Below are 70,542 nucleotides of genomic sequence, written 5' to 3'. Positions count from 1 at the left end.
GTGATGGGGTCTTTGCTCAGCTTCCCTGAAGTCCATAAAACATGGGGACTTGCTTTGTCTCTCTGGCCCCTTTGTTGATGTGGGTCAATTTCAACTAGTTCCTTAATGACTCCCTCCTCCACCCAGGCAGGGAGGTGACACCCACCTATGCCTCGTAGCCTGCCCTGAGAGCAAACTTGCTCCCTTTTCTCCCCCCAGGGTAACACTGCAACACAGAGGGGAAACTGAGGCACATACGGGGGTCATAAAATACTACAACAAATTCCCACTTTGTCACAGGGACCAATCCCCTGGTATTGTTGGTTTTTTCGCCCCACCTGGCTGATCTGACCCAAAGTGGCTCTATTCACCATGGTACTGTTTCCAGGACGCTGGGGCTTTCAAATGTGCTGAGAAGGCCCAAGATGAATCCTGGTATGTTATAGGAAATGCATTTCCTGCTGTGGGGCGCTCACACTCAGGGTCATTGGCACCCCATTGTGCTGGGTACGGCACGGACACACAGTGACCAAGACCAGGCCGGCATAGCAGGGGGCTGCAGGTCGGGATTGAGGGGCATCGGTGGGGAAGGGGGGAAGGCAGCCCCTGCTCTCACTCTGCCCCTGGCCCTGGTCCATTCTGGGTGCACTTGCATTTCTCTGGAGGCCCCTCGACCTCTGCCCAGAGCAAAATCCCAATCAACTGTGCCATGCGGCTGCAGGGATGTCACCGCCTCTGGGCTCCAGGACTGGCAGACTCTGTTAATGGTTCATTCGCTGGGGGATAAGAGGCTGGAGCAGCCCCTGAAGGAGAGACAGACAGGGACCTTGCAGCTCCACAGACACCCAGGAACTGCTCCTTCCCCTGGCATAGAGTGACCCCAGGTGAGTGGGAGCCCTAGCCCTGTACGGACAGCCCTGACATCAATTGGCCTTACAGCAGCCTTCTTCTTGTGGGGTATCTGGTGAGCACAGGGGCTGTACACAGACGGGTGAGTTATTGTACGGTCTCTGATGAGCGTGGGAACCATGCACAGATTGGTGAGTTATTGTAGGGTCTCTGGGGAGCACAGGGGCTGCCGACAGACTGATGAGTTATGGTAGTGTCTCTGGTGAGCACGGGGGCCGTGCACAGACTGGTGAGATACTGTAGGGTGTCTGGGGAGCACAGGGGCTGCGCACAGACTGGTGAGATCTTGTAGGGTCTCTGGTGAGCAAGGGCACTGCATATAGACTGGTTAGTTAATGTAAGGTCTCTGGTGAACACACAGGGGGCTGTGCATAGACTGGTGAGCTCTTTTGGGGTCTACACAGTGTTTGCTATTTTGGCAGGGCTGGGAGCTGGCAGCTTGTCTCTGGGCTTGGGAGACAGTCACAGGGAACTGATGGGTCTCCTGTCCCCGCAGGCGTCCCTCACATGGTCCCGCTGGAAGCTGTGAAGGCCCATCCCCGTCAGCGATGCTGATCCTGAGCTGTTCCTCCAAGCTGAGGCTGCTGGAGGTGATGCTACGGAGGGGCCTGCCTGACACGCTGCCGGTGACCAGGACTCGCCCGCCCCCGCAGGGCCAAACGCTCCCACCCTCGGGCTGGGCAGAGAGCAGGGGAAAGTCCCTCAGAGTCCCCTGGGTGATGGGGCACATATTGGGCTGGGGTGCAATCCCCTGGGTTGGGCTTACATGGAGGGCTGGCCCCTCCACCTGGTCAGGGGGTAGCAGTTTGGGGGGCAGACCCTTTCTCCAGGTCGGGGGGCAGCAGTTCAGGGGCTGGGCAGGCTCTTATAGATCCACAGGGGATATGCTGTACCCCAGCCTGTCACCAGTCCCCTGGGAGTGACCCCTGTAGTGGGCCGGGGCCCGAGGCCCGAGGCTGCACACAGCTCCACAGGGGCAGGCCCGTGACCTCCACCACTGGGCCTTTGACACCAGCCCTCCCATCTCTCTCCGTGGCTCCCTGCAGCGAATGCAGCCGAGTGAGATGCCTGCGGGAGGCTTGGACCGGGCCCCTGCGGTGTGTGTTGGCAGAGACCCCGGCAGCCTTTGCAAAACACAGGAGTGGTTCATTACTCTGACGGCTGCAGCTCTGCTTCCAGCAGCTTAGCTTGGGCCCCTGCTCTCTCCTTAGCTCTGCCCCACTCTGTCTGACTCAGGCCATTCCAGCTCACATACGGAGGACGGGACTCCCCTGGCCTCCTGACTCCCTGATAAGCCTGCCCGCCCTGTCAATCAGGCTGATCTGGAGCATGGGCCTCTCCCCATTGTTCCTGGGGACTGTCAGTCTCAGGCTCCTGATTTCCCATCGACCCTTCCCCTTTTAGTGCTGGGAGCTAGTCAATCAAAACACCCCCACTGAATGTTAGTAAGGGGGCAACAGTCCCCTTACATTAAGAAAAAATCCAGTCCCTGATCCTGCCCCAGGCAAAGGTTTGAACCCCAGGAGCCAGAGGTTCAGACTGGAGGTGTCAGTGAAAAGGCGAATAGCTCGGCCGTCAGGGAGCAGGGTTTTCCCCCCCTTGCCTGTAACACTAAGGAAAGGCTGTTGAGCTCAGGACACCTGTCTGGCTGGAAGTTGACCCCTGTATTTGAGTGGGGCAGGGGAACCGCCCCCCCCCCAATCTCCACACGGAACATGTGAGTCACACGGGCTCCGGCAGAACTTCCCTGAGGCTGTGGCCAAGGGAGCCAGCTGGCAGCCTGCTCTCCCTGGGGAAACAGAGTCAGAGCGGAACCTGGTGGGAGCTGAGCCCCCAGCTGAGTATGGGCAGACACGGGCAGGGCATGGCCAAGGTTAAGACCCGGAATCGCCAGCAGAGGGGTCCTGGCCTGGGGTGAGGGCAACAGGTTAACCCCAGGAGGGGAAATGGATTCCTGGCATACACACAGCCCTGGGGTTGGGACAACCAGCGTAGGGGAGCCCCCTGCATCACCAGACCCTGGGACACCAGCACCCCAGAGACATGGCTGGGCTAAGACCAGCCTCGCAGGGGGACACACCTACACCGATCCCCCAAATGCTCAAGGGGTCACTTCCTACCCCAGCCGAGGGGTCAGGACACCCCAGGGTGCAGCCAAGATGGCCGACACATGGAGGAAGAGGGGGTCACGACCCTCCTCCCTCCCTGGCAGATGGGGGTGGGGAAATGCAGTGGCTGGATCCCATCCCAGTTTCAAACCCAAAGGTTTGGGGGGGGGAGCAAAAGGGTGTTGAGGCTGCATGAAAACTCCCCCCTGCCCCTGCTAGTATCAGTGAACAGACGTGCCCTAAGGGTGGATGTGAGACTGCTCTGAGCTGGGTATTGGAAAGGGTGAGTTTGAGTTGAGCCAGCTGTGAGCATGCTGACCGTGCCTGGAAGGACAGGGATGGGGAAGATGCTGTGGCTTCTATGGATAGCATTTGGGGGTTCGAACTTCACCGGGACAGTCACTAGTTTAAGTGACCCTGCCCAGTGAAGAGATGAAATAAAGTAGGATTTTTCTGTAATATTTTTACAACACTATGTGTGCCTCAGTTTCCCCCTATGTGTTGCATGGCTACCCAGTTGCGGGGGCGAGGGTGAGGATTAAGTTTACGCTCAGGGCAGGCTAAGAGACATAGGAGTGGGTGTCACCTCCCTGTGAGGGTGGAATAAAGGGTCCTTAAGGAACTTGTTGAACTCAACCCAGATCCCCAAGGGGGCCAGAGAGACAAGGCAAGCGCTGCTGACTCCTGGATTTACCCGCCTCTCAGCCGGGAGGCTGAGCAGAGACCCCAGCTCGAGAGCACAGGACTGGGAGGTGGGGGGTGCTGGACAAAGATGGAGGCTCTCACCTGGAGCTGGCCAAGGAGGTCAGACGGAGACAGAGACAGCCTGGAAAGGGACTTTCAGTCCAGCTTGGCTGGGCCCTGGCTGACCGCAATGGACACTGCTTTACCCCCAGTTCTCTCTGCTGACCTAAGGCCGCTCCGTGACTCATAAACTGGCCTGGCTTGACAATGCTGCCGGGTGTCACTGCAAACACAGGCTGGGGTGTGGGAGCCCCCAAGAGCGGCCAGGTCTCTCCCGGGGTCTGGCTCAGTGGGAGGCACCGGGCAGAGCTCGCGGGGTGGAGCAGGAGGGCTGGAGCCCAGAGGCTCCATCTCAGAGGCGGTGGCCTGCCCTGCAGGAAGAGTGGGGCCCCTGGGGGGTGGCACTTTGAGGGCTCCTCCAAGGGGCAGAGTAAAAGCTGGGGCCCAGCATCGATCCTGGGAATCCGGGACATCCCCGGACTCTGACCCCTGTGTCTTGGCAGGTCTACGGCGCTGTGATGCATGTGAACCGCGGGAACCCGGCTGGCCAGGAGGTGCTGGTGGATTCATGGCCAGAGTTCAAAATGGTCCTGACCCGGCCATGCAGAGAAGTGCGGCCTTTGCTGGTCCCCTCCCATCGGCCGCGCTCCCCTCCCCCGCCTGACCCCATCGCTGCCCCGCTCCCCTCCCCCGACTGACGCCATCACTCCCCCACTCCCCTCCCCTGCCTGATGCCATATCTGCCCCGCTCCCCTCCCCCGCCTGATGCCATCTCTGCCCTGTTCCCCTCCCTGCGCCGTTCACAGGATCCCTTCCCCCTCCTCAAACTCTTACTTGGGGCTTGCTGTGTCCTGCTTCCCCGATGCCGTCCCTGAGGGTCATGGGGGGAGGGCAGAGGCTGCGCTCACCCCCAGGCAGTGTCCCCCCTGCAGGTGGCGCGAGACCCAAGCGATTATTTCACCAACTTGTACACGACCTTCTACCGGGACGAGGGCGCCTGCCGGGCCCTGCTGGAGAACAGCTGCACCGTGGACTGGGGCCAGGCCTTCCAGATACAGGGTGACCCCCTCCAGCCCCGCTCTGTCCAGCACCTGCCACATGGGGGGCAGGACCGCTCCCCCTCCCACAGGCCAATAGTCCTGAGGAGCCTGCCTGGGCCCCTTACCGCCCCCCCCACAGGCCAATAGCCTCGAGGAGCCTGCCTGGGCCCCTCCCCCCCACGCGCCAATAGCCCCGAGGAGCTCACCTGGGCCCCTTCTCCATCCAGACCTGGGATCCTGAATACGCCAAGCTTGGGAACCCCCGGTTGGGTCATGCCGGCTCACAGTGGCCCTTGGCCCCTCCCTGCTGCTCTCCCCTACCGGGCTGGGCCCCCCACGTCCATGGGCACCTTTCAGGGGCCCCTGCTGACAGCGCACAGCTGTCCCTGCAGGGCTGCAGGACGGGGTATACGAGACCATCAGGGACATCACCAGGGCCAGGGGGCTTGAGATGGAGACGTATCCGCACCGGCTGCTGTTGCACCCAGACCCACCTGCCATGCCCCAGTACCGGTAGGTGCCCCCGAGATATGGGGTGTGTGAGAGAGAATGGGGCAATGTACACAAGCAGCCTGTGCTAGCTGGAGGGGGGATCGGGGCTGGGGGAAGGGAAGGACCCCGGGTGCCAGGCCAGAGGCCTCCATTGTGCCCTAGATCTGGTGGCAATGAGTTCCCCAGGCTAACGGTGCTGGCAGAGTGAGGGCATCACCACGGCCCCACACACAGCCCCAGGCCTTGGGCACATGCTGCCAAGGATTTCCCATCCTGCTCCGGGGCAGGGCTGAGTCAGCCCTAGAGCTTCGCCAGGGGGCAGGGGCAGCCCAGCCTGGCCAAGGAACCTCCTTGGTCCCAGGATGGGGAGAGCAGGGGGTGGGGCAGCCTGTAACCCTTCAGTATCCTGGGACGGGCAGCCAGGGGTCCTTGACCCCAGAGCTGTCCCCTCTGAGGGGAGGGGGGCTCCAAGCACAGAGCCCCCTGGTCCCTCCTTTCCTGTCAGCGGGTAGGTCTCCGGGAAGGGTGTTCGCTGCCCACTGAGCCCTGGTGCTTTCATCTCAGGGAGCTGAGCTTAGCCAAGGCCCATTGGCACCGATGACTCTGCTGGGGCTGGACTGGACCTTGTCAGACAGCCCCTGTGCTGAGGCCGCGGGAGTGTGTCGATCCCCTCCCCGCATGTGCCAGGGCCTGACTTGATCCCGTCCCCCCAGGGCTCCCCCTTCTCCCCCACACCAGGTCTATCCTCTCTCAGCCTCCCCCCATTCTCCCTGTGCCAGGTCACTCCCCCTCCAGCCTCCCTCCCCTCCATGGGGGACACTGGGAGGAGCGATATGGGGGCTATAGCCACCCCAGAATTTTCCATAGCCTCCCCTCCCAGTGCAAAGGCCCAACGTTACGCAGCAGTAAGGATGGCAATGCCATACCATGCCACCCGTCGGTCTCGGCTGCTGCTGGCGATGGCGCTGCCTTCCGAGCTGGGTGGCACACCCCTCCCCCACAGGATACATTCCATGCCCCCCAGTTTGAGATTCGGCAACCCCCCATCCCCTCCAATTTTCTGTCCAGCCGATCTCAGCCCCACAACTGGGAAGAGGATGGCATCACTGGACACTGCTCCTCTCTTATGCCATGTCATACCAGCTCAATTTCTGCTCCCCGGGCTCATTCCCTTGTACCCCCAGCTCACTGCACCCCACGCCCCAAGCTGGGTCAATATCCCCCTATGTTCACTCCTCCCATGTTTGGTTGCTCCCCGCTCCCCTCCCCTAGACTTACCCCTTCTCCTGCTGGTTCTAGTCCCCCTGCCCCCCATGCGCTGACATCCTCCCCTTGCCAGGTCAACCCCCTCTGTGCTCACCCCACCCCGTCCTGTGTCTCTCTCCCCCCTGCCCTGTCTTGCAGGCCTGACAAGGGGCTCAGGCTGGCCCTCATGTCCCCCGCCCACGCCATGCTGCTCAGAGACACCTGGAACTTTGGGGGGAACAGCCGGAGCCTGCGGTACCTGTGCCTCCTGATCCGCCACTTCCCCAATGCCTGCCTGCTGGCCTCTGAGGGGACCCCCATCTCCTGGTCCCTCACCGACCAGCTGGTTGCCCTGACGCACGGTTACACCCTCCCGGAGCATCGCGGCCAGCACCACATGAAGCTCGTGGTGGGGATGCTGGCGGCACAGTTGCATGCCCGCGGCTTCCCTGTATACACCCGAGTGCTGCCCCACAACGAGCCTTCACTGCACACCCTGCAACGGCTCGGCTTCCGCATCCTGCCTGGGGTGTTCTCCCGGCTGGTGGTGAGGCCTGGGTTCACCCAGTCCCAGCCAGCCAGTGCCCGGGACTCGGCCCAGGACCTTGCGCCAAGCTCTGGGGAACGGCGACACGCCCAATAGCACATAGCATGGGGGGAGAGGAGAGGAGGAGAAGGGGACACGGCCTAGGGCCCTGCACCCAGCTCTGGGGGACAGCCACGCTCCAGCAGTACATAGCCCTGGGGGAGGGGAGGAGATGGGGACACAGCCCAGCCATGACCAGGGACCTGCCACCCCCGAAAAGGATACACATTGACCAGCCACCAAGGGAGCTCACCTGTCAGCCCTTGGGAAGCCGGGGCCTAGTAGAGGAGACTATCTCATGCTCCATTATCCCCTGGAGCAGGGCAGAGGCTCAGTAGGGGATGCTCTCCCCGGCAGTCAGTGCTGGCCCCAAAGAGAGCAGGGTGAGGGCTCAGCAGGGGGCGCTCTCCGCTCACAGTCCTGCCCCCGTGCCCTGTGCTGTGGGCTCAGCAGGGGGCGCTCTCCCGCTCCCTTCCCCAGGCAGTTTGTTGCTCGGCTGGGGCTGTGGTGGTGGGGGGTCGCCTTTCCAGGAGCTGCGCCTGGTCTTGCCAGAGCTTTGGTGCAAGCTCCCTTGGGCTCCAACCACATGTCCCAGCTGTGGCCCACCCCTTACCTCCCCTGTGGTGATAGGGGACAGGTGCTGGCCTTGCACGGCTGCTCCAGGGTCAGCAGGCAGCTGGAAAGCCAGTCCAGGGCTTGTGTTGATGATGGTGCACTACACGCGGGAGGGGAGCGGCCATAGGACCCCATCGTAGAGCCCTGCTGGGCCGGAACACACAAAGGAGCATGCGCTCTTCTCCCTTCCCCCCAGAATGGACGTCCTCGGCCCTGGGCAGGTGACTTGGGACTGACTTGCCCCCTGCCAGGCTCAGTGCACAGGCTGCTCCTCCCCGTGTAGCTGGGCCCAGGTGCAGAGCCAGTGAGCCATTGGGTTGGGGGAGAGGACCCCCCACACGCAGCAGACATGGCAGGTTCTCCTCCCCCTTGCTGGTAGGTCAGTAGCAGTGTGGAGAAGGGGTGGGGCACTCTGGCTCCTTGCAGGCCCCAGGGACATGCATCAGGGGGTGGGACAAAGAGTGAATTTTCTGTAATAGTTTTGATGCCTGTGTGCCTCAGTTTCCCACTGTACTATTCATGTCTGCCCAGTGGGTGCCAAAGAGTTAAAAAGCCTCTCCTGGGGCAGAGCAGGGACAGGAGGGGGAGTATCACATGGCTGGGGAGCAGGAACTGGGCGTTCAGGATCAAAACCAACCCAGATCAACGGAGGCTCCACAAAGAAGAGGAGCTGGCGTTCGGTGGGACTCAGGAGCTCCCAGCTAGGACTGAAAGAGATGGAGACAGGATCCATGTTTGGCTCTTCAGCAGCTTGACTGGGTGGGGCCCTGGCCTGTGTCTTCACCTTCACTTCTCTCTGCTGCCCCAGGGACCTCCCAGGCCGGGTTCCCGGGGACCAATAAACCGTGTGCTGTGTGGAAAAGGCTTTGGGATGTCACTGCAAACACTGGCTGGGGACACTGGTCCCCAAAGAGCAGCCAGGTCTCTCCAGGGGTCTGGCTCAGTGGGACGTGGTGAAGCAGGGGGGCTGGAGCCGTGTGCTCGGCCCTGGAGGGAGAGAGACCCCTTGGGGGGCTGGCACGTCACAGGGTTCCTCCAAGGAGTGGTTTAAAAGCTGGGGCCTAGCACTGATCCTGGGGAGCCACGACCGGGAGCAGCGCTGTGGGTCCCAGCCGGGGGCACCCGGCCAGTGTGGGGTGTCTCCTTCACAGCCAGAACCGACAGCAGAGAAGGGGGGGCACATCTGCAGGCAGACCCGGGGTAGAGCCAGCCCTGCCCCCAGCCAGGGTGCAGCCCCACCAGGGCACAGTGCCCCCCTGCCGGCCAGAGAACTGGCCCCCCAGAGCAGTGCCCCTACCCCCAGCCGGCCGGCCTGCGTTGCCCCATGACTTTGACTCTCAGACTTGCACACAGTCTCCATTTCCCAAGATTGAATCATTATTTTAAAAACTGTATAGAAATCACCACTCTCCCATCATTCCGTGCATCTGGCCCAGCCTCTGGCCCAGCTCCGGCCTCAGCGGAACCGCTTCTCCTCCCACACGTACAGCTTCCCTGCAGGCACCTTCCGGAAAAACAGGCTGTTGCCTCGGTTCATGTTCCCCTGCATGGAGAGGAGAGGAGACGGCTGTCAGGGTGCCCTACCTTGCCCTGCCCTGGGCAGCTTCCCTCTGCCTGTCACCCAGGCCCCAGTCTGCCTAGCCCTTCCCCACCCCCAGCCTCCTACCCACACACAGGGCCAGCGCTTCCCAGCCCTTTTATAACCCCCACCCTGAGATGAGTGCCAGGCACGACTGCCCCACACACGGTGTCGCTGCGCAATGGGGCTGGGGCGAGGCTGGCATGTTACTCATAAGAACATAAGAATGGCCGTACTGGGTCAGACCAAAGGTCCATCTAGCCCAGTATCCTGTCTACCGACAGTGGCCAATGCCAGGTGCCCCAGAGGGAGTGAACCTAACAGGTAATGATCAAGTGATCTCTCTCCTGCCATTCATCTCCACCCTCTGACAAACAGAGTCTAGGCACACCATTCCTTACCCATCCTGGCCAATAGCCATTAATGGACTTAACCTCCATGAACTTATCCAGTTCTCTTTTAAACCCTTTTCTAGTGCCTTTATATCTTTTTTGAGATGGGGAGACCACATCTGTACGCAGTATTCAAGATGTGGACGTACCATCGATTTATATAAGGGCAATAATATATTCTCCGTCTTATTCTCTTTTTAATGATTCCTAACATCCTGTTTGCTTTTCTGACCACCTCCTTGAGCAGCTGGCTCCAGCAGTCTAACCAAGAGGAGTAGTTGGGTGCGTAGGGGGGGAGGCCACCAGCCAGCCTGCAAGAGAGGAGAGGGGGGAGGAAGTAGCAGTGAGCCGGCCACCGTAGCCTGTTCCCAGAACCTCCCTGGCCTCCCCAGCACCACTTCCTGTCTGAGCCCTTCTGGGCTACGTTGCTTTAACGGGGCCTGAGCCAGGCAGCTCAGTCAGGTCCCAGGATCCCCAGCTGCCCCCTGTCCTTTCCCCCATGGCCAGAACTTCCTGCCCCTGCCCCCAACACTACAGCGGGGCAGTCGGGCACCAGGGGAGCATCCTTTCTCCTGGGGACAGAGGTGATGCTCCCTCGTGAGATGGCCAAGGGCAATACTCCTGAGGGGGTGGTGGGGGCTGATTAAGGAGGGCAGAACTCCCCCCCCACCCCACCAAGTCCCAGCTGTACTGCAGGGCGGGCAGGGACCGGCTCTCACACCCGAACAGGCTCGGGTCTATTCTGGGAGGCTGCAACCTGTGATTTCGCTCCTGCCAAGCGTGACATGGGACGGGAGGCACTGCAGGGCCAGGGAGCCCAAGAGGCTGCCAAGCGTCTGGGGAAGAGGGGAGCCACAGGAGCCTGCGCGAGGGGCAGGGGGCGAGCTGCGAGCACAGCCAGGACTAGCTCCACGTCAGGCTGGGAGGGGGGACAGATGGGGCCGGAGCCCAGGATCGCGGCTCTGCCAGCTGCAGCAGGGAGGGGATGATCTGTCCCCCCCATCCCACCCTGCCGCCCAGTCGCTAGCCCCAGAGGTGTTTCACCGGGGGTGACTGCGGGTGGGGGGTGATTTGTTCCCAGCGCCAGCCCCAGCAGGGCTGCAGCTACCCTGGGGGACAGTGCCTCTCTCTGGCTCGGCTCCTTTCCCTTCCCAGACCCGTGTATGCGCCGATATCCCAGTCTGACCGTGGCCACATGGGGGCTTTTGCCACTTTCACTCACCGCTCCAGCTTAGCTTCCCTGTGTAGACGAGCCCTGGGGGATGGGCTCTAGCCCAAATCAGGTTCAGCACCCCTCAACTCTGGCTAACCGTGCTCTCCCTCAAACGGTCCAGTCCCTCTTTGAACCCCCCTCAGCTCCCTCCTGTGGCAGTGAGTTCCACAGGCCCCTCACACATTGGGGGAAAAGCCACCTCCTTTTATCTGAATGTGCCAGCCTTCAGCGTCCCCGGCCACCCACCCGGTGCCATGTCTGGGCAGGGCAGAGCGCTCTCGCCTGCCGGTGCCAGCTGTTCACATTCCACATCAGCAGCCAATGACAGCAGCTCCGCTCCCCCTCTGAAGGGTTTCTACCTAGCCCCTTAGAGGCCGGAACATCGTCATCCCAGAGCAAACCCTATAGGATGTGGGGGGGAGATGCTGCATCTCCCTGCTTCCTGAACAGGAGCCGCTGCGTCCCCTGCTCCTCAGAGGTGGGGCAGACGCCCTTGCGTTGCAGGGGGAGGCTGCAGCTGGCTCGGGACGGCGTGCGGGGCACTCACCCACAGTTGGAGACGAACACAAAGGGGTACGTCAGCATACTGGCAAAGAACTGCAGGCACGAGAGATGCGCCACAGTTAGCAGGGCGGGGCGCTGGCTCCGCAGCCCCGCACGGAGCCCCCCAGCCGCAGGAGCACAAGGAATGGAGAGGGAGGGTGTCTCAGTGGGGCCCTGCCCAGAGAGGGATCTCACTGGCACTCACTGACTTTCTCCTGGGCAAGGAGGTCTTTGTCCTTCCCTTCCCAGGTCACCAGAGAGACCAGGCTCAGGACAGATATGGGCTGGACGGGTAGGGCAGTGGGCACAACATGCCCAAGGGGAGGGGGCCAGCTGGGCAGAGCACCAGGGGCGGGGCGGGGCGGGGCCAGGCCAAGGTGCACGAGAGGGTGGAGAGCTCACCCACCATGCAGCACCAGCTAGTGATTTAGACTCATGTAAGCGCACCAGCCTCACACCCCATGGTTCCCTCAAACTGGCCACTCCCATCCCAGAGCAGTTCTGTGGGGCTACCCCCCCCAGACCTGAGAGGAGAGTAGGGGTTACACACGCACTCCAGTGACAGCCTGTGAGTAGCTCTTCATCTCGCTCATGGTGGAGACCTAGAGAGGGAGGGAAACGCATTGAACAAGGAGACCCCGCACCCTGCCACAGCCCGGCCCCTCCATCCCCAGACACAGGGAGCTGCCTCTGCCCCGATTCCCCACACCGAGTCTGCACGCTGGGCTCCGCCAGGGCCTGAAACCCAAACTGTCCCCACGCGGGTTGCGGCCGCTGCTAGGACAGGCTCCCCGGCCGGGACAAGCAATCGGAATCCAACCTTCTCGGGCCCGCTATAATGGGAAGTCTGAAACACTAATTAAAACAGATGTGGTACGCCCGTAGGAGAGAAGGTGCAGGGCACTATACTACACAAAGAGGCAGTAAAACAAATAAAATATCAACACCTTCCACCTTAATGCCTGGCCCTAACAAAAAATGTGTTGCCATATGTCCTATGCTTTTCCAGGGATACCTGGGCAGAAGGATCCCAAAAGAAAAAGAAAAAGAAAAAAAAAGGGGTGGAGTATTAGGATATAGATATTCAGGCCTGTAAGCAAAGGCCTAGACTTTAAGAATGTAGGTGTATTCTTATCACTTAGCTAGTTATAGAGGAACAAAACAAGAATCAAAATCACAGTCTGCCTGTGTCTGGGCCTTCTCTCACCATGACAGTCTGAGGCCCTGTTCTTAGGCTAAGGCCTTTGGCTAAACAGCAAAGGCAGCCATAAGGTGGGAAGCAAACGGTCACGTCCTCACCAGTCACACTGAAATAAGGCAGTTTTGGGCTGTTAAAAAGGTGATCCAATTTTTCACCTCCAGAGAAAGGGAAGAGCCTAGAAGATTTAAAAAACACTTAGTTTGATAGCATCCTGTCTGACAAGAACTCATCAATAGCTGGGGTGTGAAATCCTCATTTCTGTGTTGTTCTATCACTTCCCTATTATTTGTCTGTGTAATCTCTGTTTGGTTCTGTGATTGTTTCTGTCTTCTGTATAATTAATTTTGTTGGGTGTAAACCAATTAAGGTGGTGGGATATAACTGGTGTGACAGACCCAGACCAGTGGGGTACAGGAGTCTGGTAGAGGGCAAATATACTGGTCACTGGATGAGTAGTTTTCTGTTCCCTGAGTGACCAGAGAAGGGGCTGCACTAGAGTAATCAGGAACCTGCTAGAACCAGTTAAGGCAGGCAGGCTAATTAGGACACCTGGAGCCAATTAAGAAGAAGCTTCTAGAATCAATTAAGGCAGGCTAATCAGGGCACCTGGGTTTTAAAAGGAGCTCACTTCAGTTTGTGGTGCGAATGTGAGGAGCTGGGAGCAAGAGGTGCAAGGAGCTGAGAGTGAGAGGGTGTGCTGCTGGAGGACTGAGGAGCACACGCGTTATCAGACACCAGGAGGAAGGTCCTGTGGTAAGACTAAGGAAGGTGTTTGGAGGAGGCCATGGGGAAGTAGCCCAGGGAGTTGTAGCTGTCATGCAGCTGTTACAGGAGGCACTTTAGACAGCTGCTGTCCACAGGGCCCTGGGCTGGAACCCGGAGTAGAGGGTGGGCCCGGGTTCCCCCCGAAACCTCCCAATTGACCTGGACTGTGGGTTCTTCCAGAGGGGAAGGTCTCTGGGCTGTTCCCCAACCCACATGGTGAATCTCTGAGGCAAGAAAATCTGCCAATAAGCGCAGGACCCACCAAGATAGAGGAGGAACTTTGTCACATTGGTTAAATAATCATGTTACAATATGTTAAAATTGGTCAGTTAAATTTCATTAAAATAATTGGTTAAGGTATGGCTAAGCAGAACTCAAGTTTTTATATTCTGCAGTCAATCAGGAAGTAAGGGGGGGATAGAAACAGAGAATGGGGGGGAACTGGAATAATGTTTTGCTAAGGGAGGGAATGGGAATAGGGAATGGGAACAGGGCCACAGGCAAGGCTCTGTGGCGTCAGAGCTGGGAAGGGGGACACTGAGAAAAAAATTAAAATCATTTCTAGCTAAAAGTTCACCCCAATAAACATTGAATTGTTTGCACCTTCAAACTTCGGGTATTATTGCTCTCTGTTCATGCGAGAAGAACCAGGGAAGTAAGTGAGTAAAAAAAGAAGCCCTCTAACAACCTTGTTTGTACAGTTCAGAGAGGCAGCAGAATCCTGCATGGTGCCCGTCCCTGCCTGGTGACAGCTCCTGCATGGTGCCGGTCCCTGCCTGGTGACAGCTCCTCTATGGCCCAAGGTTGGGAGGGGTGGTACAAGCCCAGCCCCTAATAAGCAAAGCCACATCCTAGTTCCCTGAGCAGCCAAATGCTGCAGCACCCATGGCCCCGGGTCTCCCACTCCTTGGTCATGTATCGGGGGCTGACAAGTGGAAACTGTAATAGTTTAATGAACTGTGTGCATGACTCGGTACTTACCACTTTGGTGCCGCTCCCCAGTGGCTGCAGAAGGGTTCAAATGCTGCTCCTGGGGCAGAGCAGGAGACATGAGCTGTGTGTGTCACGGACCGGTCTGGGGAGGTGCGCATGGGCGTTACCAGACTGGCGGAAACTGACTCACGTCAATGGAGGAGCCGAGAGGACAATGGGAACCCCAAGGACTGACCAATCAAGACGAAGCGGAAGCACCAGCAGGCTGACCGTGTGAACCCAGCATGTATTTGCTGGGGGAGGACAACGGACCGAGACGAGACGAGGGGTGATAAGACCGTGGCTCACAGAGACACAGCAGCTCTGCTCTGGGACTGACAGATGGAGACAGCAGCTTGGCTGGGTGGACCCCTCACACCGGGGGGACTGAATGCTGGCCGAGCCCCTGTCTCTCTGCACTGACGTAAGGATGCTCACCTCCTGCAGCCAGGTGACTCATCCTTGTTTTGCACAGGCTGCCCGCTGTCGCTGCAGAACCTCACTGGGAGCATCATGTACTGAAGGGGCCCAGTACAAGTCTCCTGCAGGAGTCTGGCTTTGGCTGGATTTGCTGCAGGGAGACGGGGTCGCTGGTGCTGAAGGCCCAGTTTCAGAGTTGCGGAAGCCACAGGCCTGCCCCTGTGGAACTGTGTGGGTCCCTGTGGCTCAGCACATATGCCAAAGGGGTTGCTCCCAGGGGACTGGTTACAGGCTGGAGCATAGACCAGACCCTGTAGGCACGTAACAAAGAATACCCTTGCCAGAGGGTGGCTACAGATGTGGTGGGTTATCTCAATCAAGAGACCTTGAATCACAGTGCAGGAGGAGGTGGGGCTCTGACAGAGACCCGAACAGCCTGGATTTAGCAAAGAGATACGGGCACATCGCCTTAGGATAGTGATAAACAGAAAAAAATCTGCCTTCCTAACCAATTTGGGACTTTCTGAGCTTAAAGTGTTACCATTTGGGTTAATGAGTGCAGGATCCACCTTTCAAAGGCTTGCGAATCAAGTGGCTGAGTGACAGGACTTTGCTCGTGTCTACATTGAGGATATTGCAGTCTTCAGCAATTCCTTGCCAGAGCATAAGGATCACCTGGGAATGGTGCTGAAGAGCCTCAAAGGTGCAGGTCTAAGTGTAAAGGTGTCAAAGTGCAGGATGGGGCATTGAAGATGTAAAACAAATTCTGTCAGGAAAGGCGAAGCCGGACTCTGGCCAGTGAATTGTGCACTGACGCATCCAACACAGGCTTGGGAGCGCTGATGATGCCAGCAGGGGAGGGCACTGAGCAGCATCCCATCTCTTTCTGAGCAGAAAATGGACTCCAAGTGAATGGAATGACGTCGTTATAGAACATGAATGCTCGGCAACTGTGGGTTGTCCGACAGCTAAGATCCTACCTGTTCAACCGGAGGCGCTGGGTACTGACTGACAGCCCCCCTTTAGCGTGGCTACACAGAACCAAAGGCACCAACTCTTGGTTGGTACGCTGGAGTACAGCCCTCCAAAGGCATGAGATGGAGACTCAACATGTCACGGGGGCAGACGCGCTATCCAGGCAAGAGGGCCCAGAGCAGATGCATTCGGAATTGCCAGAGGCTAGGCCTAGGGCGTCAATGTCAGGCGGCGACAGGACACAGATGTGCCCAAACACGCCCAGGCAGGTACGTTACATGTCCAACAACCATTTTCTCACTATTACACTGATGGGGTCGTGTGTGATTGGTACATTCCTCAGGGTACAATCTGGACCGATGGACAGCTGTGTCCCCTCAGCTCTCCAATTTGGGGAGCCTTTTACATTGCTTCATTGTGAGAGCAGCCACTCCTGGCCTGTTCACACACGGCTTCTCGCATGCAAAACCACTCCCAGCTGAATATATGAGTGCTTCTAGCCAGCCACTCCTGAATTATATTGCAGAGTGACACTAGCAAATTCCCAGTCCTAGACTTGTCTCCAGAAATATGCGTTTTGTATTGCCCAGCTCTCTCCTTCTGGACAATACAAGCTCATAGAAAGTCCATCATTTCATTACTAGAAAATGACATGCACAAATCTTGTTATCTCAAGTGGAGGGTCCCAAACACTTCAATCCAAACACACTGGCTTAGATAAAACAACAAAACAAGTTTATTAACTACACAGAGAGAGAGAGAGAGATTTTAAGTGATTACAAGTAATGAGGCATAAAAGTCAGAATCGGTTACAAAGAAATAAAAGATAAAATGCAAACTAATACCTAACTTTACAAGCTAAGTGAACTTAAAGCAAATGGATTTCTCTCGCCGTGTATTCACGACTGTCTGGCTGGATTCTTTCAGCCAGGACGACTCCCCCAGTTCAGTGATGCTTCCTTTGTCTTTCAAACGTTATTGATGCCGTGAGTAGAGATGAGGAGAGAGAGAGAGGTGATTTGGGGCATCTGTTCCTCATTTTTACACCTTTAGCTCCTCTTTGAGAATCACCTCTAGCTGGGGTTCAGGCAACAGCGAGTCTGTTTGCCAAGATGTAAATTTCTCGCTCACATCCTTCTTCCTGTCAAAGAATGGCCGCTTAACTAAGTGATATAGTCCAGTTGATTTTGTTGACACCTGACTGACATGTCAATTTCCCTGTTTGCTCTGAGGAACTGATTTGGGCTGCTTCCCCAGATTTGAAATATGCCTTAGCAACATGGTAACTGAGCCTTCGTGGGTCACAACTGAGAATACCAAATTCAGGACCAACTGCTGAAAAATAGAGCTGATATGCCCCAAAGCTGGTGGCTATTCTCTCATGAGATATACCAAACCAGCAACAAAAGTAAATTGCTATTTCACCACACTGGCTAACAAGCAGTCAGAACAGCAGTTTCCTTAAGCATTCCAGTCCTTGTATCGCCACCAAAAACACTAGACTTATAGATGAGTGGTTCTTTAAAGCCAATTTAATCTAATAACAGGTTCTTCTGATCCAAAGGACCATGCCCAGGTCAATATACAACTCAGATCTTACTCAAAAATCACAGTGTTGCCAGTCCTTTAGTATCTGAAATCTAAAGGTATATTCAAAGAAAGAAAGAAAAAGGTGAGAGTTAAAATTGGTTCAAGGAATCAAATAAGTACAATAACTGCAAAGTTCTTGGTTCAGGCTTGTAGCAGTGATGGAATAAACTGCTGGCTTGATAAGTCTCTGGTTACTTCCAAATCATTGGAAGGACCTCAGTCCCTTGGTTAGAATGTTCCATTAGTACAAGTCCTTAGTCCAGAGGTTTGAGCTGGAAAGAGGCAAAATGGAGGTGTTTCCAGGGCCTTTTATAGCTTCTGCCATGTGGAACATTGTTTCAAACAAAGCCCTCAGCACAGCTAGTAGAAAATTACAGGTAAAAGATGGGGTATGGAATGATATGGGCAAGTCACATGTCCAGGCAGAATGTTGATTAGGCACAGCAGGAAATCATTACCTATACCCCAGACAGCACATCTGCAGGACAGTCCATTCAGTGTACATGGTCTCCCATGGTCAACTGTTGGTTAAGTGTTTCTTGATGAGCCACTTAATATGGGTCATTACACATATTGAATCTATTTCCCCATGCTAAGTATCCTCACACCGTCTTGTCAACTGTCTAAAAAGGACCGTTTTGTTTATCACTACAAAAGGTTTTTTTTCTCCTGCTGATAATAGCTCATCTTAATTAATTAGCCTCTTACAGTTGGTATGGCTACTTCCACTTTTTCATGTTCTCTGTATGTATATATATCTTCTTACTATATGTTCCATTCTATGCATCTGATGAAGCGGGCTGTAGCCCACGAAAGCTTATGCTCAAATAAATTTGTTAGGTTCTAAGATGCCACAAGGACTCCTGTTCTTTTTGTGGATACAGACTAACAGGGCTGCTACTCTGAAACCTTAATTTGAATAGTCCCTCCAAGATGTGCAGACTAAATACCTTGTGGGTGTTACCCCAGGAGCAAACAGTTGAAATCCAGGTATAGAGCCAATACTCATAACTTCAAATACAAAAATGATACGTGCATACAGATAGCATAATCATATTCAGCAAATCATAACCTTTTCATAGACATCTTACATGCCACATTTTGTACAAGATTTTTTGCAAATATATAACTGTGGTTGCAACAATGATCTATATGGTTATATTTTAATCAGATAACATCACAAACATCATACAGCAGAATCTTATAACGTTACCTATAATGTGCCCCTCAAGCGCTGGATGAGGTGGCACATCCTGGTTCCCTACTCGGAGGGGCTTTCTGATGCCCCCCCCCCAGAGGGGCTGCCCACCGCGGAACCAGCATCAGAAACACAAGAGGCAGAGGTCGCCCCTGAGCCTGGTCAGTTTCTGGCGGCACATCTGTTATTAATCTAGGAATGGGAGGGATTTCCAATTTATTACCCAAAGCAAAATGTATTGCAAGCCGCAGGCAGCCGCATGTAGCCAGTAATGGCAGGTTGCTGGCACCACGTGAAATTCAAAATGGAGATTGGGAGCGCAAACAACACTGAAACAAGCATTTAACATTAAACTTGGACTAGAAACTCGCACATTCTTATCTAAATATTTGCACTCTATACCATTATCTAAATCATTGACGATACTGAACAGAACCGGACCCAGAACAGATCCCTGTGGCACCCCACTTGTTATGCCCTTCCAGCATGACTGTGAACCACTGATAATTACTCTCTGGGAACAGTTTTCCAACCACTTATGCACCCACCTCATAGTAGCCCCATCTAAGTTGTATTTGCCTAGTTTATTGATAAGAATATCATGCGAGACCATATCAAATGCCTTACTAAAGTCTAGGTATACCACATCCACCGCTTCTCCCTTATCCACAAGACTCGTTATCCTATCAAAGAAAGCGATCAGATTGGTTTGACATGATTTGTTCTTTACAAATCCATGCTGGTTATTCCCTATCACCTGACCACCTTCCAAGTGTTTGCAGATGATTTCCTTAATTACTTGCTCCATTATCTTCCCTGGCACAGAAGTTAAACTAACTGGTCTGTAGTTTCCTGGGTTGTTTTTATTTCCCTTTTTATAGATGGGCACTATATTTGCCCTTTTCCAGTCTTCTGGAATCTCTCCTGTCTCCCATGATTTTCCAAAGATAATAGCTAGAAGCTCAGATACCTCTTCTATTAGCTCCTTGAGTATTCTAGGATGCATTTCATCAGGCCCTGCTGACTTGCAGGCATCTAACTTTTCTAAGTGATTTTTAACTTGTTCTTTTTTTATTTTATCTTCTAAACCTACCCCCTTCCCATTAGCATTCACTATGTTAGGCATTCCTTCAGACTTCTCCATGAAGACCGAAACAAAGAAGTCATTAAACATCTCTGCCATTTCCAAGTTTCCTGTTACTGTTTCTCCCTCCTCACTGAGCAGTGGGCCTACCCTGTCCTTGGTCTTCCTCTTGCTTCTAATGTATTGATAAAAAGTCTTCTTGTTTTCCTTTATTCCTGTAGCTAGTTTGAGCTCATTTTGTGCCTTTGCCTTTCTAATCTTGCCCCTGCATTCCTGTGTTGTTTGTCTATATTCATCCTTTGTAATCTGTCCTAGTTTCCATTTTTTATATGACTCCTTTTTATTTTTTAGATCATGCAAAATCTCGTGGTTAAGCCAAGGTGGTCTTTTGCCACATTTTCTATCTTTCCTACCCAGCGGAATAGCTTGCTTTTGGGTCCTTAATAGTGTCCCTTTGAAAAACTTTGCAGCCTCTAGCTCAGGGGCCGCAGCCTCAGCCAATGATTGGGCAAAAGCACTGGGGCAAATATTGGAAAAGGTTGTGCTGTCCCAGGCTATGTTAAACTCTTGTCGTGAGTTAAGATTATTTGCTGGGGCAGAGGAGTTTGAACCCTGGTTGGAGCATACCACTGAAATGCTGCGGGAGTGGGCCGTTCCCGATGCAGAAAAGCGAAGATGTCTAATAGAGAGCCTTAGTGGCCCAGCATTAGATGTGATTCACACCCTGCAGCTCATTGACCCTGGGGTCAGTGTGAAGGACTGCCTAGAGGCCCTTGATCATACCTTTGGGAGCGTAGAGGGCCCTGAAGACAGTTACTGTAAGTTCCTTAATTCCCGACAGCAAATTGGCGAGAAGATTTCAGCCTATATACAGAGGCTGGAGAGACTGCTTCAGAGAGCTGTCATGAGGGGAGCAGTGACTGCTGAACAGATGGATCAGACCAGACTGCCTCAAATTGTAAGAGGAGCTCAGTATCAGAACCCGATTCTACTCCATCTCCGGCTAAGAGAACGACGGGAACATCCCCCAAGTTATTCCCAGCTGATAAAGGAGGTCAGAGAAGAGGAAGAAAGGCAGGCTGCCAGCGAGTTTTGGGAAGCCCAAACATTGGAGCCAGCCGGCACAACACCACTGCAAACGGCCAGTGTACTGATGGTGAGCACCACAGAGGAACTTGCCCAACAAATGCAGGCCCTGAGAGAACGGATAGCTGAACTGCAAAGCACCATTGACCGAGCTAAGACTTCCAGGAATAAGGCGCCTCTGACTGTGGCGATGGAGAAGTCAGCATTTAGAGCCACCATCCCACCTGGGCGAAGGGGGAAAGGACAATTCTTCTGCTACCGATGTGGTCAGGATGGACACAGTGCTGGCAAGTGCCATAATGAAGAAAACCCCTCCTTAGTGTATGGAAAGCTGAGGATCAGTTGGGAGAGATCCGGTAGCTGCCAGAGAGTCCGGGGACGGGGACCACCCAGGCCTGCAGGATTTGAAGATTCCCCCAGAAGCGACCGTCCAGCTGGGATCCCCGCAGGACTGATAGGGCCTCGAGCAGAGGTCATGGTGAAGATTGAAGGGGCGGAGTGTAAAGCCGTGCTTGACACTGGATCTCAAGTGACTATTATATTTCAGTCATTCTACCAACAGATGCTTAGGCACCTGCCTATACAGCCACTGACTGGCGTTGGTCTATGTGGCCTCAGCATGGATGAATACCCCTACCAAGGGTATGTCATAGTGCACCTGGAATTCCCAGAGGAGGTTGCTGGGGTAAGAGAAGAGGTGGACACAGCTGCATTAATATGCCCTGACCCTAAAGGGACCTCTGATGTGTCTGTGCTGATAGGGACCAACTCCAGTCTCTTCAAGGTGCTCGCGGATTACTGCAGACGACGGGCTGGGGACCAGTACCTGAATACCCTGATGATCCATACGCTTTGTGCTGAAGCCTATAGGAAGATTGAGGGTGCTAAAAAGGAGACATCTCAGCTACCGATTGGGGCGCTGAAGTACAGGGGCACAACCCCCTTAGTAGTGCCTGCAAGGACAGAGCAGGAAGTGCTTGTCATGAGTACCCAGCTGAAAGGCAGTAAAGGGGCATTAGCAATGGTAGAGCAGCCAGTTGAAGGAGAGCTCCCGGAAGGAGTGCTGGTCCCCAGTGGAGTCATAACCCTACCTGCTGAAGCCCAGGAAAAGGTGACTATACTGATTGCTAATGAAACAAGTCGAGATGTTGTTGTGAAGCAAGGACAAAAGATAGCAGACCTCTTCGAGCCTGAATCAATTGTAAAACCCCAGTGTGAGACTCAAGTTCCGACAATAGACCCGGCAAAGTTTGACTTTGGAGATTCACCGTTGTCCGAGGAGTGGAAAGATCGCCTGAGGAGGAAACTTTGTGAAAGATCCAAGGTGTTCTCATTGCATGAGTGGGATGTGGGATGTGCAAAAGGAGTAGAGCACAACATCAGACTACATGACTCTCGACCTTTCAGGGAGAGATCTAGGAGGATTGCCCTCTCCGAGATGGAAGATATGCGACAACATCTTCAGGAGCTGGCTGCGAATGGCATCATTACAGAGTCCCGCAGCCCATACGCCTCACCCATTGTGGTGGTCCGTAAAAAGAATGGGAAAATCCGGATGTGTATTGACTACCGCACCCTAAACCGCCGTACTGTGGTTGACCAGTACACAATGCCCCGAGTCCAAGATGCCTTAGACTGTTTGCTAGGAAGCCAGTGGTTCTCTGTGTTGGATCTTCGGAGTGGATACTACCAGATCCCTCTGGGTGAAGAAGATAAGGAGAAGACAGCCTTCATCTGCCCATTAGGGTTTTATCAGTTTGAACGTGTGGGGAAATAGAGGGGGGAGGGCTTTCTTTTTGATAGCCAGAGCTTTGAATCTGAAGGCCCCAAAATAAACCCTCCAACAGAGATCTGTTATGCTGATGGCCTTTGCACAGAGTAGGGCAGGCCTAAAGCTTAAACTAGAATAAACTGCACAGTTTTCTGCCAAACTCGGTCAAGGGTCATGTCCAGAGGAGGGAATGGGAGAATAACACCCCCCCCCCTGCAGCAGTACTAATGAAATATGTTCATAACTGATGAAATATGATAACCGCAAGCTACGGAAATAACGTAAGAAGCTATGGAAATAACGTAAGATGCTTGTGATTTGTAAATTGTTTTGCAGAGAGTTAATCATCCTTGCTGCTATAACTATTTGCAATATTTTCCAAGTCCAGCTATCTGCAATTTAACCAATGATAGCTCTCGTTTAAACTCCCCTGGAACCCCCCCACTCCTTAAGCCTTTGCTGAAATCCCCCGGAAAATGACATAGTCCAAGTCTTGAGAAATGTACCCAAGCTAGGGCCGAGCACCACCCCTGCGGAAACCACCAAGCGCCCTTCTACCCAAACAAACACCCATTCCTCGGAAATTAAGTCAGAGGGTAGGGAGGGGGGTGAGAAGATTGACCCCAACCCCTGCTTCCTAGCTCGTGATCAGCTCATGCTCAACCCTTGCCCAGCTTGTGATTTGTCCCCAAAGCTCGTGCTCAACCCTTGCTCAGCTTGTGATTTGCCCCCAATGATTTAATTCATGACGTATTGTTTGTACCCTGCTTGTGGTTTAATGGAATAAAAGCAGCCTGTGGGCTGTTGCTAGGGGTGCCAGTTTGAAAAACTGCACCCCAACGCGTTGGTATGTATTGCAATAAAGGCCTCAGGCTCTGAGTCTGTGAACTAAAATCACTGCGTGGGTGATTCTTTCCACGACAATTTGGGGGCTCGTCCGGGATCACTCGACGTCCCACCGGACCGGAGGACCGTGGACCGCTCCCACACTGATCCCAGGCGCCAAGTAAGAGACCCTTGTCTCTATTTGGGATTCGGTAAGGAGCTGCCCATAGGCTCTAGGTTCAGGTGAGAACGCGCTGTGATCCGAACCTTTTAAGGTTAGACTCATTTGCCTGATGCCTGTTTGTTTTGTGTGTGTCCGTTCTGTAACTTGTTTGTTTAAATTCTTGCATCATGCTGCGCTCTCTCTATCATTGTTTCCTTAGGCTATAAGCTAGGGGGGGGGGCATAGGGGACTGTCTGTTTTGTGGTGTGTACACGAGGTCTTAGACCCAAGGGTTTCCTTGGAACAGCCTCGGTGAAATTACTGGGACATCCGTCTGGCAGTTAAACACTTTTAGAGTGCCAGCCCAGAATAAAAACAAGTTTCGGATGACAGGAGATTCTTCAGGCAGGAACAGAGGCTGAATAGGCTAGGTGATCTCTCTGGGATATAAAGGAAACCACCACTGACTCAAGAACTGAGTGGCCCGAGGACTAGAGGTAAACAACTGAGAGGGTTTCTAATCTTAATAAGAACAAGAAGTACGCCAAACTCCTATGCTTTGCCTTTTTAAGCTTTCTATATTGTTGCTTGCTTAGCTTTGTGGCCATATCCCTCTGGGCAGTGGTGATCTCAGAGGGAGGTGAGGGACCGGCTGCAGGAGCACCCCGGGAAAGTGGACCCCATAGCGAGTAGGGGCGTAATCCACCGAACCTGTAGGACGCGGGTGGACCCCTTAAGCGAGGTGGGGTATAATCCCCTGAGTGGAGTAGAAGGGGGGCGGAATCCACTGCCTGGACTCTAACAGGAGTTAGGGCGTAATCCAGGAAGTCCCGGTGCAGCCGAAGGGGCCGGAGTAGCTCCCACTAGCAATAGGCTGGTGGACCACACTAGCAATAGGCTGTGTGAACTGATGAGACCTGCGGCCCGGGGATTGACAGGACTCCCACTAGCAATAGGCTGGGGGCTGGAAAGGACTGTTATAGCAAAGATCCCGGTTTAGGTGTGGTGTGATTGTAGGTCGCAAGGTGACTCCGGGACCAGCTGCGGGCGGGGTAAGGGACCGTGAATCGGAGACCCCCGCTCTAGTAGGTCCCCACCCTTTTCTTACCCGTTAAGTGACAATTGTGTCCCTTCTCACTCGGAGAGAGAGAAGGCCCCGGGAAACCGTCCACGTACTCCTAGGCAGTGAAGCAACCCATCCCGTTCTCTTGAAGGCGGGCCGGTGCTCTCTGCTGGGGGAGGGGTGTACGGGGACCACCTCCTTGCTTGGAGAGCGGGGAGGCCCCAAGGAATCCGTCCGCGTACTCCTAGGTAGCAGAGTATCCCATCCCGTTCTCTTGAAGGCGGGCCGGTGCTCTCTACTGGGGGAGAGGTGTACGGTGACCAAAGCTTTCCTAAACTTTTGTGTGATTGGCCTACGACCAAAACCCTTCCCCAAATCTTCCTCTGGAGCAAGGACTCGCGTATGGAGTGAGCTCCCTCCCCTTGCTGTGTTTGAAGGGGAGCCCCTGGAAATCGTTTGCCAAAACCTGGGGCAATCGGGCATCCTACCCCGTTCCCCTAAAGGGCGAATTGGTAACTCATTGCCGGACAGGGTGCATGCGAGGACCTTCCTTATAAATCCTCCCCAGTGGTGTGAATGTTGAAAGGGGTGAGGCTACACCCAGGTTTAAAAAGGAGCAAGAGGGAAGGATTGCTCTCCCCTGGAAGAGAGAGCAGAGCTTATTGCAGTGTTCTAATTTGTGTAATATAGATTTTAGTGTTGTTTAACTATTCTTCCAGCATGATAGCAAGTGTTTTAGTGTTGTTGTGTTGTTTAACCACTCTTTAAGTATAATAGTAATTGCTTTGTTAAATAATTAATCCTCTTCTACAAGGAGGGTTGGTAAAAACAGCCCACCCTCCCTGCTGAATTGATAGTAAAACAATGCCTGTGCCCATAAGAAAAAAGGATTGGGCCCAAACCGGCAGGCAACCGCAGTTTGAGGAAGTTAAGAGGGGGGGGTTGAGGGGTTAACTCTGTAGTTGCTGGTGGAAATTAAGTAATTGCAGGGTTGGCTTCTTGCTTTTTTCCTTTCATAATAGTAATTGCTTAAATAATGATGTGACGTTGTGCAGTCTATATGATTTTATAAAAACTTAATAATAAGTCAATATAATGTAACTGGAATAGTTTTAGGGAAAAAATATGGTAATAAGTGAATATAATGTGACTGGGATATGCTTTATGCAAAAGGTCTCTTGTAAGGTATCATTACAGAGCTTATAATCTACTGAGTATAGTCTTCTGATTTGTACCACTTTTGTATCTAAAACTAGAAATATAAAATGTCTCTCTCTATCAGTGTTATAGAGGGCAGACAATTTATGAGTTTGCCCTGCATGGGCTTGTGCAGGGTAAAACGGATTTATTTGGGTTTAGGCCCCATTGGGATTTGGGCATCTGAGTGCTAGAGACAAGCACCCTACTGTGAGCTGTTTTCAGGTAAACTTGCAGCTTTGGGACAAGTGATTCAGACCCTGGGTCTGTGTTAGAGCAGACTGGAGTGTCTGGCTCAGCAAGACGGGGTGCTGGAGTCCTGAGCTGGCAGGGAAAACAGTAGCAGAAGTAGTCTTGGTACATTGGGTGGCAGCTCCCAAGGGGGGTTTCTGTAATCCAACCCATCACAAATGGCATAAGCGGTAAAACTATGAATAAATGTTAAAAAAAGAAATTCTTGGTTTCTTTGCAGCCATTCCTTTGGGAGTGTCTGTAAGGTAATCCAGGCAAAAGGATATTAATCAAATGATTAAGGTAAAATCATTTGACTATATAAAAAAAGTTAGTTAAATTTGTTAAGAAACGCTCCTGGTGTGTATAATTTTTTGTTTATAAGTTTAAGATGTTTTCTAGTGTTGTTTGATTTTGGTATTTAGCATTTGATCCTTAAAGTAACTTAATGCTTTACAAAATTTAAAGTGTTTAAAATAAAGACCAAAGTTGTGGCTGCAGCCAAAGCCAAAAGAATGGAAAATTTTAAATCTGTTTTGGTAACAAATAGCAAGTAAAGGCTAATATCAACTAAAAAGCCACAAATAGAAATCTGGAAGTGTTGCTGGGTACACCTTGTACCCTGTACACCTTTGGCACTCCCTGGACGGTTGCGCCTCAGGTGCTCTGGCCCTATTTGCTCGCGTGCATCACCGGATGACTGTGCACCGTTGATTGCTGCAGTTAAGTAAAACTTTTCCTCTGTGGCCCAGCACTACTGCCAGTGACGTGATGATTGGGCAGACAGCACTTTTCCCTCTTTAAAAACTTTTTCTAGATATTTGAATTAATTTTATTCAAATGTTTAAATGTTATAATTGTAAGTATGTGTTAGTCCCTCTTTAAGAACTCTTTCTAAATATTTGGATTAATTTGTTCAGGTGTTTGAGTGTTGCAGGCATTTGCCTTTTTTACGGGAAGATACATTACTATGTGTTAGTTTTGGTGGTGTGTTTTCTTATGGAGGAAGGGCAAATGCAGGATCTTGGACGGAGGTTTTGCAACAGTTTTGCATTGGTAAAATATGTCATGCGGGGGCTGTTATGGGGTTTTTGCTTAAGGATTTTGTATCACAATCTGGCATATCTGAGCTAATTATAAAAGAGCTATGTGCAGCTTCACAGATCCAGTATGTGTGCGGCTTCACAGATCCAGTATGTGTGCGGCTTCACAGATCCAGTATGTGTGCGGCTTCACAGATCCAGTATGTGTACGGCTTCACAGATCCAGTATGTGTGCGGCTTCACAGATCCAGTATGTGTGCGGCTTCACAGATCCAGTATGTGTGCAGCTTCACAGATCCAGTATGTGTGCGGCTTCACAGATCCAGTATGTGTGCGGCTTCACAGATCCAGTATGTGTGCGGCTTCACAGATCCAGTATGGCCAAATGCCCTTTAAAGGCCACTCCCAATCAGAGGACCAGATTCAGCCCTCATAAAAATTTTTTATCAGGGCACCCAATGCAGCTACCAACAGTGCCCTGCTGGCCTAGCTCAAATAAACAGTCATTTAATAAATTACACAATAGTCAGATACTAACGAAATGTGTTAGGTCTTTTTATATACAGCAGTCCTGCCACTCGCTGAAACCTGGGACTGGGTTTGCATAAGGGTCCATCAGCAAAGAACTGCCCTCGCCCCATGCTGAGGGACTCTTGTCCGCTGACAAATCCATTAAGCCTTCGGACCTTGCTAAGAAGTATAAGGGCCCTACCATCAATCAAACCCTAACCCCGCCCCTTGACCCCTTAAACCCCGCCCCTTGACCCCTTGGTCCCTCCCACCTGTCACCGGAAGTCCCACCCCATGGGGGTATTACTTCCGAGGTCAAGGTGCCACCTGACCGGAAGCAAGGTGTGTCATGTGACCCCTCTAAGAACTCCCCCCACCACCCTCTACCAATCAGGAGGGGTTTCGTCCCGACAGGACCTCCCCGAGAGGAGATTTTGACCAACCAGGGTGACTTCTGGGTTGGGGTGACCCCTCCGGAAGGGAGTCGTGTGACCCCACTAAGAACGCCTCACAAGGCTCTCCGCCTATCAGAGTGCAGCACCATTACCCCATAAATCCCAGCGCCAGACAGAGGAGGCGGCCATCTCTTACCAAGGACACGTGTTTTCGAAAGCGCAGAAAGGCTGCTGAGAGGAAACATGGACTCCTTCACCACCCCCGTGAGAACTTCGGACTTTGTTTTAGCCCCGAGGGTCTTTGACCGTCCGCGGAGAAAGCGCTACATCAGCGACAGTTCCGAGGGGAGCCCTTTGGCCCAGCCGTTGCTGGATACGCCGGAACCCGACCCCGAAACCCTCGTGAGACACCCCGATGAGCATGGCGGTCTCTCTTTGTCCACCCCCTCAGAGGTGGAAGGCGATTGCGGCTCGGGGGAGTCACCGGCGGACAAGGCGAACGGAAAAGACGGCGCTCAGGTAAATGATTGCTTAAGAAGCGATGGTCGAGGAGGGGTTGGTAACTCTGAGGATGATGGCTATGAGGAGTTTAAGAGGCTTTGCATAGAAAGCGTGGAAAGGCTGCTGAGAGGAAACAGGACAAGGCGAATGGAAAAAGACGGCGCTCAGGTAAATGAAGTACTGTGTGTCTGAGTACAATAGAGTTAATATGGAGATATTAATATCTCATAGATATTAGGCTAGCTCAGTGGTTTAAGCATTGGCTTGTTAAGCCCAGGGTTGTGAGTTCAAGCCTTGAGAGGACCACTTAGGGCTCTGGGGCAAAATCAATATTTGGCCCTGCTAGTAAAGGCAGGTCTATGAGATAAGTATATCTCCATATTAACTCTATTGTACTCAGACACATGTCTGAACTAGCCTTGGTTCTTTTATTGTAAGCACATTTTTAGGATTTTTTCCCCTTCCCCACCACAACATACATTTCAGCTTTTTGCTATACACACACACACACACACACACACACAAAACACAAGAGCTAATTCTCACAAACAATTTATTTTTTTTTATTTAAAAAACATACAGCTTCTTGAAAACAAAACCAAGATGCTTCATTAAAACTTTTTAGCTCACTTAAAGGCCAAAGGCCTTCTAACAAAACACAATAGTCACAAACCCCCTCCCCCCCTTTTAAAAAAATTTACAGCTACCAAGTTTTATATCGCATGTTTGTCCCCTCACCATTCTCTAACTTAATCCTTTTAGATTTCTTACAAATAGTTTTTTTTCTTAAGCAGGGTTCTGTAACTCTTTGTGCGGACTAGACGGTCAATATAATGCTCTAAGCAGGCATCTTCCGGTTTGGTCATTTTCCTTAGAACACGGTCAGGGTCTGCACTGAATTGCACAGCATTTATCAAGGTCACCCCTTGCGCTAAATGTTCTTGGGTTAGGCACAGACATTGCATACCATAGCCTATGGCAACAACAGTGTTTAATAAGCTTTCCAAACACAGCTCAGCACACAGGCCCCGGAGCTTGCAGTTTATATCCACTGAAGTCCAAGTCACACAATCATGGTGCCTTTGGCCTGGCGCATCTATGACACAGCCCTCACAATCTTCAAAAAGCTTTTCCCTAAGGTAGTGTTTAAGGATAGCATAAACAGCAACGCGTACGATAGTCCGCATGACTTTTTTACGCTCACGATGTGGCACTGGCTCAGTTAGTTCTATGCCAAGCCGCCTCCTAAACTCCTCATAGCCATCATCCTCAGAGTCCTCTTCAACAACTCGTATTGGCGTTGAGCAAAAACATGGTGGGCCCAGTTCATCTTCGCTGCTTGATGCATCGCTGTCCGGGTCCTCTAGAAAGGCATCGTCGAGCTGTTGAGAAATTTTCAGAAAAGAAAACGTGTAAGCACCTCTCACTGCTTGTTTTTTAATTTACGCAACCCCCGGTTCCTAACCCATTACCCACCCCTCCTCGACCGCCGCTTCTTAAGCATTCATTTACCTGAGCGCCGTCTTTTCCATTCGCCTTGTCCTGTTTCCTCTCAGCAGCCTTTCCACGCTTTCTATGCAAAGCCTCTTAAACTCCTCATAGCCTCATCCTCAGAGTTACCAACCCCTCCTCGACCATCGCTTCTTAAGCAATCATTTACCTGAGCGCCGTCTTTTCCGTTCTCCTTGTCCGCCGGTGACTCCCCCGAGCCGCAATCGCCTTCCACCTCTGAGGGGGTGGACAAAGAGAGACCGCCATGCTCATCGGGGTGTCTCACGAGGGTTTCGGGGTCGGGTTCCGGCGTATCCAGCAACGGCTGGGCCAAAGGGCTCCCCTCGGAACTGTCGCTGATGTAGCGCTTTCTCCGCGGTCGGTCAAAGACCCTCGGGGCTAAAACAAAGTCCGAAGTTCTCACGGGGGTGGTGAAGGAGTCCATGTTTCCTCTCAGCAGCCTTTCCGCGCTTTCGAAAACACGTGTCCTTGGTAAGAGATGGCCGCCTCCTCTGTCTGGCGCTGGGATTTATGGGGTAATGGTGCTGCACTCTGATAGGCGGAGAGCCTTGTGAGGCGTTCTTAGTGGGGTCACACGACTCCCTTCCGGAGGGGTCACCCCAACCCAGAAGTCACCCTGGTTGGTCAAAATCTCCTCTCGGGGAGGTCCTGTCGGGACGAAACCCCTCCTGATTGGTAGAGGGTGGTGGGGGGAGTTCTTAGAGGGGTCACACGACCCACTTCCGGACGGGTCACCCCCGCCCCGGAAGTCCCCCTGATGGGTCAAAATCTCCTCTCGGGGCGGTCCTTTCGGCACAAAACCCCTCCTGATTGGTAAAGGGTGGGGGGGGAAGTTCTTAGAGGGGTCACATGACACACCTTGCTTCCGGTCAGGTGGCACCTTGACCCCGGAAGTAATACCCCCATGGGGTGGGACTTCCTGTGACAGGTGGGAGGGACCAAGGGGTCAAGGGGCGGGGTTTAAGGGGTCAAGGGGCGGGGTTAGGGTTTGATTGATGGTAGGGCCCTTATACTACTCTAAGAAAACAACTTCTCCACCTGAGGCCACAATAAAGCCTCCAACCAAGCAAGGTGATTGTGCTGGTAACCCCTCCCTTCCAGCCTCATTGCCGGACAGCTAAGTGAACTAAGACTATGAAATCTTGAAGAATAGCTTGCGGAAGCTAGCCAAAAGTACCTGAAGATGAAACTTTTAATATTTCTCAGCCTCTCCTCCTTAACGAACTTGGGGTGGGGAGGGAAAAAGTAATCTTGGCCAATCAGTAGCCTCCGGTTTGGCCTGTGTCATATTGCAGTGTATTCCGGCTCTATATGGTTGCCCATTGTTGTAGTCCCCGCTCCCCAGCTACTCCCCCTCGTATCTTCTCCAATTCCCATACAAATCTGTCTGGCCGTAGCCTCAGGGAAATTCAAGTCTCGGAACAACAAATGTGGTATAGCACATCCTACCGATGGAATTGTTGTTTACAGTGGTGAATTGTGCTAAATGCTACTATAAGAACCACCACTTTCTCATTTCCCTCTCTGCTTTCCAAATAACTACCTAGTACCCTAATTGTTTTCAGAAAGCGGCCATTCAACTGGCCCAGCTTGTGCAGTGGGAAAGTTTTTATTGGGGAAAGGGAGGCGTAGTAGAAGGAATCTTACATGACCTAACTAGAGTAGCCGCTATTTGAACAATAGACAAAGCCCAAAACCATAAAAAACACCTGGAAAATTTGGAAAAAGCATCAGGCCTCCTTACTGAGGCAGGGTTAACTAAACACCCTTGCCTTAGCAGGAAAGAACACTGTCTGGGATTCAGCTTGTAGTCAAATGCAGGATTTCTTTAACGGTCCCTTAGAAAAAAAATGCAAACCAATGTTTTAAATCAGCGGTGGCCTAAAACCCTTACCACTACTGTGGGAGTGCCACCCAAGCTGTGGAAGTGGAGAAATACGTGAACATTGTCAAAATAAAGCTGTGACTCTGTTGCATGTACCTTCCAAGCTTCGGAACCGGTAAATGGCACCTGGGCTCCAGTGCACTTACTTGTGCCAAAACCCTGGGCGAATTGTCTATGGGACTGGGTTATCCACCGGCAGGTATGGGAAGTTAAACCACCCCATGAACCTAGCCATTTCATCACCACTCCCTCTGATTTCGCTGCTCAACATATCTGGGTGGGTATCGGAACCTTGTGGTCATTATGGCCCTTGGAACCCCCACAGCTATTTTGCCTCCGCAAATTGCATCCTGAAGAAGTAGTTAACGTTTTAATTTGGCATGTTGGGAAGGGGAAGCGATAGGTAAAAATCCAAAGGAAAAATTACTATTTAGTAAAAGCCAGGGATGTGCCCTGCCATCGGACCCCCACATCCCTATCCCCTTTCACCTTAACTTAACCGCTGCACAAGGAAGCCGCTTTATTGTATGGCCTGCTAATCCTCAGGTTTATGTAACCCTCCATCCAAATGTTCCTTTTATATTTAATTGGACTTCCCCTATCCCTAACCGCTTCCTAAACCTCACTTCTCTACTCCCTCTGCTCTCCAACTTATCTCACCTGCAAAACCCAAATGCATGTAATAGAAATAGAATACAACAAAAAGGCCAAAGCCTTCCAAACTGCTTATCGAGTACATACCTTATGCTCCTCCTATGACATTGCATGCTTTGCCTCTAAGGAAATCGCCCAAGTTACACCCAGTTGGCTAACCTCTTCTACTCTTCACATTCTATTTTAGATTTTTCTAGCAATTTGTTGCGGATTAATGTTGGCTGTTGCTTGTGGTCTATGTAAATTTTGCCGTTTGCCCCGGCTCCCGGTTCAGCCCCGACCACCACCGGAAGCCCTTTATTTTCCACCCCACACTGTATTGTCCCTCAAATCCGGAAATCGACCACCTTAGTGTCATTTCTAAATCCAAATACTGTCCTATGGCCCCTTTGTTTAATAATAGTAGTGATGCCTATAGGGCATCAGAGGAGGGAAATTGTGGGGAAATAGAGGGGGGGGGCTTTCTTTTTGATAGCCAGAGCTTTGAATCTGAAGGCCCCAAAATAAACCCTCCAACAGAGATCTGTTATGCTGATGGCCTTTGCACAGAGTAGGGCAGGCCTAAAGCTTAAACTAGACTAAACTGCACAGTTTTCTGCCAAACTCGGTCAAGGGTCATGTCCAGAGGAGGGAATGGGAGAATAACCCCCCACCCCCTGCAGCAGTACTAATGAAATATGTTCATAACTGATGAAATATGATAACCGCAAGCTACGGAAATAACGTAAGAAGCTACGGAAATAACGTAAGATGCTTGTGATTTGTAAATTGTTTTGCAGAGAGTTAATCATCCTTGCTGCTATAACTATTTGCAATATTTTCCAAGTCCAGCTATCTGCAATTTAACCAATGATAGCTCTCCTTTAAGCTCCCCTGGAAACCTCCCCCCCCTTAAGCCTTTGCTGAAATCCCCCGGAAAATGACATAGTCCAAGTCTTGAGAAATGTACCCAAGCTAGGGCCGAGCACCACCCCTGCGGAAACCACCAAGCGCCCTTCTACCCAAACAAACACCCATTCCTCGGAAATTAAGTCAGAGGGTAGGGAGGGGGGTGAGAAGATTGACCCCAACCCCTGCTTCCTAGCTCGTGATCAGCTCATGCTCAACCCTTGCCCAGCTTGTGATTTGTCCCCAAAGCTCGTGCTCAACCCTTGCTCAGCTTGTGATTTGCCCCCAATGATTTAATTCATGACGTATTGTTTGTACCCTGCTTGTGGTTTAATGGAATAAAAGGAGCCTGTGAGCTGTTGCTAGGGGTACCAGTTTGAAAAACTGCACCCCAACGCATTGGTATGTATTGCAATAAAGGCCTCAGGCTCTGAGTCTGTGAACTAAAATCACTGCGTGGGTGATTCTTTCCACGACAAACGCATGCCCCAAGGGATTTCTGGAGCACCTGCCACATTTCAACGTCTTATGGAGAAAGTTGTGGGAGACATGAATTTACTGCAAGTGTTAGTTTATTTGGATGACCTGATTGTGTTTGGAAGAACCTTGGAGGAGCATGAAGAAAGACTTCTTAAAGTGCTTGATAGGTTAGAGGATTATGGTTTGAAGCTTTCAATTGACAAATGCCAGTTCTGCAGGACCTCAGTGAAGTATGTGGGTCACATCGTGTCCCAAGAGGGTGTGAGTACTGATCCCGATAAAATAGAAGCACTCACTACATGGCCATGTCCAAGTAACTACAGAGAACTCAAGACTTTTCTTGGGTTTAGTGGCTACTACCGCAGATTTGTGAAAAACTATGCTACGATTGTAAAACCTCTGAATGATCTTACCAGGGGATACCAGTCCAGCAGGAACAAATCTAAGACCAAGAATAAGGGGAGGTCCCCAAAGCCTCCTGTGCAGAGACACTATGGCCCCTTCGAACCATTTGGGCCACGGTGGGATGAGAGATGTGAAAGGGCTTTTCGAGAAATCATTACTTGCCTAACTCATGCTCCAGTCCTAGTCTTTGCTGACCCAAGCAAACCATTTATCCTGCATACTGATGCCAGTTTGGAGGGTCTGGGAGCAGTACTGTACCAGGAACTGGAAGGAAAACGTAAACCTGTAGCCTTTGCCAGCCGAGGAGTGTCTGATAGTGAAACTCGCTATCCCACCCACAAGCTGGAGTTCTTGGCCTTGAAATGGGCCATCACTGAGAAATTTCGAGACTACTTGTATGGTGCTCAGTTCCAGGTGTGGACAGACAACAACCCACTGACCTATGTGTTAACAAGTGCTAAGCTGGATGCTACAGGGCAAAGATGGGTGGCCGCTTTGGCTAGCTATGACTTCAGCATTCAATACCAATCAGGGAGAAGCAATATAGATGCAGATGCATTGTCCAGGCGTCCACAGGCACCAGGAGTTGCTGTGATACCCACAGATGGAGTGAGGGCTATTTGCAGTGTGAGTCGCCGGGAGCCAGAGTCCCATGAAAGTCTTCATGGATGTGCTGCAGAAGCTTTGGGCCTGCCCCCTGAATGCGTGCCTTCTGCTTCAGTGAACTATATTGCGTTGGACCAATCTCCTTTGCCCATGCTCAATGCGGCTGACTGGCAGGAAGCCCAGCTGCAAGATATTGACATTCGTGATACACTACTTGCCAAAAGGGAGGGGCGAAGCCCAGCTGTGGTTGTCCCACCTAACCCGGAGGGTAAACTACTATTGAGAGAATGGACCAAACTAAAACTGATTCAGGGAGTGCTACACCGAGTGACCACAGACCCTTTACAAAAGCAACGAGCACAGCTAGTGCTGCCAAAAGAGTACAGAGCCCTGGCCATGAGGGCCCTGCATGATGACTTTGGCCATTTAGGGATGGAGAGGACCCTGGAACTTATTCGTAGTAGGTTCTATTGGCCTCGGATGGCTGAAGATGTTCGCAGGAAATGTGAGACCTGCGCTCGATGTGTTCAAAGGAAAACTCTGCCCACGAGGGCTGCATATCTGAAGAACATCACCAGCAACAAACCTCTGGAGCTGGTATGCATTGATTTCTTGTCTTTAGAAGCAGACAAGAGAAATATTGGGAACATTCTAGTAGTGACTGACCATTATACGCGATATGCGCAGGCATATCCCACACGTGATCAGAGGGCCATCACTGTTGCTTGAGTACTGTGGGAGAAATATTTCTCAGTTTATGGATTTCCAGCCCGGATACACTCGGATCAGGGGCGGGACTTTGAGAGTCACCTTCTGAAGGAGGTGCTGAGGATAGCGGGAATTAAAAAGTCTAGGACAACGCCTTATCACCCTCAAGGTGATCCACAGCCAGAGAGGTTCAACCGAACCCTATTAGATATGTTGGGGACTTTGCGGCCAGAGCAGAAGGCAACCTGGAGCCAACATGTCGCATTTCTGGTGCACGCCTACAATGCCACAAGGAATGATGCTACAGGAGTCACCCCATATCTCTTAATGTTTGGGCGAGAACCAAGATTACCCATAGACCTGTGCTTTGGTGTATCAGAGGATGGAGATAGCTATGAAACTCATCATCAATATGTATCCCGACTAAGAGAAAAGCTGCGGGATGCTTATCACTTAGCTACATCTGCGGCTCGGAAGAACGCAGACCGGAACAAACATCGATATGATGCTAGGGTACGTCTGCAAGAACTCCAGCCGGGGGACAGAGTCCTGCTGCGAAATTTGGGTATTACTGGCAAACACAAGATAGCTGACAGATGGAAGGCAATGCCTTACTTGGTGATGGAAAAGCTAGGAGATCTGCCGGTCTACAAGATTAAACCTGAAGATGGTCCAGGGCAGACAAAGACAGTGCATAGAAACCTTTTGCTCCCTGTGGGGGAATTGGTAGACACCCCGTATGAGATGGGCCACAACAGGGCAATCGGGCGGAACGAAGGTGCTGGACCAAAGCTGCCCTCCAACGTGGACAGCCAGCCCCCTGCAGCTAACCTACCCCTATGCAGCACATGCGAGAGTGAGTCTGAGGAGGAAGACACAACCATGGTGTATCCTGGGATGGAGACAAGATTTCAGTCTCGATCAGCATCAAAAGAGAGCTCCTCCTCTTCCTCCCTAAACCCCATGGCAGAAGTATTTAGGCCCATTCCTGACACCACTGGGCCACTGGTGGGACCCCCATGTGATGACACACACAGGTTATTGGACAGTGGAGACATACAGGTGGAGGATGTCCTGGGCACCTTGGACCCTCCACTGTTAGAACTAGAACTGCAGGGGCCTATGCCAGTAGCCGAGGGGCCCTCAAAGGAAACCTCCCCATCTGTCGTTCAAGACGCTGTCCACTCTACCACGGTAACAGAGAGTCTCAATAGACGAGACAGGGTAATAAGACCAGTAAAACGGTTGACTTATGATGCACCTGGGGTGACTAGTGAGGAACCAATATGTTTAGCACACAGGCTTGTGGAAGCTAAAGTGGGCTATCTGAGGCCCTTTGGAGGGAACCAGTGAGTTGGTATAATAGGGAGTGTGATTTGTCGGGACGACAAATTCTCGGCTGGGGGGAGGATGTAAGCAGAGTCAGGATGAGCTCTACCCTGACATCTGGTGGTGAATTATGGCGAGTGTGGAAAAGAACTCCAGGGGCTGATCTTGTTTGCATAGGCACACCCACTCGCCTGGCATGGAACAACAGCAACTGAAAGTGGTTACTTTGGCTGGTGTGGGATCCCCAGTTTCTCTATTATTGGGGCAGGAAGAATAAAGTTTTGTTACCCTGATTCTGTGAATCAAGGCCAGTGGAACTGTTGTATGACAGAAGGACTGAGTGAGTCCTTCACCATTACCTAAGTAGCACTTGCTTGACAAGGGGCATGGGTTACAAAACCCAGTGAATTGAGAGAGGATGGGGACAGGTATTTGTACCTGATGGTATGGGCCCTCTTTGAGGGTTTGAAACACCAATTGCACCACTGCCTCTCTCCACTGTTGAATGTCAGAGCTAACTTTGATTCCATTAGGAGTCTAGTTACAGGCTGCTGAGCTGAATTCACTTTGGGCCAATGGTGCACCAGCACTGGGGCTCCCCTACTATACTATGAGCTGAAATCACAAAAGAGCTGACGTTACTAAGAGCTGAGATCACTGAGTGCTGTATTAACTAGTGGGGGAGCCTGAAGCTATATTGCTCAGCAGCTGGCGGAGCAATTTGTGGGGACGACTGGAGGAGCAGCGAGTGGCGCGGAGCCTTGCGGGGCCGGTTGGAGTGGCCCAAGGAACGGCGAGCGGAGCTGTTTGCGGGGACGGCTGGAACGGCTCACAGGTCGGTGAGCGGAGCGGAGCAGCTTGTAGAGCAGAGCAGTTTGTGGGATGGCAGGAAAGTGGACTGGCTTGTGGTGAAGGCTGCGGCGGAACCCCCACGGAGAAACAGACGGCTGGCCAGCCTCGGATCATGTAAGGTGCCCCTTAACACCCTGCGTGCCCCCCCCTTTTTGCTCTGGGGCTGCACTGACCAGGGACAGAGACTTTGGGGGTTGTTGGACTTTTGGGACTTTGGGTGGTTGCTGGACCCAAGAGACTTTGGGGGTGTTGGACTTTGGGGACTCTGGGTGATTTTTGGGTTGTTGGATTCAAGAGCCAAAGGGAAAGGACACAGCCCAATTTGCTGGGGTGGGTTTTGCTCATGGTTTGTGTTATGAATCCTGTTTGTGGTGTTTTTCCAATTTTATGCTGATGTCGTTTACCTCATGTTATTAAACATTTTCTGCTACACTAAGACTCCGTGCTTGCGAGAGGGGAAGTATTGCCTCTTAGAGGTACCCAGGGGGGTGGTATGTAATTGTCCCAGGTCACTGGGTGGGGGCTCGAGCCGGTTTTGCATTGTGTTATTGAAACGGAACCCCTAGATACAGAACCCGGCCCTTGTTGCTGCCAACTTAGATGGGCAGAAGGGTTACATCTGGATAGTTGAAGTCCCCCATCACCACCAAATCTTAGGCTTTGGATGATTTTGTTAGTTGTTTAAAAAAAGCCTCATCCACCTCTTCCACCTGGTTAGGTGGCCTGTAGTGTACTCCTAGCATGACATACCCTTGTTTTTTACCCCTTTTAGCCTAACCCAGAGACTCTCAACACTTCCGTCTCCTATGTCCATCTCCACCTCAGTCCAAGTGTGTACATTTTTAATATATAAGGCAACACCTCCTCCCTTTTCCCCCTGTCTATCCTTCCTGAGCAAGCTGTACCCATCCACACCAACATTCCAATTATGTGTATTATCCGACCAAGTTTCGGTGATGCCAACAATGTCATAGTTGTATTTATTTATTAGCACTTCCAGTTCTTCCTGCTTAGACCCTACAATAACTCACCAGTACCCATACTTCTCGCGTTTGTATATAGGCATCTAAAATACTGATTTGATTTTGCCTCCCAGTTTTGCCCTGACCCTCCTTTCTCTCTGCCATTATAGCCCACGCTCCCTCCTATTTCCGACCCATCTCCCAGGTCTCCATGTTCCCCATTTAACAAACTGGCTTTCTGTGGTCTCTTCAACTTTCCCCAAAACACACCGGATTCAGGGCCATGAGACAGTTCTGTTTGTTCCTGGCTGACCTTCACCGTTTCACTCCTTTTCCTGGCCCCTGCATTTTGTTCAATGACTTTCCTCTAATTGTCTAAGTCCCTCAGTATCCTATCCCTACCCTCCAGCATATCTACCACTCCTCCCAGTTTAGTGTCATCTGCAAACTTGCTGAGAGTGCAGTCCACATCATCCTCCAGATCATTAATGAAGATATTGAACAAAACCGTCCTCAGGACCAACCCCTGGGACACTCTGCTTGATACCGGCTGCCAACTAGACATGGAGCCATTGATCACTCCCCGTTGAGCCTGATGATCTAGCCAGCTTTCTATCCACCTTATTGTCCATTCATCCAGCCTATACTTCTTTAACTTGCTGGCAAGAATACTGTGGGAGACCGTCCACTGCTTTCCCCTCATCCGCAGAGCCAGTTATCTCATTATAGAAGGCAATTAGGTTAGTCAGGCATGACTTGCCCTTGGTGAATCCATGCTGACTGTTCCTTATCACTTTCTTCTCCTCAAAGTGCTTCAAAACTGATTACTTGAGGACCTGCTCCATGATTTTTCCAGGGCACTACATTAGCCTTTCCAGTCATCCGGGACCTCCCCCACTTGCCATGAGTTTTCAAAGATAAAGGCCAGTGGCTCTGCAATCACATCTCCCAACTCCTTTAGCAACCTCGGATGCAATGCATCCAGCCCCATGGACTTGTGCTCGTCCATCTTTTCTAAATAGTCCTGAACCACTTCTTTCTCCACAGAGGGCTGGAAACACTTGGAAAACATTTGCAGCTGAGATTCAGGAGAGAGAGTCTGTAGGGAAGGATGCTCCCTGCTGCTTTTTCCTCCCCTGTTGGAGTTTCTTTTGTTTCCCTTCCTGCTTGATGACTCTGTTTGTTGCTTAAATGCAAATTAAACAGAGCACCCATTCCTTTGTTTGCCAACCTCAGGTTAGAGCACGTGTTAACACCATAAAGGAGAATCTTATCACTTCACGTACAATGTTGCCACACACATATTAGATCAGGGCAATACTGACCGGCAAATTATACATTTACAAATAATACATTGCAAGATTGTACAAAGATTATTACAACAGTGGGTACGGTGTGGGCACAAGGGTACATTCTGTCACACTCCCCTACCTCCCCCCTCTCGGTCCTTTGTTCTCAAGGTGGTGTCTTTGCTCAGCTTCCCTGCTGAGAGGCAGGGAAATCCATAAACCATTGGGGCTTGCATTGTCTCTCTGACCCCTTTCTTGATGTGGGTCAATTTCAACTAGTTCCTTAATGACTCCCTCCTCCACCCAGACAGGGAGGTGACGCCCACCTATGGCTCGGAACCTGTCCTGAGAGCAAACTTGCTCCTATATTTTCTCCCCACAGGGTAACACTGCAACACATAGGGGAAACTGAAGCACATACACGGGTCATAAAATACTACAAAAAATTCCCACTTTGTCACAGGGACCAATCCCCTGGTTTTGTTGGTTTTTTCCCCCCCACTGGCTGATCTGACCCAAAGTGGCTCTATTCACCATGGCACTGTCTTCCAGGACGCTGGGGCTTTCAAATGTGATGAGAAGGCCCAAGCTGAATCCTGGTATGTTATAGGAAATACATTTCCTGCTGTGCGGCGCTCATACTCAGGGTCATTGGCACCCCATTGTGCTGGGTGCAGCGTGGACACACAGTGACCAAGACCAGGCCGGCATAGCAGGGGGCTGCAGGTCGGGATTGAGGGGCACCGGTGGAGAAGGGGGTCAGGCAGCCCCTGCTCTCACTCTGCCCCTGGACCTGGTGCATTCTGGGTGCATTTGCATTTCCCCGGAGGCCCCTCCACCTCTGCCCAGAGCAAAATCCCAATCAACTGTGCCAAGTGGGTGCAGGGATGTCACCGCCTCTGGGCTCCAGGACTGGCAGACTCTGTTAATGGTTCATTCGCTGGGGAATAAGAGGCTGGAGCAGCCCCTGAAGGAGAGACAGACAGGGACCTCGCAGCTCCACAGACACCCAGGAACTGCTCCTTCCCCTGGCACGGAGTCACCCCAGGTGAGTGGGAGCCCCAGCCCTGTACGGATAGCCCTGGCATCACATGGCCTTACAGCAGCCTTCTTCTTTTGGGGTATCTGGTGAGCACAGGGGCTGCACACAGACTGGGGTGTTATTGTAGGGTCTCTGGTGCGCACAGGGGCTGAACACAGACTGGTGAGTTATTGTAGGGTCTCTGGTGAGCACAGAGGCTGCACACAGACTGGTGAGTTATCGTAGGGTCTCTGGTGAGCACGGGGGCCATGCACAGACTGGTGTGTTATTGTAGGGTCTCTGGTGAGCACAGGGGCTGCACACAGACTGGTGAGTTATTGTAGGGTCTCTGGTGTGTACGGGGGCCATGCACAGACTGATGAGTTATTGTAGGGTCTCTGGTGAGCACGGGGGCCATGCACAGACTGATGAGTTATTGTAGGGTCTCTGGTTAGCACGGGGGCCATGCACAGACTGGTGAGTTATTTTAGGGTCTCTGGGGAGCACAGGGGCTGGGCACAGACTGGTGAGTTATTGTAGGGTCTAGGGTGAACACAGGGGTCATGCACAGAAGACTGGTGAATTATTGTAGGGTCTCTGATGAGCGCGGGGGCGGCACACAGACTGGTGAGTTATTGTAGGGTCTCTGGTGAACACGGGGGTCATGCACAGAAGACTGGTGAGTTATTGTAGGGTCTCTGGTGAACACACGGGGGGCTGCGCACAGACTGGTGAGCTATTGTGGGCTCTACACATAGTGTTTGCTATTTTGGCAGGGCTGGGAGCTGGCAGCTTGTCTCTGGGCTTGGGAGACAGTCACAGGGAACTGATGGGTCTCCTGTCCCCGCAGGTGTCCCTCGCACTGTCCCGCTGGAAGCTGTGAAGGCCCATCCCGGCCAGCGATGCTGATCCTGAGCTGTTCCTCCAAGCTGCGGCTGCTGGAGGGGATGCTACAGCGGGGCCTGCCTGACACGCTGCCGGTGACCAGGACTCGCATGCCCCCGCAGGGCCGAACCCTCCCACCCTTGGGCTGGGCAGAGAGCAGGGCAAAGTCCCTCATAGACACCTGGGTGATGGGGCACATATTGGACTGGGGTGCAATCCCCTGGGTTGGGGTACATGCAGGGCTGGCCCTTCCACCTGGTCAGGGGGTAGCAGTTTGGGGGGCAGACCCTTTCTCCAGGTCAGGGGGCAGCAGTTCAGGGGCCGGGCAGGCTCTCATAGATCCACAGGGGATGTGCCGTACCCCAGCTTGTCACCAGTCCCCTAGGAGCGACCCCGGTAGTGAGCCAGGGCCCGAGGCTCCACACAGCTCCACAGGGGCAGGCCCATGACCTCCACCACTGGGCCTTTGACACCAGCCCTCCCATCTCTCTCCGTGGCTCCCTGCAGCGAATGCAGCCGAACCAGACGCCTGCGGGAGGCTTGGACCGGGCCCCTGCGGTGTGTGTTGGCAGAGACCCCGGCAGCCTTTGCAAAACACAGGAGTGGTTCATTAGTCACCTGGCTAGACTCCTCAGGTTAGCACAGGGAATCAAAGGTTAAGCCACAGCCCAGCCTGGCCAAGCCTGGGCAATGAGCCAGCCAAGACGTCATGGGCCCCATGGCTCGCTCTGTCTCTGTCCCTTTGTTCTTAGGCCAAGGTGAAAGATGCTGAGACCCCCCAAAAGCCGGCTCTTAGCCCCGTATCCTGACCCCTCGCGGCCGCTGTGCTTCAGCTGGGGGCCTCTCTGCTGCAGAGCCGTGAGGGGGAATCTCACTCGCTCGGTGTGAACATCCACCCCAGCCATTGGGGTTTCCATGGTCTCTCCAGATCCTCCTTGCGTGTGTGTAGACTTTATTCCCTTGGTTAATGAGGCTGGTCTCCAGCCGGGCTGTTACATGAGTCACAACCCGTCCCTTCCCTTCACACGCTGCGCAGAGCAGTACAGGACGCAGAGGGAAACTGAGACACACATTTGAATCAGAAAGATACTACAGAAAGCTTCTACTTCATCACACAGGCCCCCTGCCCTGGGTTAGGGGTAGCAGCAGGAGGGCAGGCCCCTTCCCCAGGTTAGAGGTAGTGGTGGGAGGGGGGTGGCAGGCCCTTCCCCTAGGTTAGAGGTAGCGGTGGAGGAGCCCTCCCCTGGCCCTTCTCCTCACTCACCCCCCTGCCTCCCAAAGTCCAAATCCAGCACCAATGCCTACTGCTCACCCAGCGTAACCGCCAGGACCTGCCCATCCAATCAGAGCACAAGCGGGCTCTGTGCCAGCCAATCTCAGTATGGTCAGGGTTTGCGTAAGCCAATGAACATGTGGGCGGCTCCATGGCAGCCAATCACAGTGTGAGACAGCTGGGTGCTAGCCAATCATGGCTCTGACCACCCCCACCCCCTGGCTCTGAATTTCCTCCTGGTCCTCACCATGGGTGGCTCTGACCACACCCAGCTAAACCATTGACAAAATGGGCCTTTTATATATTTGTATGAATCCTATGTGTGCCTCAGTTTCCCCTGGCTACCAAGTGCGGGAAGCAAACCGTGAGAGGGAACCAGCTGGCTGTGAGAAGCAGCAAAAATGTGAAGAAATGCAGCAAAGGGTAAGTGGGCAAAGGCCCCAGGGATGCTGAATTCCGCAGGGAGCTGGATACTAAATTGTCCATTTAAGGAGGAGGAGGGGCTGTAGACACCAACCTCAATGCCTTTGAGAAGGGTTGTGATTTGATCCTGGTTTACCCTTCGCACCGGCTCTGCTGTCTCACCCCCATGCTCGGGCCCCCAAAGCCATAGAGACGTACAGCCAGATGGACGGCGTTAATACTGGGGACTGGGAACTGTTCAAAAAGGCTCCACTGCTTATGTTTGACCTGACACCTGAGGCTTATATGAAAAGGTTTTGGGGTGTGCAAAAGACTCAGGGTGGGACCTAAATGGAAGCCACCTGCCGACTGGGAGAAGCCCTCCCGACAGCTCGGATCCCAGTGCAGACAGAGGACTCAGGGTGGGGGGGGGCTGGTAGTCATGGTTCTCCTGGACATCGGCTTTGACCTCCTGCTGAGATTTTCTGTATCACCTTAAGACAAAATCCAGTCCCTGATCCTGCCCCAGCCAAGGGTTTGAACCCCAGGAGCCAGAGGCTCAGACTGGAGGTATCAGTGAAAAGGCGAATAGCTCGGCCGGCATGTAGCAGGGTTTTCCCCCCTTGCCTGTAACACTAAGGAAAGGCTGTTGAGCTCAGGACACCTGTCTGGCTGGAAGTTGACCCCCTGTATTTGAGTGGGGCAGGGGAACCGCCCCCCCCCAATCTCCACACGGGACATGTGAGTCACACGGGCTCCGGCAGAACTTCCCTGAGGCTGTGGCCAAGGGAGCCAGCTCACAGCCTGCTCTCCCTGGGGAAACAGAGTCAGAGCGGAACCTGGTGGGAGCTGAGCCCCCAGCTGAGCATGGGCAGACACGGGCAGGGCATGGCCAAGGTTAAGACCCGGAATCGCCAGCAGGGGGGTCCTGGCCTGGGGTGAGGGCAACAGGTTAACCCCAGGAGGGGAAATGGATTCCTGGCATACACACAGCCCTGGGGTTGGGACAACCAGCGTAGGGGAGCCCCCTGCATCACCAGACCCTGGGACACCAGCACCCCAGAGACACGGCTGGGCTAAGACCAGCCTTGCAGGGGGACACACCTACACCGATCCCCCAAATGCTCAAGGGGTCACTTCCTACCCCAGCCGAGGGGTCAGGACACCCCAGGGAGCAGCCAAGATGGCCGACACATGGAGTAGGGGGGGGGCCATGACACTCTTCACTCCCTGGCAGATGGGGGGGTGCAGTGGCTGGATCCCATCCCAGTTTCAAACCCAAAGGTTTTGGGGTGGCAAAAGGTGCTGAGGCTGCATGAAAACTCCCCCCTGCCCCCTGCTAGTGTCAGTGAACAGACCTGCCCTGACGGTGGATGTGAGCCTGCTCTGAGCTGTGTATTGGAAAGGGTGAGTTTGATTCGAGCCAGCTGTGAGCATGCTGACAGTGCCTGGAAGGACAGGGATGGGGAAGATGCTGTGGCTTCTATGGATAGCATTTGGGGGTTCGAACTTCACTGGGACAGTCACTAGTTTAAGTGACCCAGAGAGACAAGGCAAGCGCTGCTGACTCCTGGATTTTCCCGCCTCTCAGCCGGGAGGCTGAGCAGAGACCCCAGCTCGAGAGCACAGGACTGGGAGGTGGGGGGTACTGGACAAAGATGGAGGCTCTCACCTGGAGCTGGCCAAGGAGGTCAGACGGAGACAGAGACAGCCTGGAAAGGGACTTTCAGTCCAGCTTGGCTGGGCCCTGGCTGACCGCAATGGACACTGCTTTACCCCCAGTTCTCTCTGCTGACCTAAGGCCGCTCCGTGACTCATAAACTGGCTGGCTTGACAATACTGCCGGGTGTCACTGCAAACACAGGCTGGGGTGTGGGAGCCCCCAAGAGCGGCCAGGTCTCTCCCGGGGTCTGGCTCAGTGGGAGGCACCGGGCAGAGCTCGCGGGGTGGAGCAGGAGGGCTGGAGCCCAGAGGCTCAACCTCAGAGGCGGTGGCCTGCCCTGCAGGAAGAGTGGGGCCCCTGGGGGGTGGCACTTTGAGGGCTCCTCCAAGGGGCAGAGTAAAAGCTGGGGCCCAGCACCGATCCTGGGGATCCGGGACATCCCCGGACTCTGACCCCTGTGTCTTGTCAGGTCTACGGCACTGTGATGCATGTGAACCGCGGGAACCCGGCTGGCCAGGAGGTGCTGGTGGATTCATGGCCAGCGTTCAAAACGGTCCTGACCCGGCCACGCAGAGAAGTGCGGCCTTTGCTGGGCCCCTCCCATCCGCCACGTTCCCCTCCCCCACCTGACCCCATCTCTGCCCCGCTCCCCTCCCCCCCCGACGCCATCACTGCCCTGCTCCCCTCCCCCACCTCATGCCATCACTGCCCCTCCCCGACTTCCTTGCCCCTTTCCCTGCTTGGTGTCATCTCTACCCCTCCCCCTTCTGTCTGCCTCACCTCCCCACAGCCTGTTTCCCCTTTCTGCTGCCCAGAGCCCCTTTCCCATTCTCCCCTAAGCCCCCTGGCTCCGTTCACAGGGCCCCTTCCCCCCTCCTCAATCTCTTACTTGGGGCCCACTGTGCCCCGCTCCTCCGATGCCGTCCCTGAGGGTCATGGGGGGAGGGCAGAGGCTGCGCTCACCCACAGACAGTGTCCCCCCTGCAGGTGGCGCGGGACCCAAGCGATTATTTCACCAACTTGTACACGGCCTTCTACCGGGACGAGGGCGCCTGCCGGGCCCTGCTGGAGAACAGCCACGCTGTGGACTGGGGCCAGGCCTTCCAGATACAGGGTGAGCCCCTCCAGCCCTGCTCCATCCAGCACCTGCCACATGGGGGGCAGGACCGCTCCCCCCTCCCATGGGCCAATAGCCCTGAGGAGCCTGCCTGGGCCCCTACCCCCCGCCCCCAGGCCAATAGCCCTGAGGAGCCTGCCTGGGCCCCTCCCCCCCACGGGCCAATAGCCCCGAGGAGCTCACCTGAGTCCCTTCTCCATCCAGACCCGGGATCCTGAATGAGCCAAGCTTGGGAACCCTCAGTTGGGCATGCTGGCTCACAGTGGCCCTTGGCCCCTCCCTGCTGCTCTCCCGCACCGGGCTGGGCCCCCCACGTCCATGGGCACCTTTCAGGGGCCCCTGCTGACAGCGCACGGCTGTCCCTGCAGGGCTGCAGGACGGGGTATACGAGACCATCAGGGACATCGCCAGGGCCAGAGGGCTTGAGATGGAGACGTATCCGTACCGGCCGCTGCTGCACCCAGACCCACCTGCCATGCCCCAGTACCGGTAGGTGCCCCCCAGATATGGGGTGTGTGTGAGAGAATGGGGCAATGTACACAACCAGCCTCTGCTAGCTGGAGGGGGGAGCGGGGTTGGGGGAAGAGAAGGTCCCCGGGGTGCCAGGCCAGAGGCCTCCATTGCACCCTAGATCTGGTGGCAATGAGTTCCCCAGGCTAACGGTGCTGGCAGAGTGAGGGCATCACCACGGCCACACACACAGCCCCAGGCCTTGGGCACATGCTGCCAAGGATTTCCCATCCTGCTCCGGGGCAGGGCTGAGTCAGCCCTAGAGCTTCGCCAGGGGGCAGGGGCAACGTAGCCTGGCCAAGGAACCTCTTTGGTCCCAGGATGGGGAGAGCAGGGGGAGGGGCAGTCTGTAACCCTTCAGTATCCTGGGATGGACAGCCAGGGGTCCTTGACCCCAGAGCCATCCCCTCTGAGGGGAGGGGGCTCGAAGCACAGAGTCCCCTGGTCCCTCCTTTCCTGTCAGCGGGTAGGTCTCCGGGAAGGGTGTTCGCTGCCCACTGAGCCCTGGTGCTTTCATCTCAGGGAGCTGAGCTTAGCCAAGGCCCATTGGCACCGATGACTCTGCTGGGGCTGGACTGGGCCTTGTCAGACAGCCCCTGTGCTGAGGCCGCGGGAGTGTGTCGATCCCCTCCCCGCATGTGCCAGGGCCTGACTTGATCCCGTCCCCCCAGGGCTCCCCCTTCTCCCCCACACCAGGTCTATCCTCTCTCAGCCTCCCCCCATTCTCCCTGTGCCAGGTCACTCCCCCTCCAGCCTCCCTCCCCTCCATGGGGGACACTGGGAGGAGCGATATGGGGGCTATAGGCACCCCAGAATTTTCCATAGCCTCCCCTCCCAGTGCAAAGGCCCAATGTTACGCAGCAGTAAGGATGGCAATGCCATACCATGCCACCCGTCGGTCTCGGCTGCTGCTGGCGATGGCGCTGCCTTCCGAGCTGGGTGGCACACCCCTCCCCCACAGGATACATTCCATGCCCCCCAGTTTGAGATTCGGCAACCCCCCATCCCCTCCATTTTTCTGTCCAGCCCATCTCAGCCCCACAACTGGGAAGAGGATGGCGCCGCCGGACACTGCTCTTCTCCTATGCCATGTCATACCAGCTCAATTTCTGCTCCCCGGGCTCATTCCCTTATACCAGTTCGACCCTCCCAGGCCCGGGCTCACTGCACCCCAAGCCCGAAGCTGGGTCAATATCCCCCTATGTTCACACCTCCCATGTTTGGTTGCTCCCCGCTCCCCTCCCCTAGACTTACCCCTTCTCCTCCTGGTTCTAGTCCCCCTGCCCCCCACGCGCTGACATCCTCCCCTTGCCAGGTCAACCCCCTCTGTGCTCACCCCACCCCGTCCTGTGTCTCTCTCCCCCCTGCCCTGTCTTGCAGGCCTGACAAGGGGCTCAGGCTGGCCCCCGTGTCCCCCGCCCATGCCATGCTGCTCAGAGACACCTGGAACTTTGGGGGGAACAGCTGGAGCCTGCGGTACCTGTGCCTCCTGATCCGCCACTTCCCCAACGCCTGCCTGCTGGCCCCTGAGGGGACCCCCATCTCCTGGTCCCTCACTGACCCGCTGGCTGCCCTGACGCACGGTTACACCCTCCCGGAGCATCGCGGCCAGCACCACACGAGGCCCGTGGTGGGGACGCTGGCGGCACAGTTGCATGCCCGCGGCTTCCCTGTATACACCCGAGTGCTGCCCCACAATGAGCCTTCACTGCACACCCTGCAACGCCTCGGCTTCCGCATCCTGCCTGGGGTGTTCTACCAGCTGATGGTGAGGCCTGGGTTCACCCAGTCCCAGTCAGCCAGTGCCCTGGCCTCGGCCCAGGATCCTACGCCCAGCTCTGGGGAACGGCCACACACACATAGCACATAGCACGGGGGGAGGGGAGAGGAGGAGAAGGGGACACGGCCTAGGGCCCTGTGCACAGCTCTTGGGGACAGCCACGGTCTGCCAGCACGTAGCCCTCGGGGAGGGGATGAGACAGGGACACAGCCCAGCCATGCCCAGGGACCTTCCACCCCCGAGAAGGGGACACATTGACCAGCCACCAAGGGAGCTCAGCTGTCATCCCTTGGGAAGCCAGGGCCTGGTAGAGGAGAAGCTCATGCTCCATTATCCCCTGGAGCAGGGCAGAGGCTCAGTAGGGGGCGCTCTCCCCGGCAGTCAGTGCTGGCCCCAAAGAGAGCAGGGTGAGGGCTCAGCAGGGGGCGCTCCCCACTCACAGTGCTGCCCCCGTGCCCTGTGCTGCGGGCTCAGCAGGGGGCGCTCTCCCACTCCCTTCCCCAGGCAGTTTGTTGCTCGGCTGGGGCTGTGGTGGGGGGGTCCCGTTTCCAGGAGCTGCGCCTGGTCTTGCCAGAGCTTTGGTGCAAGCTCCTTTGGGCTCCGACCACAGGTCCCAGCTGTGGCCTACCCCTTACCTCCCCTGTGGTGATAGGGGGCAGGTGCTGGCCATGCAAGGTTGCTCCAGGGCCAGCAGCCAGCTGGAAAGCCAGGCCAGGGCTTGTGTTGATGATGGTGCACTACACGCGGGAGGGGAGCGGCCATAGGACCCCATCATAGAGCCCTGCTGGGCCCGAACACAGGGAGGAGCATCCGCTCTTCTCCCTGCCCCCCAGAATGGACGTCCTCGGCCCTGGGCAGGCGACTTGGGACTGACCTGCCCCCTGCCAGCCCCAGTGCACAGGCTGCTCCTCCCTATGTAGCTGGGCCCAGCTGCAGCCCCAGTGAGCTGTGGGGTTGGGGGTAGGGGACCCCCCCCCCCACAGCAGACATGGAAGGTTCTCCTCCCCCTTGCTGGTAGGTCAGTAGCCGTGTGGAGAGGGGGTGGGGCACTCCGGCTCCTTGCAGGCCCCAGGGACACGCATCCCCTTCCTCTCGGGGGGTGGGACAAAGAGAGAATTTTCTGTATTAGTTTTAATGCCTGTATGCCTCAGTTTCCTTCTGTACTTTGCATGTCTGCCCAGTGGGTGCCAAAAGGTTAAAAAGCATCTCCTGGGGCAGAGCAGGGACAGGAGGGGGAGTGTCACATGGCTGAGGAGCAGGAACTGGGTGTTCAGGATCAAAACCAACCCAGATCAACGGAGGCTCCACAAAGAAGAGGAGCTGGCGTTTGGTGGGACTCAGGAGCTCCCAGGTAGGACTGAAAGAGATGGAGACAGGATCCATGTTTGGCTCTTCAGCATCTTGACTGGGTGGGGCCCTGGCCTGTGTCTTCACCTTCACTTCTCTCTGCTGCCCCAGGGACCTCCCAGGCCGGGTTCCCGGGGACCAATAAACCGTGTGCTGTGTGGAAAAGGCTTTGGGATGTCACTGCAAACACTGGCTGGGGACACTGGTCCCCAAAGAGCAGCCAGGTCTCTCCAGGGGACTGGCTCAGTGGGACGTGCCGGGCAGAGCTCGTGGGGTGAAGCAGGGGGGCTGGAGCCGTGTGCTCGGCCCTGGAGGGAGAGAGACCCCTTGGGGGGCTGGCACGTCACAGGGTTCCTCCAAGGAGTGGTTTAAAAGCTGGGGCCTAGCACTGATCCTGGGGAGCCACGACCGGGAGCAGCGCTGTGGGTCCCAGCCGGGGGCACCCGGCCAGTGTGGGGTGTCTCCTTCACAGCCAGAACCGACAGCAGAGAAGGGGGGGCACATCTGCAGGCAGACCCGGGGTAGAGCCAGCCCTGCCCCCAGCCAGGGTGCAGCCCCACCAGGGCACAGCGCCCCCCTACCGGCCAGAGAACTGGCCCCCCAGAGCAGTGCCCCTACCCCCAGCCGGCCGGCCTGCGTTGCCCCATGACTTTGACTCTCAGACTTGCACACAGTCTCCATTTCCCAAGATTGAATCATTATTTTAAAAACTGTATAGAAATCACCACTCTCCCATCATTCCGTGCATCTGGCCCAGCCTCTGGCCCAGCTCCGGCCTCAGCGGAACCGCTTCTCCTCCCACACGTACAGCTTCCCTGCAGGCACCTTCCGGAAAAACAGGCTGTTGCCTCGGTTCATGTTCCCCTGCATGGAGAGGAGAGGAGACGGCTGTCAGGGTGCCCTACCTTGCCCTGCCCTGGGCAGCTTCCCTCTGCCTGTCACCCAGGCCCCAGTCTGCCTAGCCCTTCCCCACCCCCAGCCTCCTACCGACACACAGGGCCAGCGCTTCCCAGCCCTTTTATAACCCCCACCCTGAGATGAGTGCCAGGCACGACTGCCCCACACACGGCGTCGCTGCGCTATGGGGCTGGGGCGAGGCTGGCATGTTACTCATAAGAACATAAGAATGGCCATACTGGGTCAGACCAAAGGTCCATCTAGCCCAGTATCCTGTCTACCGACAGTGGCCAATGTCAGGTGCCCCAGAGGGAGCGAACCTAACAGGTAATGATCAAGTGATCTCTCTCCTGCCATCCATCTCCACCCTCTGACAAACAGAGTCTAGGCACACCATTCCTTACCCATCCTGGCCAATAGCCATTAATGGACTTAACCTCCATGAACTTATCCAGTTCTCTTTTAAACCCTTTTCTAGTGCCTGTATATCTTTTTTGAGATGGGGAGACCACATCTGTACGCAGTATTCAAGATGTGGACGTACCATCGATTTATATAAGGGCAATAATGTATTCTCCGTCTTATTCTCTTTTTAATGATTCCTAACATCCTGTTTGCTTTTTTGACCACCTCCTTGAGCAGCTGGCTCCAGCAGTCTAACCAAGAGGAGTAGTTGGGTGCATAGGGGGGGAGGCCACCAGCCAGCCTGCAAGAGAGGAGAGGGGGGAGGAAGTAGCAGTGAGCCGGCCACCGTAGCCTGTTCCCAGAACCTCCCTGGCCTCCCCAGCACCACTTCCTGTCTGAGCCCTTCTGGGCTACGTCGCTTTAACGGGGCCTGAGCCAGGCAGCTCAGTCAGGTCCCAGGATCCCCAGCTGCCCCCTGTCCTTTTCCCCATGGCCAGAGCTTCCTGCCCCTGCCCCCAACACTACAGCGGGGCAGTCGGGCACCAGGGGAGCAGCCTTTCTCCTGGGGACAGAGCTGATGCTCCCTAGTAAGATGGCCAAGGGCAATACTCCCGAGGGGGTGGGGGCTGATTAAGGAGGGCAGAACTCCCCCCCAACCCCACCAAGTCCCAGCTGTACTGCAGGGCGGGCAGGGACCGGCTGTCACACCCGAACAGGCCCGGGTCTATTCTGGGAGGCTGCAACCTGTGATTTCGCTCCTGCCAAGCGTGACATGGGACGGGAGGCACTGCAGGGCCAGGGAGCCCAAGAGGCTGCCAAGCGTCTGGGGAAGAGGGGAGCCACAGGAGCCTGTGCGAGGGGCAGGGGGCGAGCTGCGAGCACAGCCAGGACTAGCTCCATGTCAGGCTGGGAGGGGGGACAGATGGGGCCGGAGCCCAGGATCGCGGCTCTGCCAGCTGCAGCAGGGAGGGGATGATCTGTCCCCCCCATCCCACCCTGCCGCCCAGTCGCTAGCCCCAGAGGTGTTTCACCGGGGGTGACTGCGGGTGGGGGGTGATTTGTTCCCAGCGCCAGCCCCAGCAGGGCTGCAGCTACCCTGGGGGACGGTGCCTCTCCCTGGCTCGGCTCCTTTCCCTTCCCAGACCCATGTATGCGCCGATATCCCAGTCTGACCGTGGCCACATGGGGGCTTTTGCCACTTTCACTCACCGCTCCAGCTTAGCTTCCCTGTGTAGACGAGCCCTGGGGGACGGGCTCTACCCCAAAGCAGGTTCAGCACCCCTCAACTCTGGCTAACCGTGCTCTCCCTCAAACGGTCCAGTCCCTCTTTGAACCCCCCTCAGCTCCCTCCTGTGGCAGTGAGTTCCACAGGCCCCTCACACATTGGGGGAAAAGCCACCTCCTTTTATCTGAATGTGCCAGCCTTCAGCGTCCCCGGCCGCCCACCCGGTGCCATGTCTGGGCAGGGCAGAGCGCTCTCGCCTGCCGGTGCCAGCTGTTCACATTCCACATCAGCAGCCAATGACAGCAGCTCCGCTCCCCCTCTGAAGGGTTTCTACCTAGCCCCTTAGAGGCCGGAACATCGTCATCCCAGAGCAAACCCTATAGGATGTGGGGGGGAGATGCTGCATCTCCCTGCTTCCTGAACAGGAGCCGCTGCGTCCCCTGCTCCTCAGAGGTGGGGCAGACGCCCTTGCGTTGCAGGGGGAGGCTGCAGCTGGCTCGGGATGGCGTGCGGGGCACTCACCCACAGTTGGAGACGAACACAAAGGGGTACGTCAGCATACTGGCAAAGAACTGCAGGCATGAGAGATGGGCCACAGTTAGCAGGGCGGGGCGCTGGCTCCGCAGCCCCGCACGGAGCCCCCCAGCCGCAGGAGCACAAGGAATGGAGAGGGAGGGTGTCTCAGCGAGGCCCTGCCCATAGAGGGATCTCACTGGCACTCACTGACTTTCTCCTGGGCAAGGAGGTCTTTGTCCTTCCCTTCCCAGGTCACCAGAGAGACCAGGCTCAGGACAGATATGGGCTGGACGGGTAGGGCAGTGGGCACAACATGCCCAAGGGGAGGGGGCCAGCTGGGCAGAGCACCAGGGGCGGGGCGGGGCCAGGCCAAGGTGCACGAGAGGGTGGAGAGCTCACCCACCATGCAGCACCAGCTAGTGATTTAGACTCACGTAAGCGCACCAACCTCACACCCCATGGTTCCCTCAAACTGGCCACTCCCATCCCAGAGCAGTTCTGTGGGGCTACCCCCCCCCAGACCTGAGAGGAGAGTAGGGGTTACACACGCACTCCAGTGACAGCCTGTGAGTAGCTCTTCATCTCGCTCATGGTGGAGACCTAGAGAGAGAGGGAAACGCATTGAACAAGGAGACCCCGCACCCTGCCACAGCCCGGCCCCTCCATCCCCAGACACAGGGGGTGCCTCTGCCCCGATTCCCCGCACCGAGTCTGCACGCTGGGCTCCGCCAGGGCCTGAAACCCAAACTGTCCCCACGTGGGTTGCGGCCGCTGCTAGGACAGGCTCCCCGGCCGGGACAAGCAATCGGAATCCAACCTTCTCGGGCCCGCTATAATGGGAAGTCTGAAACACTAATTAAAACAGATGTGGTACGCCCGTAGGAGAGAAGGTGCAGGGCACTATACTACACAAAGAGGCAGTAAAACAAATAAAATATCAACACCTTCCACCTTAATGCCTGGCCCTAACAAAAAATGTGTTGCCATATGTCCTATGCTTTTCCAGGGATACCTGGGCAGAAGGATCCCAAAAGAAAAAGAAAAAGAAAAAAAAAGGGGTGGAGTATTAGGATATAGATATTCAGGCCTGTAAGCAAAGGCCTAGACTTTAAGAATGTAGGTGTATTCTTATCACTTAGCTAGTTATAGAGGAACAAAACAAGAATCAAAATCACAGTCTGCCTGTGTCTGGGCCTTCTCTCACCATGACAGTCTGAGGCCCTGTTCTTAGGCTAAGGCCTTTGGCTAAACAGCAAAGGCAGCCATAAGCTGGGAAGCAAACGGTCACGTCCTCACCAGTCACACTGAAATAAGGCAGTTTTGGGCTGTTAAAAAGGTGATCCAATTTTTCACCTCCAGAGAAAGGGAAGAGCCTAGAAGATTTAAAAAACACTTAGTTTGATAGCGTCCTGTCTGACAAGAACTCATCAATAGCTGGGGTGTAAAATCCTCATTTCTGTGTTGTTCTATCACTTCCCTATTATTTGTCTGTGTAATCTCTGTTTGGTTCTGTGATTGTTTCTGTCTTCTGTATCATTAATTTTGTTGGGTGTAAACCAATTAAGGTGGTGGGATATAACTGGTGTGACAGACCCAGACCAGTGGGGTACAGGAGTCTGGTAGAGGGCAAATATACTGGTCACTGGATGAGTAGTTTTCTGTTCCCTGAGTGACCAGAGAAGGGGCTGCACTAGAGTAATCAGGAACCTGCTAGAACCAGTTAAGGCAGGCAGGCTAATTAGGACACCTGGAGCCAATTAAGAAGAAGCTTCTAGAATCAATTAAGGCAGGCTAATCAGGGCACCTGGGTTTTAAAAGGAGCTCACTTCAGTTTGTGGTGTGAGTGTGAGGAGCTGGGAGCAAGAGGTGCAAGGAGCTGAGAGGGAGATGGTGTGCTGCTGGAGGACTGAGGAGCACAAGCGTTATCAGACACCAGGAGGAAGGTCCTGTGGTAAGACTAAGGAAGATGTTTGGAGGAGGCCATGGGGAAGTAGCCCAGGGAGTTGTAGCTGTCATGCAGCTGTTACAGGAGGCACTTTAGACAGCTGCAGTCCACAGGGCCCTGAGCTGGAACCCGGAGTAGAGGGTGGGCCCGGGTTCCCCCCGAAACCTCCCAATTGACCTGGACTGTGGGTTCTTCCAGAGGGGAAGGTCTCTGGGCTGTTCCCCAACCCACATGGTGAATCTCTGAGGCAAGAAAATCTGCCAATAAGCGCAGGACCCACCAAGATAGAGGAGGAACTTTGTCACATTGGTTAAATAATCATGTTACAATATGTTAAAATTGGTCAGTTAAATTTCATTAAAATAATTGGTTACGGTATGGCTAAGCAGAACTCAAGTTTTTATATTCTGCAGTCAATCAGGAAGTAAGGGGGGATAGAAACAGAGAATGGGGGGGAATTGGAATAATGTTTTGCTAAGGGAGGGAATGGGAATAGGGAATGGGAACAGGGCCACAGGCAAGGCTCTGTGGCGTCAGAGCTGGGAAGGGGGACACTGAGAAAAAAATTAAAATCATTTCTAGCTAAAAGTTCACCCCAATAAACATTGAATTGTTTGCACCTTCAAACTTTGGGTATTATTGCTCTCTGTTCATGCGAGAAGAACCAGGGAAGTAAGTGAGTAAAAAAAGAAGCCCTCTAACAACCTTGTTTGTACAGTTCAGAGAGGCAGAAGAATCCTGCATGGTGCCCGTCCCTGCCTGGTGACAGCTCCTCTATGGCCCAAGGTTAGGAGGGGTGGTACAAGCCCAGCCCCTAATAAGCAAAGCCACATCCTAGTTCCCTGAGCAGCCAAATGCTGCAGCACCCATGGCCCCGGGTCTCCCACTCCTTGGTCATGTATCGGGGGCTGACAAGTGGAAACTGTAATAATTTAATGAACTGTGTGCATGACTCGGTACTTACCACTTTGGTGCCGCTCCCCAGTGGCTGCAGAAGGGTTCAAATGCTGCTCCTGGGGCAGAGCAGGAGACATGAGCTGTGTGTGTCATGGACCGGTCTGGGGAGGTGTGCATGGGCGTTACCAGACTGGCGGAAACTGACCCACATCAATGGAGGAGCCGAGAGGACAATGGGAACCCCAAGGACTGACCAATCAAGACGAAGCGGAAGCACCAGCAGGCTGACCGTGTGAACCCAGCATGTATTTGCTGGGGGAGGACAACGGACCGAGAGGAGACAAGAGGGGTGATAAGACCGTGGCTCACAGAGACACAGCAGCTCTGCTCTGGGACTGACAGATGGACACAGCAGCTCGGCTGGGTGGACCCCTCACACCGGGGGGACTGAATGCTGGCCGAGCCCCTGTCTCTCTGCACTGACGTAAGGATGCTCACCTCCTGCAGCCAGGTGACTCATCCTTGTTTTGCACAGGCTGCCCGCTGTCGCTGCAGAACCTCACTGGGAGCATCATGTACTGAAGGGGCCCAGTACAAGTCTCCTGCAGGAGTCTGGCTTTGGCTGGATTTGCTGCAGGGAGACGGGGTCGCTGGTGCTGAAGGCCCAGTTTCAGAGTTGCGGAAGCCACAGGCCTGCCCCTGTGGAACTGTGTGGGTCCCTGTGGCTCAGCACATATGCCAAAGGGGTTGCTCCCAGGGGACTGGTTACAGGCTGGAGCATAGACCAGACCCTGTAGGCACGTAACAAAGAATACCCTTGCCAGAGGGTGGCTACAGATGTGGTGGGATATCTCAATCAAGAGACCTTGAATCACAGTGCAGGATGAGGTGGGGCTCCGACAGAGACCCGAACAGCCAGGATTTAGCAAAGAGATACGGGCACATCGCCTTAGGATAGTGATAAACAGAAAAAAATCTGCCTTCCTAACCAATTTGGGACTTTCTGAGCTTAAAGTGTTACCATTTGGGTTAATGAGTGCAGGATCCACCTTTCAAAGGCTTGCGAATCAAGTGGCTGGGTGACAGGACTTTGCTCGTGTCTACATTGAGGATATTGCAGTCTTCAGCAATTCCTTGCCAGAGCATAAGGATCACCTGGGAATGGTGCTGAAGAGACTCAAAGGTGCAGGTCTAAGTGTAAAGGTGTCAAAGTGCAGGATGGGGCATTGAAGATGTAAAACAAATTCTGTCAGGAAAGGCGAAGCCGGACTCTGGCCAGTGAATTGTGCACTGACGCATCCAACACAGGCTTGGGAGCGCTGATGATGCCAGCAGGGGGGGGCACCGAGCAGCATCCCATCCCTTTCTGAGCAGAAAATGGACTCCAAGTGAAAGGAATGACGTCGTTATAGAACATGAATGCTCGGCAACTGTGGGTTGTCCGACAGCTAAGATCCTACCTGTTCAACCGGAGGCGCTGGGTACTGACTGACTGCCCCCCTTTAGCGTGGCTACACAGAACCAAAGGCACCAACTCTTGGTTGGTACGCTGGAGTACAGCCCTCCAAAGGCATGAGATGGAGACTCAACATGTCACGGGGGCAGACGCGCTATCCAGGCAAGAGGGCCCAGAGCAGATGCATTCGGAATAGCCAGTGGCTAGGCCTAGGGCGTCAATGTCAGGAGGCGACAGGACACAGATGTGCCCAAACACGCCCAGGCAGGTACGTTACATGTCCAACAACCATTTTCTCACTATTACACTGATGGGGTCGTGTGTGATTGGTACATTCCTCAGGGTACAATCTGGACCGATGGACAGCTGTGTCCCCTCAGCTCTCCAATTTGGGGAGCCTTTTACATTGCTTCATTGTGAGAGCAGCCACTCCTGGCCTGTTCACACACGGCTTCTCGCATGCAAAATCACTCCCAGCTGAATATATGAGTGCTTCTAGCCAGCCACTCCTGAATTATATTGCAGAGTGACACTAGCAAATTCCCAGTCCTAGACTTGTCTCCAGAAATATGCGTTTTGTATTGCCCAGCTCTCTCCTTCTGGACAATACAAGCTCATAGAAAGTCCATCATTTCATTACTAGAAAATGACATGCACAAATCTTGTTATCTCAAGTGGAGGGTCCCAAACACTTCAATCCAAACACACTGGCTTAGATAAAACAACAAAACAAGTTTATTAACTACAGAGAGAGAGAGAGAGATTTTAAGTGATTACAAGTAATGAGGCATAAAAGTCAGAATCGGTTACAAAGAAATAAAAAATAAAATGCAAACTAATACCTAACTTTACAAGCTAAGTGAACTTAAAGCAAATGGATTTCTCTCGCCGTGTATTCACGACTGTCTGGCTGGATTCTTTCAGCCAGGACGACTCCCCCAGTTCAGTGATGCTTCCTTTGTCTTTCAAACGTTATTGATGCCGTGAGTAGAGATGAGGAGTGAGAGAGAGGTGATTTGGGGCATCTGTTCCTCATTTTTACACCTTTAGCTCCTCTTTGAGAATCACCTCTAGCTGGGGTTCAGGCAACAGCGAGTCTGTTTGCCAAGATGTAAATTTCTCGCTCACATCCTTCTTCCTGTCAAAGAATGGCCGCTTAACTAAGTGATATAGTCCAGTTGATTTTGTTGACACCTGACTGACATGTCAATTTCCCTGTTTGCTCTGAGGAACTGATTTGGGCTGCTTCCCCAGATTTGAAATATGCCTTAGCAACATGGTAACTGAGCCTTCGTGGGTCACAACTGAGAATACCAAATTCAGGACCAACTGCTGAAAAATAGAGCTGATATGCCCCAAAGCTGGTGGCTATTCTCTCATGAGATATACCAAACCAGCAACAAAAGTAAATTGCTATTTCACCACACTGGCTAACAAGCAGTCAGAACAGCAGTTTCCTTAAGCATTCCAGTCCTTGTATCGCCACCAAAAACACTAGACTTATAGATGAGTGGTTCTTTAAAGCCAATTTAATCTAATAACAGGTTCTTCTGATCCAAAGGACCATGCCCAGGTCAATATACAACTCAGATCTTACTCAAAAATCACAGTGTTGCCAGTCCTTTAGTATCTGAAATCTAAAGGTATATTGAAAGAAAGAAAGAAAGAAAGAAAGAAAGAAAAAGGTGAGAGTTAAAATTGGTTCAAGGAATCAAATAAGTACAATAACTGCAAAGTTCTTGGTTCAGGCTTGTAGCAGTGATGGAATAAACTGCTGGCTTGATAAGTCTCTGGTTACTTCCAAATCATTGGAAGGACCTCAGTCCCTTGGTTAGAATGTTCCATTAGTACAAGTCCTTAGTCCAGAGGTTTGAGCTGGAAAGAGGCAAAATGGAGGTGTTTCCAGGGCCTTTTATAGCTTCTGCCATGTGGAACATTGTTTCAAACAAAGCCCTCAGCACAGCTAGTAGAAAATTACAGGTAAAAGATGGGGTATGGAATGATATGGGCAAGTCACATGTCCAGGCAGAATGTTGATTAGGCACAGCAGGAAATCATTACCTATACCCCAGACAGCACATCTGCAGGACAGTCCATTCAGTGTACATGGTCTCCCATGGTCAACTGTCGGTTAAGTGTTTCTTGATGAGCCACTTAATATGGGTCATTACACATACTGAATCTATTTCCCCATGCTAAGTATCCTCACACCGTCTTGTCAACTGTCTAAAAAGGACCGTCTTGTTTATCACTACAAAAGGTTTTTTTTCTCCTGCTGATAATAGCTCATCTTAATTAATTAGCCTCTTACAGTTGGTATGGCTACTTCCACTTTTTCATGTTCTCTGTATGTATATATATCTTCTTACTATATGTTCCATTCTATGCATCTGATGAAGCGGGCTGTAGCCCACGAAAGCTTATGCTCAAATAAATTTGTTAGGTTCTAAGATGCCACAAGGACTCCTGTTCTTTTTGTGGATACAGACTAACAGGGCTGCTACTCTGAAACCTTAATTTGAATAGTCCCTCCAAGATGTGCAGACTAAATACCTTGTGGGTGTTACCCCAGGAGCAAACAGTTGAAATCCAGGTATAGAGCCAATACTCATAACTTCAAATACAAAAATGATACGTGCATACAGATAGCATAATCATATTCAGCAAATCATAACCTTTTCATAGACATCTTACATGCCACATTTTGTACAAGATTTTTTGCAAATATATAACAGTGGTTGCAACAATGATCTATATGGTTATATTTTAATCAGATAACATCACAAACATCATACAGCAGAATCTTATAACATTACCTATAATGTGCCCCTCAAGCGCTGGATGAGGTGGCACATCCTGGTTCCCTACTCGGAGGGGCTTTCTGATGCCCCCCCCCCAGAGGGGCTGCCCACCGCGGAACCAGCATCAGAAACACAAGAGGCAGAGGTCGCCCCTGAGCCTGGTCAGTTTCTGGCGGCACATCTGTTATTAATCTAGGAATGGGAGGGATTTCCAATTTATTACCCAAAGCAAAATGTATTGCAAGCTGCAGGCAGCCGCATGTAGCCAGTAATGGCAGGTTGCTGGCACCACGTGAAATTCAAAATGGAGATTGGGAGCGCAAACAACACTGAAACAAGCATTTAACATTAAACTTGGACTAGAAACTCGCACATTCTTATCTAAATATTTGCACTCTATACCATTATCTAAATCATTGACGATACTGAACAGAACCGGACCCAGAACAGATCCCTGCGGCACCCCACTTGTTATGCCCTTCCAGCATGACTGTGAACCACTGATAATTACTCTCTGGGAACAGTTTTCCAACCACTTATGCACCCACCTCATAGTAGCCCCATCTAAGTTGTATTTGCCTAGTTTATTGATAAGAATATCATGCGAGACCATATCAAATGCCTTACTAAAGTCTAGGTATACCACATCCACCGCTTCTCCCTTATCCACAAGACTCGTTATCCTATCAAAGAAAGCGATCAGATTGGTTTGACATGATTTGTTCTTTACAAATCCATGCTGGTTATTCCCTATCACCTGACCACCTTCCAAGTGTTTGCAGATGATTTCCTTAATTACTTGCTCCATTATCTTCCCTGGCACAGAAGTTAAACTAACTGGTCTGTAGTTTCCTGGGTTGTTTTTATTTCCCTTTTTATAGATGGGCACTATATTTGCCCTTTTCCAGTCTTCTGGAATCTCTCCTGTCTCCCATGATTTTCCAAAGATAATAGCTAGAAGCTCAGATACCTCTTCTATTAGCTCCTTGAGTATTCTAGGATGCATTTCATCAGGCCCTGCTGACTTGCAGGCATCTAACTTTTCTAAGTGATTTTTAACTTGTTCTTTTTTTATTTTATCTTCTAAACCTACCCCCTTCCCATTAGCATTCACTATGTTAGGCATTCCTTCAGACTTCTCCATGAAGACCGAAACAAAGAAGTCATTAAACATCTCTGCCATTTCCAAGTTTCCTGTTACTGTTTCTCCCTCCTCACTGAGCAGTGGGCCTACCCTGTCCTTGGTCTTCCTCTTGCTTCTAATGTATTGATAAAAAGTCTTCTTGTTCCCCTTTATTCCTGTAGCTAGTTTGAGCTCATTTTGTGCCTTTGCCTTTCTAATCTTGCCCCTGCATTCCTGTGTTGTTTGTCTATATTCATCCTTTGTAATCTGTCCTAGTTTCCATTTTTTATATGACTCCTTTTTATTTTTTAGATCATGCAAAATCTCGTGGTTAAGCCAAGGTGGTCTTTTGCCACATTTTCTATCTTTCCTACCCAGCGGAATAGCTTGCTTTTGGGTCCTTAATAGTGTCCCTTTGAAAAACTGCCAACTCTCCTCAGTTGTTTTTCCCCTCAGTCTTGATTCCCATGGGACCTTACCTATCAGCTCTCTGAGCTGACCAAAATCCGCCTTCCTGAAATCCATTGTCTCTATTTTGCTGTACTCCCTTCTACCCTTCCTTAGAATTGCAAACTCTATGATTTCATGATCACTTTCACCCAAGCTACCTTCTACTTTCAAATTCTCAACGAGTTCCTCCCTATTGTTAAAATCAAGTCTAGAACAGCTTCCCCCCTAGTAACTTTTTCAATCTTCTGAAATAAAAAGTTGTCTGCAATGCAGTCCAAGAACTTATTGGATAGTCTGTGCCCCGCTGTATTATTTCCCCAACATATATCTGTGTAAGCAGAGTCAGGATGAGCTCTACCCTGACATCTGGTGGTGAATTATGGCGAGTGGGGCTGATCTTGTTTGCATAGGCACACCCACTCGCCTGGCATGGAACAACAGCAACTGAAAGTGGTTACTTTGGCTGGTGTGGTTACTTTTGGGGGCTCGTCCGGGATTCCCTGGGTCAGTACCCCTCGCAAGCACCTGTTGAGTGTTCCACTGCATTGGGAAACAATTGTGGTTATATTTTGAGGAAATTACTGTTTGTATAATGGCTAATATGTCAGGTTTGTTGGGCCCCGGCCCTGCAGCCTCTAGCTCAGGGGCCGCAGCCTCAGCCAATGATTGGGCAAAAGCACTGGGGCAAATATTGGAAAAGGTTGTGCTGTCCCAGGCTATGTTAAACTCTTGTCGTGAGTTAAGATTATTTGCTGGGGCAGAGGAGTTTGAACCCTGGTTGGAGCATACCACTGGAATGCTGCAGGAGTGGGCCGTACCCGATGCAGAAAAGCGAAGATGTCTAATAGAGAGCCTTAGTGGCCCAGCATTAGATGTGATTCGCACCCTGAAGCTCATTGACCCTGGGGTCAGTGTGAAGGACTGCCTAGAGGCCCTTGATCATACCTTTGGGAGCGTAGAGGGCCCTGAAGACAGTTACTGTAAGTTCCTTAATTCCCGACAGCAAATTGGCGAGAAGATTTCAGCCTATATACAGAGGCTGGAGAGACTGCTTCAGAGAGCTGTCATGAGGGGAGCAGTGACTGCTGAACAGATGGATCAGACCAGACTGCCTCAAATTGTAAGAGGAGCTCAGTATCAGAACCCGATTCTACTCCATCTCCGGCTAAGAGAACGACGGGAACATCCCCCAAGTTATTCCCAGCTGATAAAGGAGGTCAGAGAAGAGGAAGAAAGGCAGGCTGCCAGCGAGTTTTGGGAAGCCCAAACATTGGAGCCAGCCGGCACAACACCACTGCAAACGGCCAGTGTACTGATGGTGAGCACCACAGAGGAACTTGCCCTACAAATGCAGGCCCTGACAGAACGGATAGCTGAACTGCAAAGCACCATTGACCGAGCTAAGACTTCCAGGAATAAGGCGCCTCTGACTGTGGCGATGGAGAAGTCAGCATTTAGAGCCACCATCCCACCTGGGCGAAGGGGGAAAGGACAATTCTTCTGCTACCGATGTGGTCAGGATGGACACAGTGCTGGCAAGTGCCATAATGAAGAAAACCCCTCCTTAGTGTATGGAAAGCTGAGGATCAGTTGGGAGAGATCCGGTAGCTGCCAGAGAGTCCGGGGACGGGGACCACCCAGGCCTGCAGGATTTGAAGATTCCCCCAGAAGCGACCGTCCAGCTGGGATCCCCGCAGGACTGATAGGGCCTCGAGCAGAGGTCATGGTGAAGATTGAAGGGGCGGAGTGTAAAGCCGTGCTTGACACTGGATCTCAAGTGACTATTATATTTCAGTCATTCTACCAACAGATGCTTAGGCACCTGCCTATACAGCCACTGACTGGCGTTGGTCTGTGTGGCCTCAGCATGGATGAATACCCCTACCAAGGGTATGTCATGGAATTCCCAGAGGAGGTTGCTGGGGTAAGAGAAGAGGTGGACACAGCTGCATTAATATGCCCTGACCCTAAAGGGACCTCTGATGTGTCTGTGCTGATAGGGACCAACTCCAGTCTCTTCAAGGTGCTCGCGGATTACTGCAGACGACGGGCTGGGGACCAGTACCTGAATACCCTGATGATCCATACGCTTTGTGCTGAAGCCTATAGGAAGATTGAGGGTGCTAAAAAGGAGACATCTGAGCTACCGATTGGGGCGCTGAAGTACATGGGCACAACCCCCTTAGTAGTGCCTGCAAGGACAGAGCAGGAAGTGCTTGTCATGAGTACCCGGCTGAAAGGCAGTAAAGGGGCATTAGCAATGGTAGAGCAGCCAGTTGAAGGAGAGCTCCCGGAAGGAGTGCTGGTCCCCAGTGGAGTCATAACCCTACCTGCTGAAGCCCAGGAAAAGGTGACTATACTGATTGCTAATGAAACAAGTCGAGATGTTGTTGTGAAACAAGGACAAAAGATAGCAGACCTCTTCGAGCCTGAATCAATTGTAAAACCCCAGTGTGAGACTCAAGTTCCGACAATAGACCCGGCAGAGTTTGACTTTGGAGATTCACCGTTGTCCGAGGAGTGGAAAGATCGCCTGAGGAGGAAACTTTGTGAAAGATCCAAGGTGTTCTCATTGCATGAGTGGGATGTGGGATGTGCAAAAGGAGTAGAGCACAACATCAGACTACATGACTCTCGACCTTTCAGGGAGAGATCTAGGAGGATTGCCCTCTCCGAGATGGAAGATGTGCGACAACATCTTCAGGAGCTGGCTGCGAATGGCATCATTACAGAGTCCCGCAGCCCATACGCCTCACCCATTGTGGTGGTCCGTAAAAAGAATGGGAAAATCCGGATGTGTATTGACTACCGCACCCTAAACCGCCGTACTGTGGTTGACCAGTACACAATGCCCCGAGTCCAAGATGCCTTAGACTGTTTGCTAGGAAGCCAGTGGTTCTCTGTGTTGGATCTTCGGAGTGGATACTACCAGATCCCTCTGGGTGAAGAAGATAAGGAGAAGACAGCCTTCATCTGCCCATTAGGGTTTTATCAGTTTGAACGTGTGGGGAAATAGAGGGGGGGGCTTTCTTTTTGATAGCTAGAGCTTTGAATCTGAAGGCCCCAAAATAAACCCTCCAACAGAGATCTGTTATGCTGATGGCCTTTGCACAGAGTAGGGCAGGCCTAAAGCTTAAACTAGACTAAACTGCACAGTTTTCTGCCAAACTCGGTCAAGGGTCATGTCCAGAGGAGGGAATGGGAGAATAACCCCCCCCCCTGCAGCAGTACTAATGAAATATGTTCATAACTGATGAAATATGATAACCGCAAGCTACGGAAATAACGTAAGAAGCTACGGAAATAACGTAAGATGCTTGTGATTTGTAAATTGTTTTGCAGAGAGTTAATCATCCTTGCTGCTATAACTATTTGCAATATTTTCCAAGTCCAGCTATCTGCAATGTAACCAATGATAGCTCTCCTTTAAGCTCCCCTGGAAACCCCCCCCCCTTAAGCCTTTGCGGAAATCCCCCGGAAAATGACATAGTCCAAGTCTTGAGAAATGTACCCAAGCTAGGGCCGAGCACCACCCCTGCGGAAACCACCAAGCGCCCTTCTACCCAAACAAACACCCACTCCTCGGAAATTAAGTCAGAGGGTAGGGAGGGGGGTGAGAAGATTGACCCCAACCCCTGCTTCCTAGCTCATGATCAGCTCATGCTCAACCCTTGCCCAGCTTGTGATTTGTCCCCAAAGCTCGTGCTCAACCCTTGCTCAGCTTGTGATTTGCCCCCAATGATTTAATTCATGACGTATTGTTTGTACCCTGCTTGTGGTTTAATGCAATAAAAGCAGCCTGTGAGCTGTTGCTAGGGGCGCCAGTTTGAAAAACTGCACCCCAACGCGTTGGTATGTATTGCAATAAAGGCCTCAGGCTCTGAGTCTGTGAACTAAAATCACTGCATGGGTGATTCTTTCCACGACAAACGCATGCCCCAAGGGATTTCTGGAGCACCTGCCACATTTCAACGTCTTATGGAGAAAGTTGTGGGAGACATGAATTTACTGCAAGTGTTAGTTTATTTGGATGACCTGATTGTGTTTGGAAGAACCTTGGAGGAGCATGAAGAAAGACTTCTTAAAGTGCTTGATAGGTTAGAGGATTATGGTTTGAAGCTTTCAATTGACAAATGCCAGTTCTGCAGGACCTCAGTGAAGTATGTGGGTCACATCGTGTCCCAAGAGGGTGTGAGTACTGATCCCGATAAAATAGAAGCACTCACTACATGGCCATGTCCAAGTAACTACAGAGAACTCAAGACTTTTCTTGGGTTTAGTGGCTACTACCGCAGATTTGTGAAAAACTATGCTACGATTGTAAAACCTCTGAATGATCTTACCAGGGGATACCAGTCCAGCAGGAACAAATCTAAGACCAAGAATAAGGGGAGGTCCCCAAAGCCTCCTGTGCAGAGATACTATGGCCCCTTCGAACCATTTGGGCCACGGTGGGATGAGATATGTGAAAGGGCTTTTCGAGAAATCATTACTTGCCTAACTCATGCTCCAGTCCTAGTCTTTGCTGACCCAAGCAAACCATTTATCCTGCATACTGATGCCAGTTTGGAGGGTCTGGGAGCAGTACTGTACCAGGAACTGGAAGGAAAACGTAAACCTGTAGCCTTTGCCAGCCGAGGACTGTCTGATAGTGAAACTCGCTATCCCACCCACAAGCTGGAGTTCTTGGCCTTGAAATGGGCCATCACTGAGAAATTTCGAGACTACTTGTATGGTGCTCAGTTCCAGGTGTGGACAGACAACAACCCACTGACCTATGTGTTAACAAGTGCTAAGCTGGATGCTACAGGGCAAAGATGGGTGGCCGCTTTGGCTAGCTATGACTTCAGCATTCAATACCGATCAGGGAGAAGCAATGTAGATGCAGATGCATTGTCCAGGCGTCCACAGGCACCAGGAGTTGCTGTGATACCCACAGATGGAGTGAGGGCTATTTGCAGTGTGAGTCGCCGGGAGCCAGAGTCCCATGAAAGTCTTCATGGATGTGCTGCAGAAGCTTTGGGCCTGCCCCCTGAATGCGTGCCTTCTGCTTCAGTGAACTATATTGCGTTGGACCAATCTCCTTTGCCCATGCTCAATGCGGCTGACTGGCAGGAAGCCCAGCTGCAAGATATTGACATTCGTGATACACTACTTGCCAAAAGGGAGGGGCGAAGCCCAGCTGTGGTTGTCCCACCTAACCCGGAGGGTAAACTACTATTGAGAGAATGGACCAAACTAAAACTGATTCAGGGAGTGCTACACCGAGTGACCACAGACCCTTTACAAAAGCAACGAGCACAGCTAGTGCTGCCAAAAGAGTACAGAGCCCTGGCCATGAGGGCCCTGCATGATGACTTTGGCCATTTAGGGATGGAGAGGACCCTGGAACTTATTCGTAGTAGGTTCTATTGGCCTCGGATGGCTGAAGATGTTCGCAGGAAATGTGAGACCTGCGCTCGATGTGTTCAAAGGAAAACTCTGCCCACGAGGGCTGCATATCTGAAGAACATCACCAGCAACAAACCTCTGGAGCTGGTATGCATTGATTTCTTGTCTTTAGAAGTAGACAAGAGAAATATTGGGAACATTCTAGTAGTGACTGACCATTATACGCGATATGCGCAGGCATATCCCACACGTGATCAGAGGGCCATCACTGTTGCTTGAGTACTGTGGGAGAAATATTTCTCAGTTTATGGATTTCCAGCCCGGATACACTCGGATCAGGGGCGGGACTTTGAGAGTCACCTTCTGAAGGAGGTGCTGAGGATAGCGGGAATTAAAAAGTCTAGGACAACGCCTTATCACCCTCAAGGTGATCCACAGCCAGAGAGGTTCAACCGAACCCTATTAGATATGTTGGGGACTTTGCGGCCAGAGCAGAAGGCAACCTGGAGCCAACATGTCGCATTTCTGGTGCACGCCTACAATGCCACAAAGAATGATGCTACAGGAGTCACCCCATATCTCTTAATGTTTGGGCGAGAACCAAGATTACCCATAGACCTGTGCTTTGGTGTATCAGAGGATGGAGATAGCTATGAAACTCATCAGCAATATGTATCCCGACTAAGAGAAAAGCTGCGGGATGCTTATCACTTAGCTACATCTGCGGCTCGGAAGAACGCAGACCGGAACAAACATCGATATGATGCTAGGGTACGTCTGCAAGAACTCCAGCTGGGGGACAGAGTCCTGCTGCGAAATTTGGGTATTACTGGCAAACACAAGATAGCTGACAGATGGAAGGCAATGCCTTACTTGGTGATGGAAAAGCTAGGAGATCTGCCGGTCTACAAGATCAAACCTGAAGATGGTCCAGGGCAGACAAAGACAGTGCATAGAAACCTTTTGCTCCCTGTGGGGGAATTGGTAGACACCCCGTATGAGATGGGCCACAACAGGGCAATCGGGCGGAACGAAGGTGCTGGACCAAAGCTGCCCTCCAACGTGGACAGCCAGCCCCCTGCAGCTAACCTACCCCTATGCAGCACATGCGAGAGTGAGTCTGAGGAGGAAGACACAACCATGGTGTATCCTGGGATGGAGACAAGATTTCAGTCTCGATCAGCATCAAAAGAGAGCTCCTCCTCTTCCTCCCTAACCCCCATGGCAGAAGTATTTAGGCCCATTCCTGACACCACTGGGCCACTGGTGGGACCCCCATGTGATGACACACACAGGTTATTGGACAGTGGAGACATACAGGTGGAGGATGTCCTGGGCACCTTGGACCCTCCACTGTTAGAACTAGAACTGCAGGGGCCTATGCCAGTAGCCGAGGGGCCCTCAAAGGAAACCTCCCCATCTGTCGTTCAAGACGCTGTCCACTCTACCACGGTAACAGAGAGTCTCAATAGACGAGACAGGGTAATAAGACCAGTAAAACGGTTGACTTATGATGCACCTGGGGTGACTAGTGAGGAACCAATATGTTTAGCACACAGGCTTGTGGAAGCTAAAGTGGGCTATCTGAGGCCCTTTGGAGGGAACCAGTGAGTTGGTATAATAGGGAGTGTGATTTGTCGGGACGACAAATTCTCGGCTGGGGGGAGGATGTAAGCAGAGTCAGGATGAGCTCTACCCTGACATCTGGTGGTGAATTATGGCGAGTGTGGAAAAGAACTCCAGGGGCTGATCTTGTTTCATAGGCACACCCACTCGCCTGGCATGGAACAACAGCAACTGAAAGTGGTTACTTTGGCTGGTGTGGGATCCCCAGTTTCTCTATTATTGGGGCAGGAAGAATAAAGTTTTGTTACCCTGATTCTGTGAATCAAGGCCAGTGGAACTGTTGTATGACAGAAGGACTGAGTGAGTCCTTCACCATTACCTAAGTAGCACTTGCTTGACAAGGGGCATGGGTTACAAAACCCAGTGAATTGAGAGAGGATGGGGACAGGTATTTGTACCTGATGGTATGGGCCCTCTTTGAGGGTTTGAAACACCAATTGCACCACTGCCTCTCTCCACTGTTGAATGTCAGAGCTAACTTTGATTCCATTAGGAGTCTAGTTACAGGCTGCTGAGCTGAATTCACTTTGGGCCAATGGTGCACCAGCACTGGGGCTCCCCTACTATACTATCATCTGAAATCGCTAAGAGCTGAAATCACAAAAGAGCTAAAGTTATTAAGAGCAGAGATCACTGAGTGCTGTGTTAACTAGTGGGGGAGCCTGAAGCTATATTGCTCAGCAGCTAGTGGAGCAGTTTGTGGAGACGACTGGAGAAGCAGCGAGTGGCGCGGAGCCTTGTGGGGCCGGTTGGAGTGGCCCAAGGAACGGCAAGCGGAGCTGTTTGCGGGGACGGCTGGAACGGCTCACAGGTCGGTGAGCGGAGCGGAGCATCTTGTAGAGCAGAGCAGTTTGTGGGATGGCAGGAAAGTGGACTGGCTCGTGGTGAAGGCTGCGGCGGAACCCCCACGGAGAAACAGACGTCTGGCCAGCCTCGGATCACGTAAGGTGCCCCTTAACACCCTGCGTGCCCCCCCCTTTTTGCTCTGGGGCTGCACTGACCAGGGACAGAGACTTTGGGGGTTGTTGGACTTTTGGGACTTTTGGTGGTTGCTGGACCCAAGAGACTTTGGGGGTGTTGGACTTTGGGGACTCTGGGTGATTTTTGGGTTGTTGGATTCAAGAGCCAAAGGGAAAGGACACAGCCCAATTTGCTGGGGTGGGTTTTGCTCATGGTTTGTGTTATGAATCCTGTTTGTGGTGTTTTTCCAATTTTATGCTGATGTCGTTTACCTCATGTTATTAAACATTTTCTGCTACACTCAGACTCTGTGCTTGCGAGAGGGGAAGTATTGCCTCTTAGAGGTACCCAGGGGGGTGGTATGTAATTGTCCCAGGTCACTGGGTGGGGGCTCGAGCCGGTTTTGCATTGTGTTATTGAAACGGAACCCCTAGATACAGAACCCGGCCCTTGTTGCTGCCAACTTAGATGGGCAGAAGGGTTACATCTGGATAGTTGAAGTCCCCCATCACCACCAAATCTTAGGCTTTGGATGATTTTGTTAGTTGTTTAAAAAAAGCCTCATCCACCTCTTCTACCTAGTTAGGTAGCCTGTAATGTACTCCTAGCATGACATACCCTTGTTTTTTACCCCTTTTAGCCTAACCCAGAGACTCTCAACACTTCCGTCTCCTATGTCCATCTCCACCTCAGTCCAAGTGTGTACATTTTTAATATATAAGGCAACACCTCCTCCCTTTTCCCCCTGTCTATCCTTCCTGAGCAAGCTGTACCTATCCACACCAACATTCCAATCATGTGTATTATCCCACCAAGTTTCGGTGATGCCAACAATGTCATAGTTGTA

The 70,542-nt window shown here is 52.8% G+C and overlaps 3 protein-coding genes across 3 annotated transcripts in view; all 3 read left to right on the top strand.

Annotated features, from left to right (window-relative positions):
- LOC135877921 (glycine N-acyltransferase-like protein 3) overlaps nt 1–7,160 on the top strand; it is a 13,620-nt gene extending 6,460 nt beyond the window's left edge. Inside the window, exons 2-6 of the mRNA XM_065403445.1 lie at nt 1,385–1,514; nt 4,244–4,351; nt 4,673–4,799; nt 5,173–5,293; nt 6,677–7,160. Coding sequence (XP_065259517.1) covers nt 1,385–1,514; nt 4,244–4,351; nt 4,673–4,799; nt 5,173–5,293; nt 6,677–7,160 — 970 coding nt within the window. The remainder of the gene's footprint in view (nt 1–1,384; nt 1,515–4,243; nt 4,352–4,672; nt 4,800–5,172; nt 5,294–6,676) is intronic.
- Nucleotides 7,161–15,895: 8,735 nt separating this feature from the next.
- Nucleotides 15,896–48,746, top strand: LOC135877032 (glycine N-acyltransferase-like protein 3). The gene is made up of 6 exons (XM_065402360.1): nt 15,896–16,047; nt 41,877–42,006; nt 45,719–45,826; nt 46,237–46,363; nt 46,735–46,855; nt 48,257–48,746. Exons 1-6 carry the CDS (start codon nt 15,896–15,898, stop codon nt 48,744–48,746), a joined length of 1,128 nt encoding a protein of 375 aa, XP_065258432.1.
- An 8,714-nt stretch (nt 48,747–57,460) lies between these two features.
- The window catches only part of LOC135876993 (glycine N-acyltransferase-like protein 3), a 23,080-nt gene continuing 9,998 nt past the window's right edge, over nt 57,461–70,542 (top strand). The window contains exon 1 of the mRNA XM_065402310.1: nt 57,461–57,612. Coding sequence (XP_065258382.1) covers nt 57,461–57,612 — 152 coding nt within the window. The remainder of the gene's footprint in view (nt 57,613–70,542) is intronic.

This window comes from Emys orbicularis, chromosome 4 (assembly GCF_028017835.1).
Source record: "Emys orbicularis isolate rEmyOrb1 chromosome 4, rEmyOrb1.hap1, whole genome shotgun sequence".
NCBI classification, from domain to species: Eukaryota; Metazoa; Chordata; order Testudines; family Emydidae; genus Emys; species Emys orbicularis.
This window is presented reverse-complemented; position numbering and strand designations above follow the sequence as displayed.

Bases quoted from the DNA above. Each gene is read 5' to 3' on its own strand.
- LOC135877032 (XM_065402360.1), top strand. From the start codon at position 15,896: ATGAGATGGAGACTCAACATGTCACGGGGGCAGACGCGCTATCCAGGC. The intron at 16,048-41,876 runs GTACGTTACATG...CTGTCCCCGCAG, and splicing joins GCCCAAACACGCCCAGGCAG to GTGTCCCTCGCACTGTCCCG. The intron at 46,856-48,256 runs GTAGGTGCCCCC...CCTGTCTTGCAG, and splicing joins CCTGCCATGCCCCAGTACCG to GCCTGACAAGGGGCTCAGGC.